Source organism: Monosiga brevicollis, genomic scaffold, assembly GCF_000002865.3.
Source record: "Monosiga brevicollis MX1 MONBRscaffold_5 genomic scaffold, whole genome shotgun sequence".
NCBI lineage: Eukaryota > Choanoflagellata > Craspedida > Salpingoecidae > Monosiga > Monosiga brevicollis.
In genome coordinates, this window is record NW_001865042.1 from 6,157 (window position 1) to 72,529 (window position 66,373).

A 66,373-nucleotide genomic window follows, 5' to 3' on the forward strand; every position below is an offset into this window, starting at 1 on the left:
CCCCCAAGGTCACTTGGCAATTGCTACTACCATGACCGCGGCAGTGGCATCGAAAACAGCGCCCTTTCATGGCCGGGCAGCTAGAAGGCTGGTGGTGAGCAACCAAGCGGTCTCTGCTGCAGCTGCAGGCCCAGCAGTAGGTGCTCATCCATAGCAGAGCCGTGTTAAAGTCGTCTGACTGAATGGGCGCCGATGGTACCATCAACTGCGCTCGCTTGGCCCGGGTCTGGCCCTCGTGTGATACTGGCGCCCCATGTGCTTCACGGCTTGGATGGCGCGCTGTGAAGGTCGGTTGCATCATGGAGCAGACGGTGCACGCCGGCGCTCCTGCGGCCGCACAAATGTGGCCCTTACCATCCAACAGCCAACCAAGCTCAAAGGTCAGGCAGCGCTTCATGCTTGCAAATGGCTGCAGGTCTTCCAAAACCGCTGTGCCTCGTGGAATCCATAGCGTGGCCTCGCCACCCCGTCGGTCGCGGCCAGCCCGGCCAAAGGCCTGCGACAAGGTATAGCCGTTGTAGCCGCTGCCAAACCAGATCACCTTCCGAACGTTGGGCATGTCCAAGCCCGCGCCCAAGCAGCTTGTGGCCACCAAGACCAGACTCTGCGTGCCGCTCCTCCACTGCTCAAGAGCCGCCCGTGTGTCTTCGGCTGACATGTCAGCATCCACGGCCAGCGACTGCTCGTGACCCAACGTGCGTGCCAACTGAGTCGACAATGCCTCAACCTGCTTCTTCGTGTCACAAAAAATCAGCATGCGATCCACGCGGCCCTCTTGCTCCAACAGGTCATAGTGGCGTTCCACAAACATCTCAAATGCCTTTGTTGTTCCTTGTTGCACCGCTAGCCGAAGATCGGTTCGCATGGTTGGCATACGAAAGGTCTGGTACGAAGCGTCCTCCGTGCAATCCAGCTGTTGGAGCAGAGCCCGCTCATCTTTGGGGCAAAGCGTGCCAGTGAGGCCCACACACTTGACAGATGGGTCTTGGCAAAGATGGTCCAGCCGGCCTGGGCAGCGAACAAGACTGTCTCGATAGCTGGTGTCCACGAGCATTGTGTGAACTTCGTCCATCACCAGCATGGCCAGACGCTTCTGCTGCACGAGTGTTTGCACCCACCTCATCCCATGGCCAACCAAAAAGTCAACCGTCATGACAATCACTTGAACGTTGACTTGCATGTCACGGCCATCATTCTTAGCCCACTGCGATACAATGTCAGCCTGCTCGAAGCGGCGGCACAAGTCTCTGGCAAGCTCACGAAGCGGGACTACCCACACCACGACCCTGCGTGGCTGGAGGTGAGCGAGTGTACACAGCGTCTTGCCCATGCCAGTCGGGGCCACGGCCAACAGCCAGCCGTCCTGTGCTTCGTGCCGAGTCACAGCCTGTGCCAATCGATACTGATCCCAGTCGCGAAATGTTGTCTTCCACGCTTGCCGCACACATTGAGCAAGCCAAAGCTGATCCTCATACTCTTGTTGCTGCGTTTGGTCATTGTGCTGGCTTGGCTCTTGCTGCAAGGCCGTCGACGCAGCCTCTTCCACGGCTCGCGGCACGGCAACTGGCATGGACGATCCGGCTGCCTCGGCTTCGTCTAGATCCAACCCGGCAGTGATATCGTCAATGTCGTCCTCAGCATCAAGGCAGGCTTCAACCTCGGGATCTGTTTGCGTGCCCACGGTCGCTTGCACCTGTGTGCTGGCGTTCCTGACTCGAGACGACTGGACAACCACCTGTTTATGAACCACTTGTTGCACGCAGGTCTGCCCATCCACGGCCTCGGCTTGGATCTGATCCTCTACGTCTACCAGCTTCATGAGCTTGTGCCATTCCTCAGACACAAACTGGTGGCCGTACTGTGCTTCACTGGACACAAACTTGTGATCGAGCTGCGTGCGGCCATAGACGTTGCGTGCCGTCCGACCTGCATGCTGGCTTTGAGAGTGTGCCACATTCAACGCCCCCAATGAAGGCTCGGGCGTATGATGCAACACCAGTGTACGCAGCCAAGCCACACTCATGTGCCGCCATGCGCTGACAGTGATGCTGGTTCCAAGAAACCGCTTGGTCACGGCCTGGATGGTTCGGTAGACTTGGCCTGGCCGAAGCTGTTTTTCGAGCTGCATTGGCGCAATGTTGAACAGCAGCTCATACGTCCCCTCCTGTGCGACACGCTTGGCCGCTCGTAGATCGTCGTGCTGGTCGTCAACAGAGCCAACAGTGTCTGGCTCGATTGAATCTTCGACCTCCATTGCGTCGGCCTCGAGCTCATCTTGCTCTTCTTCCGTCAGAGAATTGGGATCTATTGCCGAGGACGTGATCAATTCGTCTCGATCTTGCAAGTCATCAGCAAACAGCTCCTCCAGCGGCTTGCACAATAACAGGTACGCCATCATGACCGCACTGGCCCGCTTGTCCATGTAGTGTGCAGCATGCGACTCGCGGTTGCTGATCCATGTGGTTTTGCTTCGTCGCGCGACAAACGCCAAGCGGTCTCCGGAGAAGAAGACATTTCTGGGGCTGGCGGAGGAGTCGCGATAGAAAAGGCTCGTGTATACCATCGCACGCACGGGGAGACCTATGCACAGATGCATGGTGAAACTCTGCGTTGTGTACAGTAATATGTTCGTACGCCCAGACTACCAGACGTACCAGTTGAGAGGTGTGCATACGTCAATGCCAGGCGATTAAACTCTCGCAGGGAGCAGATCCAGCGCCACACTGGTTCTATGCTAAACTTGCCGGGTGCATCAGGCATGGAAAACTCCTCGACTAGCTCTGGAGTTTCCAAGATGTGCTCCAGCAGCATTGTATAAAAGTCATGACCGTCGATGTCCTTCAAATCCCGGCCGTCCCAGGACTGAGGGGGCCCGGGCTGATTCGAGTCCAGCAACAAGGGCAGGACAGCATAAACTCGCTTCTCGAGCCCCGAATTAAAGAGCAGCTCCTTGGTGAGAATTTCCGTCCATTCTGGCTCGCATGGCTCGCAGACCAGTCCCAAGGTCATCCACGTTGTTGGGGTGCAAGCATCGACGACCTGCCAGAACCCTCTGAAAGGATTGCATCAATGTACTCGACGATGTGCACCTGCTGCTGCCCGTCGAGGAACCCTCTCGTACACTCTGGGTGTGTTTAGCCACCGGATTATAAGTACGGTCCCGCTGACCGTGAGTGGCATTTTCTTTTGGATATTTCCCTTCCTGTTTTCTATCATTCTCTCCTGTGAGAGAAGTGCAATTGAACCGCTGAACTGTCTCAGCTCAAATCGTCTTTCAATACTGCACGCAGCAGCCAGCACGTCAAAAGCACGCCATGTCGTGCTGCCTCTGTTGAAGCCAAACAAAAAATATCAAAGCCAACCAAGTCACAACAACAGTCACTGAGCATCATGGCATGCAAGCACTACGGCACGCAATCATAGGAGCATATGAGCTGCCTGGTCGATGGTTGCAACGTTGCGCATCCTGTGCTGCCCTCTTTGCTGGCTGCCCACAGCCTCACCAAGCACCCGAGTCTGCAAAAAAACAAACATTCCTTGTAAAGGAGACCTGCCCCGACCATTCCACCGCCACAACACGCACGAATCGGCCTTGTTTTTGATGTTGCCGACAACCCCGCCTCTACCCGTGTCAAAGCTGAGCGCTTGACCTCTCAATAAATTTTGAATCACGAGATGCCTTTCAAAGACACACACACGAAAAAAAAATGTAGACAATCGTATTCCATTCCTGCTTGGGGCTGAGGTTGCTGTCGGAGGCGCCGGCTTGCTGAAGGCGAGCTACGAGTTTATTTAGCTGAGTGTAGATTGCGACTAGTGTGTCATTACCGAAGCAGCCCAGATCGTATGGCTCCAACAAACCAAATGGTGGCGAGGTCACTAGGGATGCGCTACCATCAGGTTGAGGGAGCCGGTGACTCGCCGTCGCTGTTTACAAACATGACTGTCGGGGCGCACCCCTTGCGCCAGTGGAGACCCAGCCTCTTATCAACCCATGCCGCTGTCCACGATGACGTGGGGGCTCATGGCGGAGTTCAGATCAAAACCTCTCGGGTCCTCGAGGCGGGGCCATCGTTGTGCAAGCCTTCATAATAGTTGGCTACTGTCAGGTCCGGGCGGAGGGACAAAGTTTGGCTGGAAGTCGCAGAATAAACGATATTTTTTTGATGGCGGTCCAACTTCTCTGGCCACACCATGGAGCGTCAAAATCTGGTACAATCTCGTGTTGCTGGCCGCATTGTCATAAGTGATATTCATCAACCACGCCTCGGTGAGGTCATCCAGCGCTGATGACTGTCAGCAATAGCTTCAGCAGCATGAAGCCCCTCAACGGACGCATTAGTAAGCTGATAGTGAATTGTCTTTTTCAAAAGGACCTGATTCTGGTCGAGCAGCGACAGGATCGTGCCATTGAAACATGATCATACTTGCAATTTCATTGTGCAGACAAAACAGGATGCGCAGCCGCGTGCTGCTGGGTCATTTCTCGCTATTTGACACACACGCCGTTTGGGGTTTTTCATGGGTCAAGCCCCAGAGGTCTTTGAGCTGGGAGCGATCGTCAAAGAGGCTGCCAAGTGCATAGTAAAGGCCCGTCATGTCGTTGCAGGAAGCATGGGTGAGGTGGAGGCGGCAAATGCTGATAGCAGGCGGAAGCGGGCTGGGCAGCGAGCTGGTCGAAGAAGCGTTGAAAATGGGGAGTTTGCCGTTGTGTTGAACCAGCTGTATCGGCGCGAGGGATGAGCAGCATCCACATTGACGTGAAAGGTGGAAAGCTTGAAGAGTTGAGGGCAGGTGGCATCTGGCATCTGCGTTCAAATTCGTATGCGCAAACTTCGCCTAGACGATCAAACACTTTCATCAGACCAAGCCGAATTCAGGGCGAGAATGAGTGAACGATCTTTTTGCTTTCGGGAGCAATGGCAGCTTGGTTGGCCTCACGATGATCGTTGATGAACATTGTACATACCTGTGTTCTACCCTCAGTCCTGTAATGCTTCTTGCCAAGTCCAGTTTCACACGCGGCCCATCTGTGCCACACAAACTCCATCATGAGCCGCCTACCTCCGTTCCGGCTTGAACCAATTTACACTTCACGGGCCACCTTGATAAACGGCAGCCCGGATTGACCCGTAGAGCTAGGCATGGCCCGACGGGCTTCCACGGCAGCGCCTACCTCCCAACGGCATCAACCTTCCATACACTCACGCACGAGGCACCGTGACGTGTTCCTTTGCAAAGCATGTGCGCCTGAATAGCCCGTGTTCATTCGCAGCCAAGCACATCAGTTGAGGACCCCCAAGGCCTCATCCAGGCTCGGCACGGCACGCGCACGCTCACAGGCTCACAGGGCAGCGCCTGGCTCGAAACGTCGTCTGATATCCATGATATCCCGTTGAAAGCAACATGACTGTGTTTTTAATCACATATGTGAGGCTGAGCAACCTATGATCCTTCGTACCCGAGTGTCCCATCAGAAAAGCACCTCAATGGCCTCACCCAGGACTGGCAGGGCCCACTTGCTCAAACGGCAGAGCCTACCTCAACAAGGTCACAGACACACTTCATACACCGTCACAAGCGGCGCAAATGCGCCCGCCATACCGCGCGAGCTTCTGAGTAGCTGCAGATTGACCATGCAAAAGTGCTGCCATGACCAAATCCCGCCATGAGAAAAAGCCCGTACAGCAAAGCCAAGCCCGGACCAGCGCTTGGAACGGCAGGTCGTACCTAAATACGGCAGCATCGCAGGCAAACATCTCGAGAAATTCATCGCGCATGTTTGCTTGACACTGTGCAGCATCCTCATGTTTTGTCGGTTGGTCCTTGACTGGCTGTCACGGAGGCGCGCGCGTGGTCAACATTTTAAAGCTCAACAAGTTTTAAAGGGCGCGCACGGTCGGCTCAAGCGGCAGCCAGAAGTTTCGAGCTGCCAGTGCTTGCCCAAAGTAGCACACATGCAAGTCATTGACAAGCACAAGCTATGACATTAGCCTGCCATCAGCCGATCCTATAACATGGCCTCGGGACCCCTGTCAACAAAATTAACCAAAGCGCTTCGGGACGGCGTTTGGTGATGGGCAATGTCCTCACGAGGCCTCACTCACCGTCAACCTGTCTTGCAATCAAGTCATACAGGCCCATACGCTTTCCATGACGTGCCAGAGGCCGTCCCGTCAGCTCTGAGCTCTTCAGAACTCAAGGTGCAGCTGTTTTGGCCGCGGCTGTCTCAAGCAAGGGACGCACGGCGCAAAGCAGCATTCGCCTGGGAGCATGGTAGACTCCATGCCACGTCTTGACATCAGAACGCACCCAACGTGATCAATGTTTCTCACAACACGCTTTGAACATGCGCTCAGCGCTTTGACAAGAGCCTCAGTGTGCATATCTCCTTGATCCTATCGTGCCGTGCCGCGCTGGGTGAGCAACTTGCCTCTCGCTGGAAAAGCACACAGACACTGATTCTTGGCAGTGCGAACCAGTTTATCATTTTGACGTCATTCTTCCGCCTCGCCAGCACATGAGTGCATGCAACCGGTGCATCACGTGGCCGAGCTGCTTCTTTGGGGCTGCATTTGCCTGCCTTCTGCGCCTCAGAGCCCCAGGCGCCGTTTTCAGGCGCGTAAAAAAAAAAAAAGAAGAGCCAGTGGAAAGATTAAATTTTGTTCACACCGCCATTAACATCCGTTTTAAAGTTTCAATTGTTGTCGCAAAAAAATCTTTTGTTCCTTTGATGTACATGTAAAGTTTTAAGTTTTTAAAGTTTTAAAGTTATGGTCAGCAGAACTTTGGATGCGGTCCATGCTCTCGATTGCCATCTTGTTCGGTCCGCAGGCAGGAAAGGGCAGCAACACAGGTGCTTGCAACACCACCACCATGGTTGTGCATGTGAGCCATCACCACCATCATGAGCAAAGCGCAGACAATGAAACCACCAGCTGATTGACAAGCACCGCCACCACCCCTGCCTGATAAAGCGTGCCCTCGAGGCGGTTGAGGCTGAATTATCACGCAGATGTCCTTGCAGGGCGCAAGTTTGAGCTGATTTGCAGCCCCGCACCGCAAAAGCCTGACGCTCATTTCCACCAGTGTGAACCGCGTTGACATGCAAGCCTCAGGCTCGGCTTGCTCGATTTTAGCCGTCCGAGCAAAAGTCACGGGTGATGGTCTCGAAAAGCGTTTTGCTAGTCGCTCGCTTGGGTTTTGGGTTTGTCACTTGCTGATAATAGACCGCAGATCGTTAAACGCACGCGCCTCAAACATCTCAAGTTGTGCGCGCCAGTCGACACTGAAAAGGACCGCAACCAAAGTGTCGCAGAGCCTCTTCTGCTCGGTGAATTCGAGCCACCCAAGTCTATTGTGAGAAACACAAGGACTCACGGCTAGACTTAACTACCTCAACTTCTGGTATCAAGCTTTGATATGATCTGGGCCGGTGGCTGGCACAAAGCATCTTCAAAACCAGCTCATTTCATCGAGGCAAGAAGCGTGAGAGTGTAAAGCGATCTCGAATGATCCGACGCCTGTTTAGAAGACAGCCAAGTGAACTCTCATCCTTCTACAGCGGCAGTAAACTCAGATGAAAGATAAACGGGAAAGGTACAAAGTAAAATGCCACTCGGGTCTACCAGACGGTACTTATATCTCGATGGCGGGAACAATCACGATGCTTTACATCTCTCCTTGACGAGCACTGTGAAGGATAATCAAACATCATCGCCAGGACTGGCATATTCCAGTACTCCAATAGCTTCTGGACAAACGTCTATGCTTGTAGTCCAATACATGATGATGGTGCTTCTAGTACTTCTTCTTGTCTTTTTTTTGGCTCGCGCTTGTTCCATTTCTCCTTCGGCGAGTCCCCCTCCTTACCAGCTCGTGCAGCGCCGCAGCCGCCACTACCGAGACACCATGGTCATCAGTCGATGTCATGGCGAATGAAGACAGGACTGTTTCTCGCGCTTTTTCGGTGGTTGTTGAACTGTTCTGCTTCAGACATCTGGCAAAGCCCGCCCTGCCCCATTGACTTCATTCTCTGTTGGCATAGCGATCGACAAGCCCACCGCAAGCTTCACATATTTCAATTCGTAGGTGTATTTTGAGCGGCGGACGTTAGAGCGGCCACGCAGTCACCAAGGGTTTGTAAATCTGGGACATTGAACAATTGAGGATCCACGCGCCAGCCGACACTACAGAGAACAGCAGCAGCGCACCGCCAGCGTTTGGCCTGCTCCGCATGAATCAAGCCTTGGACTGGCGCCACGTTGAAAACTCCAATGAGAACAAGACAATTTGTACAATGACATGTTAACCAGGTTCGCACCATCGGAATTTGAAGTTTGGTAGGAGCAAAGGGTTTGTGTTGCGCCCAGTAGCTCTGTGATGACCTATAAAGGGAAACAGCTTCATCGGTAAGCAAGCTTGCCTCTGGCAATTAGTATCACAAATAAAAAAAGGCCCACCTCCAGTTTGATGGGATCCCTGTCTAGAAGCAGATCCAAGAGTCGTGCACCAGTCTGCCACAGCAGGTCATCAGGTATCAATCGCAGGTGCAGCAGAACAGCGCAAAAGGTACGGCATTGTGCCAAAAGGCTTACAAGATCTCTCGCATCTGGGTCGGCACCGTGACGCAAGAGTTGCTGGACAACCTTTCGGCTGGCAGATGAGGCAGTGCAGGCTAGTTGCAGCGGCGTGGTGCCGCGCTATATACAATCAATATTCAGAAACATGAGACACGACTTTTTTTTTTTTTTTTTTTTTTTTTGTGTGAGGGGGTTGAGCGTCGAGTGTGCTGGGGTCAGACTGGAGAAACGGCCATTGAAAGCCACTTGAGTGTGCGAGAAAGGCAGAAGCGCGATGGCAAGGGATGGGGTAGCGTCCAGAATGAAGGCACGACGTCGGAAAAGGGAAGCAGGCTCAAGATACAACGGAACAGAGCGGGGTGCAGGGAGCACCGGCAAAACGCGGACGCAAAACGGGGAAGAAGAGGGATAGCGGGAAGGAAGAAAAGGAGCCAGGGGGGGAGAACGGAAGCGCACGGGTGGGCAGGGTGTAGAGGAGCGAGGGACGACGGGCAGCGGGAGCAGGAGCAGCAGCCAGAGGGGTAAAGGGAGAAGAGGGAGGGTTAGGAACTGTACTGACGTTGTTCTTGGCTTCAGTTTCAGCGCCGTGCTTCAACAGTATCTCCGCCACCTTGTTATGACCGTAAGCGCCGGCATAGTGCAGTGGTGTCCAGCCATCCTGTGGGATGATGCATCAGCATGACGTACAGGTACAGCATCAGCATCAGCATCAGCATCATGTGGTACAGGTGTAGCATCACAGGGGGGAAAGGGGAGAAGAGGGAGGTACTGTACTGACGTGGTTATTGGCTTCAGTATCAACATCGTGCTTTAACAGCATCTCCACCACCTTGACATGACCGTTTTTGCAGGCATAGTGCAGTGGTGTATCGCCATCCTGTGGGATGATGCATCAGCATGACGTACAGGTACAGCATGATCATCATCATCATCATATGATAGGTGCTGTACTGACGTTGTGCTTGGCTTTAGCATTAACACCGAGCTTCAACAGCATCTCCACCACCTTGACATGACCGCTACCGCAGGCATCGTGCAGTGGTGTATAGCCAAGCTGTGGGATGATGCATCAGCATGACGTACAGGTACAGCATCATCATCAGCATCATCATCAGCATCATCATGTGGTACAGGTGTAGCATCAAAGGGGGTAAAGGGGAGAAGAGGGAGGTACTGTACTGACGTTGGTCTTGGCTTTAGCATCAACACCGAGCTTCAACAGCATCTCCACCACCTTGACCTGACCGTTATAGCAGGCATTGTGCAGTGGTGTATAGCCAAGCTGTAGGATGATGCATCGGCATGACGTACAGGTACAGCATCATCATCATCATCATCATCATCATCATCATCACCATCATCATGGGGTACAGGTGCACCAACATAGGGGGGGTAAAGGGGAAGAGGGTTAGGTACTGCACTGACCTTGCTCTTGGCTTTAGCATCAGCACCGTGCTTCAACAGCATCTCCACCACCTTGACATGACCCTTAATGCAGGCATTGTGCAGTGGTGTCCAGTCACTCTGTGGGATGATGCAAACATGCAGTATATGTCCCATGTTATACCATAACGTCACCCATTCAGTGTTGCAGTCAAAGTGTCACCAACAGCATGCCAAACAGCATACATACCTCATCTTTGTATTGGGCAGCATCTCGTATACGTTGTTGGTCCCAACTGGTCACCAGCTGCAGCGCCTCTCGTGGATCCCATGAACGACAAGCACTGAACAGCTGCTTTCCATCATCACTCATGGTAACGGTCTCTCTCTCTCTTCACCATCCGCTTCAAACCGCTTTGCCTGCTTCTCTATCCAAAATCAATCTCATAAGCCCCCTCCAAATACAACTCGTTTGATTCGGGCTGCGCGCGCAGTTTCCAAAACGGCAGCCGGTCAGCAGGTCTGACTCTTCTCTGTCTGATGCAACAAACGCCTCAACTCTGGTCGATAGTTCTGGTCGACATTCACGAGCACAGGTGCACTTGCTTGCACAAGCGCACGCTGACGACTGTGAAGTGAGATCAGTGACCCCACAAAAAAAGAAAAGTGGCAGCGATGCTCTCCACAAAAAAAGGATCCAGCGTCACCACAAGTCCCGATCACGAGAGCCACGTAGCAAGCACAAGTGGTCAAGCGCCGCACACAAAGCAAGGCACGCCCAGCAGCCTGCCGAAGCCGATGCCGATGTCGATACCGATATCAAAGAGGAGGAAAAGAAGAAGAAGAGGGTCAAAACCTCAAGGTCAAAAGCAAAAGTGAAAGTGGGGAAGAAGCAAAAAACACACTCTGTCTCTGTCTCTGTCTCTCTTTCTTTTTCTCTCTTTCTCTGTCTCTCTCTCTCTCTGTCTCTCTCTCTGTGTCTCTCTCTCTGTCTCTCTCTCTGTCTCTCTGTCCCTCTGCCCCTCTGTCTCTCTGTCTCTCTGTCTCTCTCTCTGTCTCTCTCTCTGTCTCTCTGTCCCTCTGCCCCTCTGTCTCTCTGTCTCTCTGTCTCTCCCTCTGCCCCTCTGTCTCTCTGTCTCTCTGTCTCTCTCTCTGTCTCTCTGTCTCTCTGTCCCTCTGCCCCTCTGTCTCTCTGTCCCTCTGTCCCTCTGTCTCTCTGTCTCTCTGTCTCTCTGTCTCTCTGTCTCTCTGTCTCTCTGTCTCTCTCTGTCTCCAATCTCTCTTAAACTCTCTCTCACAAACTCTCTCTCATACATGTGCTCTCTCCCTCAAACTCTCTCAGAGATCTCTCTCTCAAATTCTCTCTCTCAAATTCTCTCTCTCAAAATCTCTCTCAAAATCTCTCTCAAAATCTCTCTCTCAAACTCTCTCAAATTCTCTCTCTCAAAATCTCTCTCTCAAAATCTCTCTCTCTCTCCTTTTCTTCTCTTTTTTTTTTCTGTCTGTCGTTCTGAAAAAGTCATGCAAGCAGCAAATTCCGAAAGCGCCATAAAGCTGGGGCTTGTGCGGACGTGTGCTGGCCCTTTGCCGGCCATGACAGCTGGAAAGAATTCCAAGACCGTTACGAGCAGGCTCCGAAGCACCGCAAAGCTGGGGCTTGTACGTACGACGTGTACTGTCCCTTTTCCACCTCCCTGCTCCCCGCAGCCAACCGGGCCCAAGCCACCCCGCTTCCGCCCAAGAGCCACGCCCAATTCTGTTCAGATTCTTTTTCATCATGATCAGTGGCAGCAGCACCATGGCCAGGGATGGCGTACATGAGCGGCTTGCGGTGGGACTTGGGGATTGAGAGGACATGGCCATGGATTGGGATGAGAAAATTCCAAAAAAAAAAAAACAGTCTGAGTGACAACTTGGTTTACATGTTCGAATCGTAGTTCCTGAGAGCAAGTGCAGAGCGCCACACCACACCAATGCCCAGATCTTAGAGATGGAGCGCTGGTGGAGCATCGCCGACGCCATGTGTTCGGGTCTGCGAGACCTGAGGCTAGAGCCAGAGGGATATGGGACTGGGAAAGGGCCTAGAGCTACAGCTCTTTCACATGGTTACAGCACGGGAAATTATCACAACAACTACAAAATAAAGTGACATCTGCACTCTGCGGCCGCCACTCTTGTCCAAGGTCAGCTTCGACGGGACTGTGCGAATGTGTCTAGTCGGTCCAATAGAGACGTCGAGGCGAAAGGGATTTCTTTGTTCAATGTAATTGAAGGTCGAGCGCAAGCACAAGTTATCGGGCTTCCTCTAACCGGCGAATAGCCGCTTGAACTTGGCGCGTGTGATGGTCCTCCTCGCCCAGCGTCGCCAATCGGATCGTCAGGGCCTTGTTGAAGTACTCGAGCGCTTGCTCGTGCTGGTTCTGGTTGTTATAGACAAGGGCCATGCTGTGGTAGGTGGTCGCCGTGGAGGGGTGCGCCTCACCCAGCGTCAACGATTGAATCGTCAGGGCCTTGTCGTAGTACTCGAGCGCCTTGTCGTCCTGGCGCTGCTCTTTGTAGAGGCCGGCCATGTTGTTGTAGGTGGCGGCCGTGTTCGGATGCTCCTCACCCAGCGTCGCCAACTTGATCGCCAGGGCCTTGCCGTGGCACTCGAGCGCCTTGTCGTTCTGACCCTGCTTCTTGTAGACACCGGCCATGCCAATGTAGGTGGTGGCCGTGTGGGGGTGCGCCTAGCCCAGCGTCGCCAAATATAGCGTCAGGGCCTTGCCGTAGTACTCGAGCGCCTTGTCGTACTGGCCCTGCTTGTTGTAGATAAGGGCCATGCCATTGTAGGTGCTGGATGCAACCGGGTGCTCCTCACCCAGCGTTGCAAATGTGATCTTCAAGTCTTTGCTGTAGTACTCGAGCGCCTTGTCGTACTGGCCCTGGTTGTCGTAGACACCGGCCATGTTGTTGTATGTGGTGGCTGTGTCTGGATTTGCCTCGCCCAGCGTCGCCAATCGAATCATGAAGTACTCGAGTGCCTGCTCGTACTGGCCCTGCTTGTTGTAGACACCGGCCATGCCATGGTAGGTGGTGGCCGTGTCCGGGTGCGCGTCGCTCAGCGTTGCCAATCGGATCTTCAACGCCTTGCCGTAGTACTTGAGCGCTTGCTCATACTCGCCAAAGTCCATAAAAAAAACTTGCAATCTGCATGCAAAAACTTGCAAATCCCACCCCTTCACCGTCCTCCACCTCTCGCGCTCTGGCCGCCACAAGCGCCTGCTCCAGGCACCACGCCCGCAGCTGCGCCTTGATTCGGGCGTTGAGTTCCGTAAAGCCCAACGTCGCCTCCACCGTCTTGAAGATCATGGCCCGGTCGCTGGCCTTGAACGCCTCGGTCTTTTACACCTGCACGCGCACAAGCATGTCCATCACTTCGTCACTGTCCTTTGCCAAAGCGTCCACAAACCCGTCGACCTCGGCCTTGGGCAGCCGAATGTCCAGCTGCACCTGCCCGTTCAAGGCGTTCATCATTTCAAACAGGCACCAGGCCCGCGTCATGGGCACGGGGTCGCGCCAGGGGCTCATCACCAGCAACACCCGCCCAATCACCTTGAAGTTCTCCTGAAACGTGTTGCACCACCTGCCACATCCAAGGCCGTCAGTGACACGGCCAGCCAGCAACCCGACAACACCACGAAACGCACCACTCGTAAGGGAAGTCGGCAGCAGCGTGCTGGTTGTCGGGGATGAGATTGAGCCAGTAGTAGGCGCCCGGCGCCTCCGTGCGCTTGTGGTACAGTACCGTGGCGAGGGTCGTGGCAAAGCTATACTTCCAGGCGTGTGAGACGAACACGGTGGCCAGCGCCAGGTGGGGCCGCTGTGCAGGGTCTTCGAGGAGCAGGTCGACCCAGACGCAGGCGCGGGTTAGGGCTAGGGTTAGGGTTAGAGTTCGCGGTGTTGGGAGCTGGATACTCAGAGCACAGGGAGCTTGCAAAACTCAGCTAGCGCTCGAAGTATTTCAACCCCATTTTTCAGCACTCGCGTGTCGCCGCCCGTCAACGTGATGTTGATAAATTGTCCTGATGCGTCCGTCTCAACGATGGTGTGGCCGGCCACAGCGGCGTCAACCGCCGTTGTACCTATCCCCACAAGCAGGCCGCAAACAATCCAACGCAGCATCACGACGGCGTTGTGCATCATCCGATCGATCCGATCGCGTCGCGTACGGAAAGTTCATCCGATCCACTGCTGCAAAGTAACGCAAGGCGTTGTGTAATCCAACAATTTGATACTAACCAAAAGAGGTTGTTCTGACATGCAAACACCCTAACTGACACTCTTTGTCTCGGTCTCTATCTCTATCTCTGTCTCTGGTCTCTCTATCTCAGTCTCCATCTCCATCTCTATCTCTGTCTCTGTCTCTGTTTCTGCCTCTGCCTCTGTCTCTATCACTCTCTCCATCTCTGTCTCTGTCTCTGTCTCTGTCTCTGTCTCTGTCTCTGTCTCTGTCTCTGTCTCTGTCTCTGTCTCTGTCTCTGTCTCTGTCTCTGTCTCTGTCTCTGTCTCTATCTCTGTCTCTATCTCTGTCTCTTTCCCTGTCTCTGTCTCTGTCTCTGTCTCTATCTCTGTCTCTTTCCCTGTCTCTGTCTCTGTCTCTATGTCTGTCTCTATGTCTGTCTCTGACACTACCTTTGTCTCGGGACTCTCTGGCTCTTTTGCCGGAGCCACCTCAAAAAAGGGCCAGCTGATCACCCATGCTAGTATCAGCATGCTTCAACCTGGCTGAATGATGACAGCCGGATCAGACACGGATACAACGAGTGAATTAACACTCCCATCAAAAGCGGTGGAGATAGCTGTAAAACCTCAGACAGCACCCTGTCGTCATCAATTACAATTGCCAGGGTCAGTCGTGACCAAACAGCACCAGACCTGCGCCAATGCTTATCCCGATACAACTCCTCAGAAGGGGTGTGCACCAGCCATGAGAGGCGTCTGGTGTTCTGCTTCTTGAATCTTGCGAAGAATATGCTTGATGTCATTGAACGCACGCATCTCAAAGGCGATTGGCTTCACGCGCCAGCCCACACCAAAAAGAACCGCAACCGAAGCATCGCAGAATCTTTTCTGCTCGGCCAGGATTACGGCTTGAACTACAGCCGTTCAAAACTATTATGAGCATTGCGAGACAGACGATTTGAAGATCGGCATCTCACCTCGCGGCCACGGGCTTGCTTGCAACCTGGGCCGACGGCTGACGCGAAGCATTTCGATAATCAACTGATGCCAGAGCGCATAGAGAATCAACGTTAAGTTACGAGAAGCCACAGTACAAGCTTGGGCAAACTTCCTACCTCCGCATCGATCCAGCGAATGCCGAAAAGGTAATCAAGAGGGCTTTGTTGATCCTACATTGCCAGTGTAAGTTTTGATCAGTTTGACCTTGACCCCAGGCATCGAAGATGAAACTCAAACATAATATCATTGGATAAACAGCCTCGGCAAAAGATCTGAGCCAATAAACAAGTTGCAAATTCAAAACGCATATTCCAAGCAGAGGGGAAACCCAAGCCAGTCTCTTGGAAAACTGACTGCATTCAACGCGTCAACATCTGCACCGCGCTTCAGAAGTATGGGCAGAATACTGGTAGAACCTCGACGGCAAGCCGCATGAAGAGGCGTCGAGTTGCTCTGTCGAACCAGCATGTAAGGCCAAATCAAGCAAGTCGTTCGAGCGCAGAAACAGCCAGGAAAATAAAGATCAAACATATCAGGCAACATTTTCATAGACAGAAAAAGGTAAAGGTACTGACGTTGTCCTTGCTTTTGATGTCAGCACCACGCTGGATCAGTATTTCCACCACGTCTGCACGATCGTGTTCGCACGCAAGATGGAGGGATGTTTTACCATCCTGTGGGATGATACCACCACCGCATCACACATGCAATGCAGCATCGTCATACATCGTACAGTAGCGGGATGAGCCATTTGTTCGCATGTCTGTTGGGTGTATTAGCAACCCAGCACCAAAAGAGAGAAAGAGCAACTGAAGACGAACAAAAGGACAAGGCTGAAGATACCAACGTTGGATTTGACTTCAAGATTCACGTTGCGCCTCAACAGAATCTCCACTACCTCGACATTACCGTTGCTGGATGCATGGTGCAGTGGTGTATCGCCATTCTGGCGGGGGCATGCCGTCCCATCACCACCATCGTGACCACACGTCCAGTCACAGCATGAACGTGTCCCACGGTGTCAAGACATTTTTGGTACCAGTGAGTTAATCAGCAGCATGCAAACCAACAAAGAGAAGTGAGAAGTGCGATCTGGCACCATAGAGCAGCTCTGACGTTATTCTTGGCTTCGGCGTCAACGCTGAATTCCAACAGCATCTTTGCCACGTCCGTGTGACCGTAAAGGCAGGCCATGTGTAGTGGAGTATCGCCATTCTGTGGGTTATCCCACCACCCAGGCGCAATATAACCAGGCAGCATCATAATGAGTCTTTGATATATTATTATCACCATATGTCGATGCAACGAAAGAGAGAGGAGGACAGTCAGAGAGTGAAGAAGAGAGTGATAGCCCACCGGCCAGCAAGCCAGCTCGACAAAGATCGGGATAGGGACAGAGACAGGAAAAAGAAAAACGAGATCAGCATAAGAGAGTAGCAGCTGCAAGGGGTGAAGGAAGGTACTGACATTGCCTTTGGCTTTGGCGTCAGCGCCGTGCCTTAACAGTCTCTCCACCACCTCGACAAAACCTCCTTCGCAGGCGGAATGCAGTGGGGAGCTGCCCTGTAGTTTGGTTGACAATTGCAGGTTCGGCATCATCATGAATCCCACAAGATGACAAGTTGGTCGTTGCACCAGCAGCTGATGCAGACCATCGGAGAGAAACAGAAAATGATTGACCATTCTTACGACTAGTGATTGAGCATTCACATCAACTTCATGCTCCAACAGGACATCGACGACCTTCACGCGACCACAACCGCAAGCAGCGTGCAGTGGTGTCCAGTGACCCTGTGAATTGGCCCACCGCAAACACGTCAGGGCGGGCATCACAAAGTCCAGCACTCTTCGCATGTTTCATCGTTGGCCAAGCAAGGTCCTCAGCAAGAAAGACAAATTGTGGTCAAACTCGAGTCGCGGATCATCTTCACAAGCGTGACAAACTTTGCTCAACGCTCGAGCATCGGCGCCGTGCTTCAACATGATTAACGCCACCTCGAAGAAACCTCGTCGGCAGGAAGAGAACAGTCGTGTACACCCGACCTGTGACCACACGCAGCAATGCAGCATCATCGGGCAAGCTCCAAAGTGTACCCCAGATCGCCACGTCACAAGATCCTTATCATCCAGAATTTGGTACAATCAATTGGCGTGCGTACCCCATTCCTTTCTTGGACAACGGATCGGATACGTTGAGGCTCCCAACTGGTCAGCAGCTCCAACATTCTTGAAAGGTCGCGTGAAATGCACGCAGCCCACAACTCCTCTGCGTCCGAGCTCAACTGACATTCTTCGTGCTCGATTCTGCGCCCTGCACATCACCTAGCCCTGTCCCGATCTGTCAAACACAGAATAATGATATTGTTATCATTATTATTAAATGTCGAAAGGACCCACGGCAAAAGGAACATGCGCCAAACGGCAGCCGATCAGCCAACCTTGTTCACCCTGCACAGGCCGATAAAACACAGTGGGCTTGTCACCGGCGATCCGTCGCAAAAGAGTTGTGTTGTTGTTAGCCCAGCGCACCACGCGGACTGCAATCGTTGACAGGATGAGTCGCAGTGACGACGCCCCTCACCCCCCCAAAAAACAAAAAAAAACGCAGCACGTCCAATCACCCTCAACCGGACGTCCCGGCGTTGCCACGGCATACTCACGAGACGCACACCAAGCAACCAGCGTCTTGCCAACGATTCATCAAAGCTAGACCACGCGATATCAAACTGCACGCAAGCAAAGTGCCCGAAACACCACCGATGAAAAATGCCAGTGAAGAAGAAACCGATTTACATGTACATCCGGATGTACAAGTACCAAACAACATTACATGAACGTGCCTTTTTAAAAAAAAACAAAAAAAGACACAAGCAAGCTTATGAGCAAACAAGCGTACAAGCACACAAGCTTACAAGCACACAAGCTTTCAAGTACCACAGCAGCTTCTCGAGCATTGCGAGGCGGTGCTGTCTTCTGGCTGCCTGCAACTTGGAATGCATTCTTCTCAGCGTTTTTTTCACATGTCACTGCCAAATCTCACCGCTTATCTTCTCCTGATGATGAACTTTGATTGCAAGCACGTAGCGTCCCTCGGTCGACCCGGCTCCTCCCAGCAAACAAGGGCTGCGTAGAGGACTGCTGATGTACACCAAGACTTGCCAGAGCCACTGTTGTTGAAGAAAAGCTGCATGTTTGATAAAGAGCGCGACCAGGGTGGTTGGCAAACCAGCGCTAGTTGTCTTGGCTTCACCAAACCAGTGGCAGGATCACTTGCGACGCGCTCCGAGCCTGGCAAAGAAGTCAGTGCGCACTTTTGACGCCGGCCCTGGTTTCCTTCTTGTGACAAAGTGAAGATCACCGAGGGTTTGAAGCCAAAAGGCCTTTTAACTTGTCGAAAAAGGGCCGTCTTAGGCCATGGCTTTATAATTGCCAATGCGAGTGGCCAAGGGCAGGCATGAGAGTTTCGTTAAATGAAAAGCTTAATTTGGAAAGTAGAGGTCCAAACCAAGCAGGTTGTTAACGTAATACCGGACGGCAATGCGCAGAGACTGACACGCAACACAAAAGTCCATTCACACGTACGCAGGCGGTTCAGTAGACGATCAACTCTGCATAGATCTGAGCGTTTCCAAAGATGACGATTTCACGCGAATCAACCAAGTCGTACCTGTGAAGAGATGGCAGACGCGGTGAGGTCGAGAAAACGGGTGTGTTGGGCTGACTGTTTTGCTCTCGAATTCTGAGCAGCTGCTGCCTTGACCAGCAATTGAGCCGCGTGATCGCTCGTCACGATTGCTGGCCAGCTGGGCATTCCAGAGCAGATGGCGGAGCGAACGCGTCTCGCGCTCACGATGTTGGTGCTTCTTGTGCTTCTTCTTGTTTATTTTATTTTATTTTTTTTTTTTTTTCAGTTTGCGCTTGCGCTGGTCACTCCACGGGCGAGCCGGAGCGAGTTTGATGCGGCTCAGCGTGCTCGTGATGGTGCTGACTGTTTGGCTGCCTTGTGGTGTCATTGATCACCGAGCCCCTTTGAATCACTTTCAACGAAGGGAATAAGGTAGTGTAGGAGCAAGCACCAGACATACATCTACTGCATTCAATTGCCACACTACCCCAGCGTTGCCGATATCGAACTCTTCTGCTTCAAACGGCTGGCAAATCCGGCCCTACCCGGTGACTTTATTGTCTATTTGCATAGTAATCGACAAGCGCACCACGAGCGTCACACCCTTCAACTTGCAAGTGCAGCGTAAGTGGCGGACGTTAGAGCGGCCACGCAGTCACACAGGGTTTGTAGGTCTTGGATATTGAACAATTGAGGGTCCACGCGCCAACCGACGTCACAGAGAACAGCAGCAGCGCACCGCCAGCGTCTGGTCTGCTCCGCATGAATCAAGCCTTGGACTGGCACCACGGTGAAAAATCCGATGAGAACAAGCCAATGCGAACAATGACATGGGAATCAGGTTCGCACCATCGGGATTGGAAGTTTGGTAGGAGCAAGGGGTACGCGTTGCGCACAATAGCTCTACAACCACCTATAAAGTGAAACAAATTCATCGGTAAGCAAGCTTGCCTCTGCAATCAGGACCGCAAATAAAAAAAAAAAGGACCCACCTCCAGCTCGATGTGAGCCCTGCAAAGGAGCAGATCCAAGGGCCGTGTACCGTTCTGCCAGCCATCAGGTATCAAGCGCCGGTGTAGCAGAGGAGCGGAGAAGCATGGCACCGTGGTGAAGAGCTTACAAGATCGCTAGCATCTGGGTCGACACCATGCCGCAAGAGTAGGTGGATACCCTCTCGGCTGGCAGAGACGCCGGTGCAGGCTGCGTGGAGAGGGGTTTGGCCGCCCTGTATGATAATCAATGTTCGGAAACATGAGGCACATTTTTTTTTCAAGTATGGCGGGATACAACTGAAGAAACGGCCACCAAAAGCCGCTTGCGCGTGCGAGAGAGGCAGAGGCGCGATGGCAAGGGATGGGATAGTGCTCGATGTGAAGTCACAACATCAGCGACAACGGGCGGACGGAACACGAGGGAAGGACAGGGGTAGGGGGGAAAGAAGACAAGGGGGGGGGGGGGGGAGAGGGGAGTACTGTACTGACGATGGTCTTGGCTTCAGCATCAGCACCGTGCTTCAACAGCATCTCCACCACCTCGACATGACCGTTGATGCAGGCCCGGGACAGTGGTGTATCGCCAACCTGTAGGAAGATGCATACGCATCATGTACATGTATGCACCATCATAGGGGGATAAAGGGAAGAAGAGGGGGGCACCGTACTGACGATGCTCTTGGCTTCAGCATCAACACCGTGCTTCAACAATGTCTCCACCACCTCAACTTGACCGTTAGAGCAGGCATGGAGCAGTGGTGTATCCCCACCCTGTGGGATGATGCAACAGCATGGCGTACAGGTTCATCATCATCACCATCATCGTGTGGTACGCTGCATCCTCACAGAGGGCAGTAAAGGGGGAAAGAGGGAGGTACTGTACTGACGTTGTCCTTCGTTTCAGCATCAACACCGTGCTTCAACAGCATCTCCACCACCTTGTCATGACCATTCATGCAGGCATGGTCCAGTGCTGTATAGCCCCACTGTGGAATGATGCAAACATGCCGTCCCGTGATATACCGTAACGTCACCACATCAGTGACACATTTTCAGACAGCATCATACCTAACAACATACCACGTACCTCATCTTTGTATTGGGCAGCATCTCGAATACGCTGTGGGTCCCAACTGGTCAACAGCTGCAGCGCCTCGTGTGGATCTGGTGAATCACACGCCCAGTACAGCTGCTCTCCATCATCACTCATGGTATCGGTATCATCCGCAACAATCACATGAGCCCCCTCCAAGAACAACTCGTCTGATAACCCAAAAATTCGGGTTGGGGTTTGACCTGTGTGCGAAGTTTCCAAAACGGCAGCCGGTCAGCGGGCTTTTGTTCTTCGCTGCCTGATGCAACAAACAACTCCCCTCTGCCCAAAAGGCCTTGGTCACGTTCGCGAGCACAGGAGTACTTGTTTGCCCAAGCGCACTGACGACTTTGAGGCGAGATCAGTGGAGTGGCCTCGTGAACATGTAAAAAAAAAAGGCAGATGCGCGCAGCCAGACGTTCTAGCGTCACCACAGTCCCGATCAGGAGAGCCCCGTACGAAGCCCAATCAGTCACCACACCCAAAGCAAGGCACGTCGAGCAGCCTCCCGATGCCTGATGCCAAGACCGATGCCAAATAGGGGAACAAGAACAAGAAGGGTAAAAGCCACAAACAGCCAAATGCCAAAAAAAGATGAAGAAGGAAAATGCAAAAAAAACACACGTTTACACCACCTTTCTATTCTTGTTTTTGCGTGTTTTTGCTTGTGTTGGAGAATAGTCATACGAGCAGATTCTGAAGCACCGCAAAACTGGGGCTTGTACCGTCCAAGCGTGCTGCCGCTTTGCCAGGCATGGCAGCTGGAAAGCAATCCAAGCCTTTTCCGAGCAGGGTCTGAAGCACCGCAAAACTGGGGCTCGTACCGTCCAAGCGTGCTGCCGCTTTGCCAGGCATGGCAGCTGGAAAGCAATCCAAGCCTTTTCCGAGCAGGGTCTGAAGCACCGCAAAACTGGGGCTCGTACCGTCCATGCGTACTGCCGCTTTGCCAGTCATGGCAGCTGGAAAGCAAGCCAAGCCTTTTCCGAGCAGGGTCTGAAGCACCGCAAAACTGGGGCTTGTACCGTCCACGGGTGCTGGCCCTTTGCTAGAAGCCCGTTCGCTGCCGATGCAGCCCCTCCAGTCATATGAATCTTTTTCCCATCGTACGAATGCGAGCGAGCTTTGAGATCATGGCGACTCGCCTCCAAAAAAAAAAGTAGCGAGCAGCATCATTTGCCCTTTTTGTCGCTCCAACTGACCACCACGGCTAGAAGCTTATGACCTCCACTGTATTCCGAAAGCCCGACTGGGGAGGCCCAGATCTTCGCACAGCAGCAGCCCATATCCTGGCAGAGCGCCCATATCGATCAATACCTCTTCAAGAAGCAAACAAGAAAGGAGATTGGATCTGAATTTAATGCTGAGATGAGCCACATTTTGCAAGCCACTGGCGATGTTGTATTGCCGATTGTCCAGGTTGCCCTTGTGGTGGTGTCGATGATCGAGTCTAGAGGACTTTTCCTTCAAAGTTCACCCTGAAAAGTTGTCAACCGGGCCAAATCGCGCTGATTGACCTTGAAAAACATAGCATGCCCTGAAAGCTCGTCAGTGGCTCGACCCTGACCTTGCTCTTGACAAGGTCCGGGAGCAGGTAACCTGTTGCAATGCCCTTATATGCAAAACAAATAGATGGTGTATTTGTCGCCACGCAGCGAGGGGGCTAATCATCTTTGAGCTTCGAGGACTCGTGCCTTCAATTTTTTTTGTAGCGACGGCACAGAGAAACGGGTGCGAGCTTCCGGGCATGGCCATGGCGTTCCATAATAGAACAACAACGACAGCGAGAAGCAAGATTCAAGCCAAAGGTATGGGACACCGGCTGACTTTGGCGCTCATCTACGTGTTTCCGGTGAGAGTCCCATCTAGGTTGAGAAGGCGTTCACGGGCGTCGCAGGTGGCGGACTATTTGGAGAGTGCTACCTCGTCAAACACGTCTGCCATCAGCAAGAAGATGTCAACGCGGGACCGTAGCTGACTGGCGTCGTATTGGAGAACCCGTCTCGTGACCTTATACACCAGCTCACCCACATCCGCTTTGACATCGTGCCAGAGAGCGTTGATCACAGCCGCACGTGCTTGAACGTCAAGCTCTTCCACGTCACAAAGCGGCTCATAAAGCATTGTGCCGGCCTGCCGCGTCGGCAAGCCGTCCGGGGTGCAAGCAAAGGCAGAAGAAGGGCTATCTGCGGCCGCAGCCACGTCGTGAGTCGTGGTATCCGATGGCTGTTCGAAGAAGACATCGACAAAGTCACTCGCTTCATCGTCATCAACCTCTGTGTCGGATTCTCCATCCAGCTTCATCTGGCGAGTGTGAATGCGTTTGGCGAAGTAGAGATCTCTTTCGTAGAAAGGCAGCATGTGCTCTCTATGCTCTCTGGTCGCAGCTAGGGACGTCACGGCGTCGTTGGAGCGAGACTTTCGAGCTTTTGCAGCAAAGTAGTTGCTTAGCCTGGCGTACCAAGCTGCGGGGCCACACCCACTGGCCGTGGCAGCAGATCGGTAGGTGTTCGCAAGAAGATGCAGCATCTGAGGGCCATATGGGGTCTGCACCATATGTTTCGCATCGGCTAGCACTGCCTCGCGCAGCGCACAAGTGTTGGTGTTTTTTGGGTCCTCCGAGTCTTCTAGACTCTGCAACACTTCAAGCATCGCGAGTTGCTTCATCGAGCTAGCAATGACGGCTTGATAGCGAGACCTCAAAGCTATCAAGATACCTTGTCGGTCGTTGCGATGCTTCTCCACAATGACAAAGAGGGGCGTGCCACAATGCTTCTCAAACCGGTCTAGCCCAAAGACCTCTACGGCTACGAGGTCGACATCGATGGCTCCCTTTTGAACTACCTGCTTGAGTGTTGTCTCGGCCATGTCGTAGGCCTGTCGCAGCTCGGGGTGGGAGAGGACGTGATGTGCCAGCTCCAACTCCGGCAACTCTCCATTACCTGAGTCGGCGGTCTCAAGTTCCTGACGGCACTGAACATAGGCAAGCTCAATGTCCGTTGCGCTTGCATTTGTTGGCACTCCCAAGTGCCGATAGAAACCGCATAGATCCTCGGATGGCCCGTGGCGTCCATCCGTGAACTCGGCAAGATTTTTGAGAGCCTCGCAGGTGCTGTGGTTCTCGCAGGTGCTTTGGTTTCGAATCACACGAGATCTTGTCTTATCATCTTGTATGCGCTTGTTGCGCTGCTTCTGCATCTGGACCATGATCATGATCGCTATCGTGCTTACCGGGCAACCGACGACAGAGCCGGCGATAAAAAAGCCGACCGGGACGATGCCCCCCCCCACAAATAGTATCATGACCACTTGCTCCCATACTGGCATGGGCGCAGGGTCCGCCATTCTTGTTGGTGATAGCACCAGTGCTGCCGCGAGCAAGACTGAAGAGGCCCGGCACCTTGACACACCAAGCAACACGGTGCCTTTGCAGGACGATGAAGCAGCAAAATGAAAATAAAATGCAAGTGGATGAGATGCGCCCTTGGCCAAAAAAACGCTACCCGTGCTTGCATGGAGCGAGCTGCTTGCAAGACTGGCCGCGCAAGCAAAGCCAGCACTAGGAATAAGGCTTTGCTGACGGATCTGGAGCAGAATATCGGTGCTTTATTCAAACACAACTCACAGCTACTTGAATTTTCGTCATCAATAATAATCGTAAGCGTCTGACAAGCAAGACAAAAAAAACGAAAGTTACAAGCAGAAGCAAGTGACCGGTCACTCGGGGTAGCTCTGGGTAAACGGCCTGGCGACCAGTCTTGTGGGATAAATTGCGCCTGCAAGAGCGGGATCTGGCTTGACCCAAGCAATGTCTTGGATGACGGGAACCTTCCTGCACTCAAGCAAGTGAGACTGTATGCTGGTCGTTACCATCGTGGGCTGGTGCAATGAAATTGAGAGTTGCTTGTATGACTTGCTTGCTTACTTCGCAATCCTGGTATAGATCGTCAAGCTAACCCAGTAGTAGGACCACAAGATGCATCATCTACCCGAGGATTTTGCCTTGGCCAAACAACAAGAGCGTACTTGTACTCTTAAAGTCTGGGACAGGGATGTGTGTGTATTCCATATTAAACAGCTTGAGCTCACACAAGAACACACACACACACACACATCCGGATACACACATCCGGATACACACACACACACATGCCTAGCGGCAGACTTTTTCAAGAGGCAAATGAGCTTCCAGCACTTTGTTTCAGCATATTTTGCAGGCACCTTTGGTAGACATCGATAAAGATCACGCTGAAACTCGAGAACCAGAATGAATCTATCTACATCCGGATGTACATGTAATGTCAGACTTTTATGGCACTCGTGGCTGTAGCGTCGTGGCGCGTCACAGGAGTAAACTCCCCTCACCATCGGTCATGGTCTTCATTTGTCAGAAATTCAAGTTATAGGACTCTTGACTGCATCGGATGTACCCTATTACATGCCTTGTGTCATTCGGACTGGCGGATTGTGCTTTCCACATGACGCTCGCTTACATGTCAGGTCTTGGCCGTGTTTTCCGCCGCGGGACACGCCCACTTTGCGTTTTCTTCCATCATGGGCTGCTGCCAGAGCCGGAAAAGAGGTGATCCGCCCAAAGCCCTTCGAGGGCGAAGGCCGACCTTTCGGCAGGTCAATCACCCCGTCTCTGTCTTTCTCTCTCTCCACCCCCCCCCCCCCCCCCCCCCCTTCACTCCCATCCCAGGCTCGGAGCGCGCCCTGCTTGGGGTGAGCGCCGCCTTTCTCCGCGGACTCGAGACCCAACTCCGCCAGCAGTTTGGTGACGAGTTTGACAAGCTGACCACCTCGGACATTTGCACCCTCTACGTCATGCCGCTCACCAAGGCCCGCAGCTGCGCCTGGGTCGATCTGCTCCTGGAGGATCCCGCACAACGGCCCCACCTGGCACCGGCCACCGTGTTTGTCTCCCACGCCTGGAAGTACAGCTTTGCCACGACCCTGGCCACGGTGCTGTACCATGAGCGCACGGAGGCACCGGGCGCCTACTACTGGCTCGACCTCGTGCCAAACAACCAACACGTTGCTGCCGACCTCCCCTACGAGTGGTACGTCTCTCGGTGCTTGCCAGGTTGCAGGCTGGCCGTGGTACTGACGGCCTTTGGTTTGGCAGGTGGTGCAACACGTTTCAGGAGAACATCAAGGAGATCGGGCGGGTTTTGCTGGTCATGAGCCCCTGGCGAGACCCCGTGCCCATGACCCGGGCCTGGTGCCTCTTTGAAATGATGCACGCCTTGAATGGGCAGGTGCAGCTGGACATCCGGCTGCCCGAGGCCGAAGTCGACGGGTTTGTGGACGCTTTGGCACAGGACGGCGGCGAGGTGATGGCCATGCTCGTGCGGGTGCAGGCGCACAAGGCCGAGGCGTTCAAGGCTAGCGACCGGGCCATAATATTCCAGACGGTAGAGGCAACGTTGGGCCTGGCGGAGCTAAATGCCCGAATCAAGGCACAGCTGCGGGCGTGGTGCCTGGAGCAGGCGCTTGTGGCGGCCAGAGCTCGAGAGGTGGAGGACGGCGAGGGGGTGAGGTTTGCAGACTTTTGCATGCAGATTGGAAGGGTTTTGCTGCAGTTTGGCGAGTACGAGCAAGCGCTCGAGTACTACGACAAGGCGTTGAAGATCCGATTGGCGACGCTGGGCGAGGTGCATCTGGATACGGCCAGTACCTACCATAACATGGCCAGTGTCTACGACAACCAGGGCCAGTACGAGCAGGCGCTGGAGTATTACGGCAAGGCTTTAAAGCTCCGATTGGCGACGGTGGGTGAGGTGCACCCAGACACAGCCAGCACCTATAACGACATGGCCCTTGTCTACGCCGAGCAGGGCCAGTACGACAAAGCACTCGACTACTACGGCAAGGCGTTGAAGATCCGATTGGCGACGGTGGGCGAGGCGCACCCTGACACGGCCACCACCTTGTCTATAGGAACCAGGGCCAGTATGCGCAGGCGCTCAAGAATTACAGCAAGGCATTGAAGATCCAATTGGCGACGGTGGGTGAGGCGCACCCGGACACGGCCACCACCTATAGCAACATAGCCTACGTCTACTCCAAGCAGGCCCAGTACGAGCAGGCGCTCGAGTACAACGGCAAGGCGCTGAACATCCGATTGGCGACGGTGGGCGAGGCGCACCCTGACACGGCCACCACCTATAGCAACATGGCCTACGTCTACTCCAACAGGGCCAGTACGAGCAGGCGCTTGAGTACCACGACAAGGCGCTGAACATCCGATTGGCGACGCTGGGTGAGGTGCACCCGGACACGGCCACCACCTACAACAACATGGCCCTTGTATACGACTACCAAGGCCAGTACGAGCAGGCGCTCGAGTGCCACAGCAAGGCATTGCGGATCGTATTTGCGACGGTGGGCAAGGCGCACCCCGCCACGGCGAGCATCTACAACAACATGGCCAATGTCTACGCCAAGCAGGGCCAGTACATGCAGACGCTCGAGTATCACGACAAGGCGTTGAAGATCCGATTGGTAACGGTGGGTGAGGCACACCCGCACGCGGCCACCACCTACAACAACATAGCCGTTATCTACGACATCCAGGGCCAGTACGAGCAAGCGCTCGAGTACTACGGCAAGGCGTTGACGATCCGATCGGTAAAGGTAGGTGAGGCGCACCCGGACACGGCCAGCACCTACAACAACATGGCCGTCACCTACAAAAACCAGGGCCAGTACGAGCAAGCGCTCGAGTACTACGGCAAGGCGTTGACGATCTTCTTAGCGACGCTGGGCGAGGCGCACTCGGACACGGCCACCACCTACGCTGGCATGGCCAGTGTCTACAAAAGCCAGGGCGAGTATAAACAGGCACACGAGTACAACGGCAAGGCGTTGAAGATCGTATTGGCGACGCTAGGCGAGGCGCATCCGCACACGGCCAGCATCTACAACAACATGGCCAACATCTACGCCGAGCAGGACCAGTACGATCAGGCGCTCGAGTACCACAGCAAGGCGTTGAAGATCCGATTGACGACGCTGGGGGAGGCGCACCCGGACACTCGCCATGTTCAAGCGGCTGTTCGGCGGTTAAAGGCAGCCCGATAATTTGTGCTTGCGCTCGATCTTTAATTACATTGAACAAAGAAAAATCGTTTGCTTCCCTTTTCACGTCTCAATCGAACCGACTAGACACGTTCATTGAGTCCCGTCAAGGCTGTCCTTGGCAGAGCGTGGCTGCCGCAGAGTGCAGGTGACACCCTATTTTGTAGTTGTTGTGTGTTGTGATGATTTCCCTTTACTCGCGTGAATCCAAACTCCAGCCCTAGCCCTATCCGATAGTCCTAACCCTATCCCTCTGGCTCTAGCTCTGGGTCTTGCTGACCCAAGCCCATGACGGCAGCGATGCTGCGCCGGCGCGGCATCTCTAAGATCTGAGCGTTGGGTTGGTGCGGCGCTTTGTTTGCTTTCAAGAATCAAGAATCAAACATGTCAACTAAGTCGTCGCTCAGACTGGTCTTTTTGGAATTTTCTTATCTCAATCCATGGCCATGTCCTCTCGATCCCTGCGTCCACCGCAAGCCGCTCATGCACGTCATCCCTGGCCATGGTGCTGCTGCTGCCACTGATCATAATGATGAAGAATCTGAATAACGTGGCTCTTTGGGATCGGCGACGGCACCAGATAGCAGCGCCTGACACCGACGATCAATATGGCAAAAGAAGTGAACGCGTCGAGAGGCACCTTGGGTGTTTAAACTCTGATCCACCCTTTGTTTTATATGTGAGCAAGGCCTACCCCTCTGGCTCTACACAAACACACACACACACACACACACACACACACACACACACACACACACACACACACACATACACACAAATACACACACATACACACACACACACACACACACACACACACACACACACACACACACACACACACACACACACACACACACACACACACACACACACACACACACACACTTCCGAAAGCGCCACAAAAGCAGCTGGAAAGCATTCCAACACCGTTACGAGCAGATGCCAAAGCATTGCAAAACTGGGGCTTGAAATACAACGTGAACTGCATTGGTTTTTTGTTGTTCTTTTGGGCCAGTCATGGCCTTCCAGGCCTTGTGGCGTCGGGTGCAATGCCCACGTTGCGGCCTTCTCAGCGGCGCTCTTGAGCCTGGGCTCGCGCCTTTCCCGCAGCAGGTGACGCAGCAGAGTAGTAGACGATGAGCTCTGGATATGTTTGGGCATTATCAAAAATGACCACCTCAGAAGCTTCTCCTGGCGGCGTAACAATGACGGAATCATATCTACAGATTCGAGAAGAGCACGGATGAGTGGCGTGCACCAGTTGTACAAAATTGAGCTTACGCACCTCTCATTGTTGGGTGCGTCGGGCAGCAGCGGAGGGGCTAGCGCTTCTTTAAGAGGCGAGGCATGAACGTGCGCCTCTTTAAGAGGCGAGGCATGAACGTAAGCATGGCCGAGCAGGGCTCGCGCGATGATGAGCACGCGCTCGCCATTTTGTCTAGGCTCGGTGTATTGATGACTCTATATTCATGTTGACACATCACGTAAGCCGAGGTTTGCGAGCGTCAGCATGTACACGCCTTTGCAAGCCAACGCCACCTACCTTGACTGGGTCGTCGGTCAAATAGATACCAAGCCCAAAGCGGCGACCAGCGTGGCTGCCAGCAAAGCGATTGTCAAAGCCTAGGCGAATGATTTTGTCGCTGAGCAAAGGATCGTTCGGCATGCCGTGGAGCAACATTCGCTCCTGACAAGGCTTTTGTCGGAATAAGGCAGGAAACCCTGGAAGAGCATCCAATGTGTCTGTTTTGAGACAAGGAAAATGCTTTCGAGTCGCGTCGGACTTGAGCATCTCTTGTCGCTTGGTGCTGTAACGTTCCCACAGCACAGGATTGTGCACAGCTTGAACCCATCGTACCCTGATCTCTGGACAACCTTGCTCATCAGTACACAACTGCTTTAAGAAGTTGGCCACCTAGCCACACATCAAGCACACATCAGTTTGCAAGTGAAGAGAACCAAAGCGTGGCGCCGATCTCAAGCAACAAACCTCGGGAATGAGCTCACTGGGCGCCTCACGTAAGACGTCAATAGCCGACCCAATCTGGGCCGTGGCAGAAGGCTGGCGTGGTACCAGGGCGGTCTCCAAGATGCTGGGACGCTTGCTCGAATCCGGTGAAAGCAGCGCCCGCATTTCCGTGTGTACTTCACTCTTTGGATTGCGCATCTTCAAAGGTAAAAGAGCAGAACACAGCAGGGCCAGGGGTGATGAACGAGTTTAAACTGTGAGCTGGAAGAGGCAATGCGCGCATGGAGTGCAACACCGACCTCCGCAGCTAGGTGCGCAAATTTGAATGAAGCAGCGTCTGCTTGCAAATCCCATTGGCATCGATCCACAACTTCATCGCTTAGGGACTTTGCAGGAGGGACGGTCTGTGGAAACATGTAGGTGTTGTAGAGAACGCAGCCAAAGGAAAAGGCATCCTGTGATGGTCGTGCGCCCACCGAACTTACGGCAAACAGTACCTCGGGCGCTACATAGCCTTTTGTGCCCATCGATGCTGTGGTCGTCCCCGACAGCAGTGTAGATTTGGCCGCAGCCTTTGAAATGTCAAAGTCTCCAAGGCACACTTTAGGACATGCTTCCTCGCCGTCCAACATGACATTGCTGAGCTTGACATCTCGGTGCACCAGACCTTTGCTGTGCATAAAGCCCAAGGCTGAACGCAACTCGTTCATGAGCCTCTCAATGACGTTCAAAGTAGCCTGTTGGCGTACCTTGTGGAGCCACTGCTGCAGATCCCCCTGCGTACACCACGGTTGCACCAAGAAGGCACCTGGCTGGCCATTGTGTTCATCCACAAACGCCCCAAAAACTTTAATGATGTGTGGATGCTCTAGTTTGCGCATGACATAGAGTTCATGCAGAAACGTGCGGCACAGGGCCTCTTTCTGTTGTCGAGCCAAGGCGTACTTCTTGACGGCCAAGTGTTTCTGATCAGAGTTTGGCAGAGCTGCTTTGGCTTGGTAGACCTCATGATTGTCCTTGTATTCAAGGGCAAGAGGGCCTAGGCTAGACAGTGTCAGCGTCTGATCAATCTCAGCCCAAAGCTCAAACGCGAGACTTTTTGGAAGGCCGTTCACCAGGCTGGGATGCATCTGTTTCTCACAGAGACTTTGAAAAGGCTGGAGGAGTATCAGCAAAGGCGGAAAATGCTGATTCAGTCGTCTTCCCAGTTTTGTAACGTGCTCGACGGAGAAATTGGCATCCACTTCAGGGCAAAGTTCTATACAATCGTCCAACGCGCTGCATGTATCTGCTTGCCAGCAAAGAAGGTCCTCAAATTGTTGCTTGAATTGCAGACCAGCCCTGCGGCTTTGCCACAGATCTGCGTACATCTTGCGTTTCGAATCGCTTTCTTTTTGGCAAAAGCTCTCGAGAGACGATGTCGCAGAATCGGTTGCAGAGCACGGATGTGAATGTTGAGCACGGGCGGTGTCGTCCAAGTCCTCAATAATGAACAATATCATGCTGCCAAAGAGCAAAACATCGTCTGGAGCGCTGGGCATGGCGGTGGACAGTTCATTTCGCAGTGTTTTGAGGTTGGTTTCGGTTGTGAGCGTCTTGTATTCCGTCAGAACATCATGCAACGTCCGACTCTGATCAGCGCTGGCCTTCTTCATCTTGTCATGCAGGATACGAGCGTTGCCGGCAATCTGATTTACGGCTGTTTTCATGTCCTGGATCACTGGCAGTCCGATACTCCAATCCTTCCATTTGGAAATATTCTGAATTTCTTCTTTCACGTCCTCATTGTCGCAAGCTTTGGAAACGATATCAAAAAGCCTCTCCCACTCGTGGGTTGAAGCCTTTGCATCAGGCGATGCCTCGGTGTCTGGCGATGCCTCGGTGTCTGGCGATGCCTCGGTTTCTGGCGAGGCCTCGGTGTCTGGCAATGCCTCGGTATCTGTCGATGCCTCGGTGTCTGGCGATGCCTCGGTGTCAGGCAATGCCTCGATGTCTGGCGATGACTCGGTGTCTGGCGTGCCCAACGTCAAGGGTGTGATTTTTTCAGAAAGAGGCGCCACAGGTGTTGCGGAATCAGACTCAGAAATGTCTTTCTCCATCTGTTTCATTTTGGCGTAGTGACCTCGTTGCTTTGCGAGGTCAAGCGGCGTCCGTTTACCCTACGGATCCAAATGACCGAGGCACAGCGGCCCGCGCTTATAAGCCTTGGTGCGGGCCGAAAAACAGGGGTCGTGCAAACCGGTATCGGAAGCTGGTTGGCAAGCACACCTTCGTCTTGACGTTACGGGGTACGCCACATTTGATAAGTATCCTTGCAACATCTGTGCGCCCGTTGCTGTAAGCCTTGTGCAGCGGTCTCCAGTCGTTCTATGCAGGGATGTTGTACATGAGAGAGTTGGGACGAGCAACAACAAGGTTCCGGCAAATTGAATAAATAAACGCTCACAGAGTTTTTAAATCGTGCTGCTTTGCGGATGCGCTCCGCTGACCACTGCTGCCACTCTTCCATCGGATCCAGTTCCCAGAGCGTTTTTTGATCCGCGTTTTTAAACGAGTAGGACGACATGGCTGTGTTTCCAACTTTGGCGATCTTTCTAAAAAACACGACGCAACATCCCAGCGTGAGCTACACCACCGCTAGGCTTGACATACACATTCATACTAGCACCCTTCCATCTGCATGCGTCTGCGCGGTCATGTGTTCAACAAGACCAGCCAAGGCGCACAGGGATCCGATGCACGAACATATGGAGCACGGCACGGGGGAGGCGGGCCCTCAAGAGTTGTCAGACAAAACGTACGATGCAGATGTCAGACAAACGTCTTTGTCAGACCAACGTGGTGTCGGACTCGGCGTGCGATTTCGGACTCGATGGGCGGCGCAGAGGGCCAAGACACAGGGCGGCAGTGGGCCAAGGGCAAGATCGGGTACCAGAGCGCCAGGGAGGGGGCTCGATCGCGTGTAGCCGATGGCAAGAGACAAGAGACAGGTCAGTGGCGACAGTTGCTGTAAGGGAAGAACGGTGAGCAGATGATGAGCAACTCGGTATCGATTGCACCTGGCACCGTGCGCAAACGCAGGCCCCGCAAGCGTGGCGCACGCGGGCCTCATGTATGGCGTCAGCAGGCCATACCACCAGCCAATCTCTCGAAGAATCAATTTGAGCATCGACCTCGTGCGCGTTTGGGGTCCAAGGCCCAAAGACCGCCAGCTTGATTTCTTGATGAGGCAAACGGAAAAAGAAACTGGCCGAAATAAGGCAAACGAAAAACAGAGAGAGAGAGAGAGAGAGAGAGACAGACAGACAGACAGAGACAGAGAGAGAGAGAGACAGAGAGAGAGAGAGACAGAGAGAGAGAGAGAGAGAGAGAGAGAGAGAGAGAGAGAGAGAGACAGAGAGAGACAGAGAGAGAGACAGAGAGACAGAGAGACAGAGAGACAGAGAGAGAGACAGAGAGACAGAGAGACAGAGAGCGAGAGAGCGAGAGACAGACAGAGAGAGAGACAGAGAGACAGAAAAATAAGAGAGACAGAGAGATAGGGAGGGAGAGAGACAGAGAGACAGAGAGAGAGAGAGAGAGAGAGAGAAGAGAGAGATAGGGAGGGAGAGAGAGAGACAGCGAGACAAAGAGACAGAGAGTTAGAGAGAGACAGAGCGAGAGAGAGAGACAGAGCGAGAGAGAGAGACAGAGAGAGAGCAAAGAGAGAGCAAAGAGAGAGACGGAGAGCGACAGACAGAGAGAGAGACACACACACACAGTCAGAAGGGACTGTGTACTCTATGTGACAACATGTGAGAGCGCTGTGCCCAAGTTTGACGAGGTCGTGCCTGCACTGAAATCGCACCAACTGACTTGCAACCGCACCAAGTGCCATGGCAAACCGTACACAAGACACACATCCCACACATCCAACACATCCAACGCATCCAACACATCCAACGCATCCAACAATCGCCATAAACCACAATGACCAGACTCCACCCGACACCGACACCGGCCCCACACCACCGACGACCCACACCGCCAGCGCATCATTGTCATCATTTATTGTCACCATTTATTGTCAGCTATTAATGTCAGCGGTTAATGTCAGCAATTGTGTGCAGCTCTTGTGGAGGCCTCGTCGGTGATGGAGACGGCAAGAGAAAGGGGCGCCGGCGTTGGGGGCGCGGTGAGCGAGGTGGGAAGTCCGGCACGGTTTGAGGGTGAGGGTGGGGCTGTGGTCAAGGCGCAACGGGCAGAACCAAGTGGCGAGGCAGTGGCTGATGACGATGAGGATCAGTGTGCGATTTGTCTCTCTGCGGTGCCGGCCGTCGGGGCACACGTGGAGGCGAGGGAGCTGCGTGCCGTCCTGCAGCCATGCGGGCACGCATATCACTCTGGCTGCATCAATGGTACGAAGCTCGTTGCCCTTTTTCGTTCCAATGCGTCACGTCATGAGCCCGCTTTCATGCCTTGCGCTGCCATCCCGAATGGCTGTCTTCGTGGTCTGGTGCAGAATGGTTTTCGGCGAGCGCCAGTTGCTGTCCCCTCGACCGCTGCTTTCCAACCGCCGTCGTCGTCGATGGATCGGTACGCATGAACAACTCCCCTTGGTTGCACACGCGTGTTGATAATTCTTTTTTTTTTCCGGTCTGCCTCTGCTTTTTGCTCTCCGTGTGTGTTCCCAACTCGCGTCTCGGACAGCGTCGCGAGCTAGACTACGATAGCTTGTGCCATCACTGTCACCGCACCGAACTGGCCCCTCACCTACCATATCACAATATACTGATTGAATGCGATGCTTGCGAGCGATCCTACCATCCCCACTGCGTCGGCTTGACCACGCTACCAGCGGATGACGAGGTTTGGGTTTGCACTGCTTGCCTTGACGCCGCCCAAACCAGAGCAGCCGCCGCAACAGCGGCATCGCCCGCGGCCTCCCGTGCCGCACAAGGTTGGTCATGCTGCTTTGTCAGCTCTCTGACTCGAACCGTATTGCTCTCCCTGCACAATGTTTTTGTCCTCTTTCCCAACGGGACGCATGCCCCTTCCTCGTTATGCTATCGAACCCTTTTGATAGGCGAAAGTGCGGCAGAGGGTGCGGCTTCAGTCGAAAAGCCCATGCGAGAGCAGGCCGCCTCGTCCCCCCGTCGGCGCAAGCGTAATGCTCAAGCACGTTCGGCTCAGGCTGAGCCAGCCCGTGTGCGATCATGGTCAAGCCTCCGCACTCAGCGCGCCGGCCCGGCTACCGCCTATGCAACCCGACGTGCCACTGTGCGCACACCGCGTCGCAAGCGTGCCAAAACCACAGCCAGCGAATCCCTGGATGATCGCCGTCAACGGCTGCAACGCGAACGAGAAAGCTACCATTGCCGGTCGTGTCAGACCGTGCTCGACCACGTTCACCCCGAGCACCTTTGCGATGCCTGTCTCGCCAATGTCGTCCGACAGCGGCTTGCAGCTGCTCAGGCAAAGGCTCAGCATCGCACTGCAGCCGTGGCTGATGCAGGCCGACGCTTGAGCGCTGTGCGTGCTGCACCTCCCCCGCCCCCGGTGCGAACTTTGGTCCCACCACCACCACCGTCGTATCCACCACCCTATTCGTCAGCGTCGCGCACGTCACGACCAGCTGACCCCTCCCACCACACCCACAAGCAAGCGCTGTCGACCAACGTTGCCACGGCTTCGCAAAACGTGGCTTCGCTTCTCAATTCCCTGACTGCGCCCGCCCCTACGCGCTCCTTGGCTCAGTCCACACCGCCCAACTACGCGCCGTCCAGGCCCACCCCACGCCCCAGCCCTGATTCAAAGGCGGCGACCAGCACCACAACCCAAGACGCCTTCCCCAACAAGGTTTGTCATACAGTGGTTTCTGTCACGGTCCTTCTTGCGCTTGCCCTCATGCTATTCCCGTTTGCGCACAATTGGGCGCAGCTGCGTCAGATGGTGCACACGGTGTTGGCCAAGAACGGTCAGGTGCGTGAAAGTCTTTCACTACTTTTCGCGAAAATTCGAACGCAACTTTCTCTCATCTTAACACAAACTTTTTGTTGTGTCAGATCGACCCGGGGCAAGAGCAACGAGTATACCGCTCGGCCTACCGGCTTGGTCGGCAACGCTTTCCGTCCAGTCGAGAGCTCGCCATGCTGGGCGAAGACGATTATCTGCACCTGGTGCGGCAAGCCATGGAAGAGCGACCACAGCGACCTGGACTGCTGAGCAGTGTCCTGCGGCGCTAGAGCACAATAGACGGCTTCTGCATAATCGAATGGGATACATGTAATTAAAAACCTGATTGTGTTTTTACTTTGAGCATGCTCAAAGATCATCATATCCTTGGCCTTGCCAAGGCTGCCAGCTTCGTGCCCGGCTCTTGAAGCACGTCTTGACGTCAAGCACGTGAAGAATATTCAATTGGACGGCAATTCCACGAGTGGCTTCAGATTGACACAAGAGACGATCATAATAATAAAAAGACTCGAGCAGTTCTCCTTCGAGAAACAAGCGGTTCTCCTTCGACTGTTGAAGGTGGTGCAAGCGTCCTTAGCCACAATCCCACCAAAAGGCAGCCCGAGCAAAGTCCCGGTTGAGAAGGTTTTGCTCGGGAATCAAAACAGTGGCGCACCCACAGTCACCCCAGCAGAAACCCTCGGCGCTGTCGATCGTCAACAGCGTCAGGGCCTCGCCGAGGCCATGCTCGGGCCTCGGGTCCCACTGGACAAACGTAGAATACCCTCCCAGTCGAATGCGCGGGGCGTCGTATTCTTCGCGATAATGGTCGGCAAGGTCGTCGTCGTTCTTGAGTGGACCCAGCAGGCGCTCGAACCGATAATCGGACCAGTCTGGAGCCATTTGTTGCAAGGAGAGGCGCAGAAACTTGGGTACACGGGCATCCTCCTCATAGTTTATGCTATCGGCATTGGTAATGGCATTGTCCAGAAAGCCCCACTCGGTGACAGGTGCGGCGTTGAAGGACTCGTGATAAATGACTCGAAAGTTGGTTTGATCAAACGGGTCGTCCATGTTCATGCCTCCAAGGTCGTCGTACATTGTGGCAAAGAGCTGCAATACTCCCGTCTCGGGAAACTGTGCCAGCGGCGGCGAGACGGACAGATTGACCTGCATCAGTAGCATCATGGGCTGATTAGACTCATCCCGCGGGTACTCGTTGATCCGATCCTGAGGCCAGTATGGGTGGCCCACGAGCTGGCTGGGGCAGGTGGGATGATCACGCTCATCCTCTTCCACCACCGTGGCTGCCAGGATGTCCAGCTTGCTGGCGTCAATCTGCGCTTGGTACGGGGAGAGGTCGGGACCTCCTTGGTCGGGATCATCATTGCCACCAGCATCCTCCCGATCCGCATCATCTTCGTCATCGTCATCATCACTTTCGTCGCCATTGTTGAGGCGCATGGCCCATTGGGGCTCGCTCAGCACCTTGACACCTGAGGTCCGACCCGCACCAAATTCGTATGAGAGGGAGTGGGCAGAGGGCTGCACACACGAAAAAGGGAGCGGCCTTGGCGCCCCGGATGACAGTCAAGCGCACCTACCTTTGGCTTGGGCATCGTCCACTTTTGCCCCTTGCGGGTTCTTGGCACCACCGACGACCAGGACGTCGGTGTTGCCCGAGACCTTGCCGACGACATGATGGCCAGCAGCCACGGCTTGAGCCTCAATCTCCTTGCGAGTGCCACCGGTAAATGTGCCAGTGAACACGACGGTCAGAGACTTGGTCGAGGTGGCCTTTTTTTGACCGGGCTGGACCTTGGCCGATTTGGGCTTGGGCGCGGCCTCCTCGGTGTCCTTGGCAGGCTTGGCGGGATCATTGGCCTTGTTCCGAACCATTTCCTCCCACTGAGGCTCGGTCACCACGAGCGCGCCTGAGCAGTGGCAGAAGCATGAAAAAGGATGATGAGCCAAACAAAAGGGACACGGCAGCCACCGCACATGTCGTAAACGGAACACAGGGCGGGAGCGATGTGGCGTACCATGACGGTGTGCATCATCGACCTTGGCACCTTGAGGGTCCTTGACGCCACCGACCACGAGAACGTGGGTGTTGCCAGACACTTTGCTCGCGACTTGATAGCCGGCTTCACGGGCCTGATTTTCAATGACCTGCCTCTTGCCACCGGCAAAAGTGCCTGTGAACACGACGTTGGTCACTCGATAGGAGGGCACTGGGGTGCCTGTGCCCTTTGTGCGGGCCACTCCAGGCTCTGCGGCGGCCGAGGCCCGTTTGGCCGCGCTAGACGCCGAGCTCTTTTTGGATGCTGCCGGTGCACGTTCCTTTTTGGGAGCGGCGCTGCTTTTCTTGACCGGGGCACGCTTCTTTGCGGTCTGAGGCTGACTGCGCGCGCGCCAAGCATCTTCGCTCAAAATAGTAATTCCTGTGTTGTTGTCATGTTGTTTTGATGCAGAGGTCAGTCATCCAACAAAAAAAAAAAAGAGTCACAGTCATAGCGACGCGATGAAGGTTTGCAAGCAGGTACACACCACGGGAGCTGGCATCGGCCCATTTGGCGCCGTGCGGGTCCTGAACACCGCCAACGACGAGCAGATCCACCTTGTCGGAGATCTTGCCAACGACACGAAAGCCATTGGCTCGGGCCGCCTCCTCCACCTCCTTGCGATTCCCGCCCTCAAAGGTGCCAGTAAAGACCACCGTCTGCACTGGCAGCGTCGCCCCCGCCCCCTTGACCATGATAGCGATCCTTGAACTCGGCTGACAGCCAGTGAACTGCTGCGATCGTAAAATAAAAATGCCACAACACTGTCGGCGCCAGCGCCAGATTGGCTGAAAGAACGCCGAAGCACATCTCTGCTATTACCTTTGTTCTCACGTTACACCAAACCCGCTTGAGCTCCGCCCCTCTGCGTGCCTAAATTGGCATTGAATCATGTTGCGACAGGAATCAAGATGGGATCCTTGCCAAATTTCTAATCCTCCAAACATGAAAATATTAGCTAAACTCATTCAAAGAACGCCAAAACAACATCAACAACTGACTTTTGTTTTATCAGCATCGATGACATTTTGATGCACAGAACACACACACACAAACACACACACACACATATTATGAAAACGCGCGCGCACACACACATATGGAAACGCACACACACACACTCGAATTGCACACACGCAGACGTGCGCGCACGTTTTTTCGGACGCACGCTCTTTGACACAGGCTCTCAGGCACACGGCACAGATTCATGCAAACGCCTTGAACGCGTAAAGCAGACTGATGGTGGCCAGCGCGCGCGTTCAGGTTACCAAAACTATCCATGGCGCGCCTATGACCAGGTAGCCTCGGCACGCATGTACAATGGAGAAAACCGCTGCCGCCTTGCACAAATCAAGCGCCAACGCGACGCCCAGAACATCTTTGACGATGGCGTCGCCACCTTGCCTTCAAGTCTCCCCGACTGCCCCGCTGTATAAGCCAGGGTTCAAGTACCCGCCATTTGACACGCCCCCGCGTCTGCGTGTCTGCGTGTTTGTTGCCTGCGGACCAACATGTCGATCCGTTTCGTGTCGTGGGCCGACGTAGCCAATTGCACATTGTCCTGTCATCCAAGTGCCCAAAACACCATGCAAGTCCAACGCTCTGCGCTCACGCCTAACTTTTGCCGGCTTGATCGCTTCTTGACCGTTGGCCCTTCTGCCTGCCCTTCTGCTCTGCCTGCCTTTCTGCTCTGCCTGCCCTTCTGCCTCCTGGCCATAGCTTGATTTACTTGTGGTACTTTTACAGCTGTCGCAATAGAGCCTTTCTCTTGTTTTCTTTTCATGTTGTTGATTTGAAACGCAGTGCACACGTAAGACTGGGACCAAACTTACGCCATATAACGCCAAGCAGCAAACTTGTTAAGCCAAGTCACGCTGAATCATTTTTAGTTTACGCCAGATTAGCGATTGGCGCTGGCGGGAGTGTACAACGACTCCCATCTCATCTCTCTTATGCCTTGTAATTAAGCTTGGCACAAAACCTGCGACGGTACACAGCTCTGACCACTCAGCATCCTCTGATGTTGCTATCTCTTGTTTGCCTTTTGTTCCTCTATCTTTGTCTAAAAGCCCCTCACCATGCGTCACATTCTCTGATTTACCCACAAAACCACTGCAGTTTATTTCTACGCTGCCACATCTTCTCTGAATCTGTCTCTCACACACACAGCATCTCTGCATTTGCCGCTGTGCCACACACACTCTCTCTATCTCTCTCCATCGCCGCCGCGCGCTTGTCGCGTCGCCGATCCGGGCCCAAACGTTGCCAGGAACAAGCATCTATTGCCGCTAGGAGCAGCCGCTAGGACGTTGTCTTGCCTGGTCTGGTCTGGTCTGGCCGTGGTGGAAGCTGTGGTTTGATTGACACGCTCCGCGCCTGGGCTCTGTGCTGGCGCCGCGTCATTCTCCCCAGCTCAGCGTCGCTGCCGTCTTGAGCACGTCTGCCAGGCAACGTTAAGATGGGCCGCTTGTTCAAAGAATATCTGAGTGACCCTCGCGTCTACATCTGTGCCAACTGCCATACGCATCTCGCAGCGCACGACTCGCTAGTTTCCAAGGTATCGCCGACGCCTCAGGCCTTCCGCTCGCACCCCGCCCGCGGACGCGCACTTTGAGCTCATTCACCCGCCCTCAACATCTGCCTTGAGTGCGTTTGCAGAGCTTTCAAGGGCGCCTCGGCCGAGCTTATCTCTTCAACGATGTCTGTTCTGCCCGCATCGGTGACATCATTGTTCAAGATGTCGTTTCGCTGCCCTCGTCTGCTTGCGCATCAAGCCCGCGCGTCGTACAGCTCACTGCCAGTTCGCGTGCTAGCAGGTGGTCAACATTGATGTGGGCCCTGCACAGGAAAAGATGCTCATCACAGGCCTTCACTCCATTTGCGATGTCCACTGCAACATATGCCGCTCCTACCTCGGCTGGAAATACGTACGTGCTCGTGAGCCTCGCTTTCCTCGCCAGCCTTTGCTCAGCAGCACGCTTGAGCTTGTCCAAAAATACTTCATGACAGGGCATCAATGCGCCGCTCACGGGGTATCGCTACCTTTTTCTCCTCTAGGAAATGGCTTATGAGCAAGAGCAGCGCTACAAAATCGGCAAAGTCATTCTAGAAAAGGCACACATTGAACGCGAAAGCGGCTGGCACTGACACTGACACTGAGCAAGCACCGCTCTCTGCCCGCGTATACCCTCGCTGCCTCTCTCTCCCGCCAGGTTCTCGCCTTGTTGTGTTCCTTTTATTTGACAAGTCTTCCGTTCTTCGTTCCCGCCCATGGATGTGCGCTTTGATGTCTAACTCTGCTCCGCCAGCCTGTTTCTGAGTGTTTGTTTTGATGGCGTTGAGCTTCGCTGTTTGTTGTTCATGTGCCCCAGATCTTCTGCTGTCGGGAGGCTGGGCTGCGACATTTTTTTTTCCAAAGCTGTCTCATGTGATCGAGCTCGCCTTGTAAAATAGAGTCTTCCTTCTTGCCTGTCAAAGAGCCTGTGAATATCGATTAATTTTTCAGAGAGCACTAGACGCGACAGGGTTGCCCAGATGCCAGGCACTACTCCATGGCAGCAACGTCGACGATGGTCTCCGTGGTCAACGTCTTGTGAACGGGGCAAAAGTTGGCAATTTGCATCAACTTGTTGCGCTGATCTGCCGTCAAGTCGCCCTCGAGCTGGACCTTGACAAAAATTTTGTCGACCTTGCCTGCCAAAGCCAGACCAGTGAACACAAAGAGGGCAGCAGAAGCATCAAAAGCGGTACAGTGCCATGAGCCCGCGTCTTGATCAAGTCCACATAGCAAGGCAGAGGAGAACAGGCGAGCAATGGCGTACCGGTCTTGGTGGTGCAGGTCTCGCAGTCCTTGGCATAAATACGGTCGTGCTTTGTGAAGACGCGAATGCGCTCCAGAGGAATGTTGTTTCGGTTGGCGTAGAGACGGACGGTGACCGAGGTGCAAGCACCGAGGCTGGCAACAAGAAACTGATAGGGGTTCATGCCGGTGTCCTGGCCATCAGGAAAGGTCATGGGCTCGTCCACCAAGGTTTCGTGACGGCCATCCAGCACAACGTTCTATTAGCGATGCAATGTGTTATGATGGCGTGAATGTCAGTGTCAAATAAAGGTCGACGTGGGCACACAAGCCAGCGGCGACCCGCTCTTGGCAATCAGATGTGACGACACTCGGACCTGATAGGGAGGGCCGGCAAGGGTCTCCTCCACCTGGACCCAGCCGTCCTCGCCCACGAACGAGGGCTTGAAGCGGCGGGCAGCCAGCTGCACTGCGGGGCTCATCACAACCGAGCTAGGCCGAGCTGCCAACATGGACAGCTGCCGACCACCAGCCAGGGCTTGACGCAGAAAGGCGGCCATGACTAGATTTCTGCGGCACATTCCATCATGAAAAAAAGAAAATTAGAAAGAGGCAGAGATGCGATCAAGGGCAGCGATAGGTAGCTTCAAGCAGACCAAAAGCTGCAGGCACGGGAGCCAAAACCAGTTGGGCGGCGCGCCAGCATCGGGGACCAACGCACCAGAGGAGTTGTCAAGAAGCTGAAGATGCACGACGACGAGCAAAAAACCAAAAGGCGATGATGGCTCTCAATGACGCAGTGGAAAAATGCCCCAACGGACCACATGCCCCTCCCATCACTCATCACTGATCACTGCTCGGAAATGGTCATACGGATTGGGCTTCACACCCTGTCTGTTTAAAGGGCTTGATCAGCAGGATGATTGCGATGGGCAGCACTCCCAGACTCAGTCCTAGCCCTGCTGCCAAAGGCGTTGACTTTGCTTTCCTGTCTGCCGTTTGACTGCCGCGACCCCGACCACGAACTTGACCGTTGTCACGTCGGGGCTCTCTGCTGGGCCATAATGGGACAAGACCCTTCCTTTGGTGCAAAAGGCGCCATCCCCCGCCATGGCCGGCCGAATGTTAATCAACCAGCCTACAACAGGCCGATGCCATTCTACCCTTGACAACGACCCACAAGGGGATCGCGCGCCAGTGAGGGAGGCGCGGACGGGCGCGGTGTAAGAAGCAGCGAACGGCGCCGAACGCCCATCGATGCTTGCATCATGACAACACCAACAACAACAACTGTTTATTTATTTCCCAGGGAATCGTATTAATTTCCCAGGGAATGTTTATTTCCCAGAGCAAAAGTATACTCTGATCCCCTTAACTTCAACTTCAAACTTCCCTCTTCAATTTTAAAAAAGTCGTTGTGGTGAACTCGCACACGACAACAGCATCGACGACCTGCGCACGCACACACACACACACACACACACACACACACACACACACACACACAGGGGTCTGGACCCTGGAGCTCGCGCGCGACAGTGGTGCGCTCGCTGTTGGCCGACTGGAACGGGAGGCGCGTTGTTGACTGTGAGGAGAGGACGGCTGCAACGGGTTTGAGTGGCTTGAGGCTTTCTTGCCGTCGGTTGCGGGCCACTGAGCTTGGCTAGCTCGGCCGGCAGCACCGACTCAGCATGGCCGCGCCGAACGAGGGGCCACCCGAGCTGGCCAACGACACCGAGTCTGCGCTCCAGTCGGATCACGACCAGACACCAAGCGCCTCGCCTCCAGTGGACCACCCGTTGTCACGCCCGGAAACCCTCTCCGACGCTGCACCGCTCTCATCCCACCAGCTTGAGTCGGTCTTTCCTGCATCGCTCCCCACCGAGCAGGCGGCCACAACGCTACAGCCCTCGGCCGAGACACCCACCCCGCCTAACATCGAACCAGTGCCCGAGCTCCCCACAGACGTCCAGGAAGAGATCGAGGATGACCTTGTACAAAGACTGCGAGCCAACACGTGCGTCAGCTCTCGTTCTCACGACTTACTCCCACACAACCCGTCGAGCCCCAGTGTTGTTGTTGTTGTTGTTTGTTTGTTTTTTTCTTTTTTTTTTCTCACCCAGCTAACCCATCAACTGTCTTCGCAGCATCTCGGCACAGTTGGCAACTGGAATTGACTCGGAACTCAATGCTGCGATCCAGTCGACTCAACAGTATGTTTGTGCCCATCTCCACTTTGCGAGCAGGCCAAACTCACTCACTCGACCTTCGTGTTGCTGTCACACTTCCTGCTCAGCTTGTCGTATGTCAAGGAACTTGAAGCCAAATATGCCGCCAACCAAGAAGCGCTGCGCTCCTTGCTCTCCAGTACGTGACTGGTTTGCCTTTTCCCTGCACTATTGGCGCCGCACGGCCAATTCTCATGACACACCTCTGCATATAGCCATCACGCGCGAGAAGGAGAACTTGGCTGTTGAAGTTCGCAACCTGCAGCGGCAACTTCAGCTTGCTAGTGATGATGCGGCGCGCATCCACGAAGCCCAGTAAGTGAGAAGCAACCATGACCATGACCCCGTCTTTGAGCACCAAGCGCTCTGCCCCATCCCCCACGACTCACTTATCCTGTCACTCCCGGGGGAACGCTTAGCTTTGAGCAGACGCGACGCCTTCGTGAGCAGGTTGATCTCTTGCAGAGACAAAACGCAAGCCAGAAGCGAGCTGGGTTTCGACTGCGCAGAGTAAGATCGAACCGTCCATATCAGCGAGGCAACAAGACCTTCACACGGCCTGCTCATCTCCGGCCCTGTGCCTGCATGCATAGCGGTGGACCAATCAGAGCGCCGACGCCTCCCCTACCGACTCGCCGACTCAGCTGGACAATGCTCAAGAATCCGCACGCCAAGAGTCTGACCTGATTCGAGCTCTCATCGAGCCACTCGAGCACGAAGTGGAGTTTCTGCGGAATCGCCTCTCCGCCACCGTACGCGTCCACAGATCCGCGGTTGCCCCTTTCCACGTATGCCAAACCGATTTCAAGTCGCCGGCTGGCTTTCTTACCGCCATGTTTTCTGCTCTTGATCTTGGCGTAGGCCCTGGCCTCTAGCCAAGAGGGTGCTGCTCAGTCGTCCGGGGCGTTGGAATCTCGGCTGGAAACAGAAAAGGTGAAGCACTTGAAACTTGGCTGAAACTTGCATGTCAGCCACCCCAACGCAGGCGCTTTGATGTTCACGCGGGATGCTCTTCGCCATGCCCTCAGATTCGCTGCTCCGACCTGGAGACAGAGCTGGATGTGCTCAAGACACAGCGGCAAGTGCTGCGTCGGGAACTGGACATGGCGCAGCTCGAGTTTAAGAATTTAGAGACGGAGCATGCCGAACTCAAGACGACGTGGCACGAGGCCAACGAGAGCTTTCTGCATATCCAGCGTACTCTTGAAGAAGAAAATGACCGCTTGCGCATTCGAGCTGGTGAGACGAATCGCACGGTTGATGAAGAGGTGGCTCTTCTCGAGGCCAAATTGGAGGAGGAACGGCAGACGCATGTTCACATTACCGACCGCCTCAAGCGTCAACTCGCCGATATGAAGGAACAGTATGAGGCAAGCACGGCTGCTGCTCGAAGCCAATGGCAGCAGCAGGAGGCTGAGCTTCGCGCCGAGCTGAGCCGCCAGCAGATGGAGCTCAAAACCTTTGAGGAGCAGGTGCACACGTTGCGCGCCAACAGCGGAGCCGCAGATCCCAACACCTCCATCCGCTCCGATGCCAGCTTTCGTGCGTCACAGGAAATGAACAACGAGTACGAATCGCGCCTCGTGCTCATGCAGGAGCGCCTGCAAGCTGCCCAGGCCAAGGAAGCAGAACTTCACCTTGAGTTTGACCGTGAACGCAAGGTACCGCTTTTTGCTACTGCGCCCTGACCCGCCCATCGCGCTGCCCCATGCCTGACAAAAGCCTCTGGGCGGCTCACACGCCGATATCTGCCCATTGCAACCTAGACCATGGCCAAGGAAGCCGCAGTGCAAGCACAGCGCCACCAGGCCAACCTCACCCGCTGTCTCCAAGCGCAAGTGAGTATGCTAGTGTTCTGAGCCCCTCGTGCCGCCCTCTCCGCGACAAAGGCTCCCCGCTACTAAGGCTCCCCGCGCACAAGTTAATCTGGTCCTTGGATGTTCGACGTGCCAGGAAACCATGTTGTTGCAGTCGTTTCGAACCACAATTCGGGAACAGGTGGCTTTTGCCGAGGAGAGCGTCGTATCGTTGCCAGCGCGACTGGATGCGGCTTCTGACACGGCGCAGCAGTTGGAAGCCATGCTTCACGAGTACAAGGATGAGGTAGCACCCTTTCAAGCACGCGATTGACGCGGTTTCTTTGATCGTGCCACGTCTCTCACGGTTTCCTTGATCGTGCCACGTCTCTCATTTCACATCAACCCGCTCTGCGTCTAGTTTGACCGCACAGATCGGGCCAAGTTTTCAGAAACCAAACGCCTTCGCAAGGCACTGACAGGCTTCGAACAGGTTTGCACGCAAGTCGAGAGGTCTTGCTCTAGGTCTTGCCCCACCGGTGTCAGTCTCACAATGTGACGCACCTTTTGGACCCTGTTTTGTGCTAGTTCTTTGCCAAACTCAATTCGGCTGGCCAGCTTGACCAACCAGTAAGCAAAACGAGCGGATGTTGCCAAATCACCCTCGGTTACCGGCTCACCTTTTTCATGTCTGGCATCTATTTAGATCACCAAACAAGATTTGCTTGATACGTTGCGTGAAGGTGTGTCATGATGTTTCTGGATCCTTTATCCCTCCCCTTGTTTAGTATTTTGATGCCATGCTTGCGCTCCCGCTCATTTTACCAACGGAGCAGAGGATGAGAAAACAATGGCACTCAAGGAGCAGGTTGCAAAGTTGACGCAAGAGCTCGAGTCGCGCGATGCCCTGCAGGGCCGCTGCGATAAGCTAGAAAAGGATCTTGAACTCTCGCATGAGGTGACCGTGGAACTCACGACCAAGCTGCAAGTCCTCGAGGTGAGTCTGTGCAATTCAGACCGCGCGTCGGCATGCCACCAGCAAGCAGCCTGTTCCCCCGCCTCAGTTGACGGTCTTTGTTGCGCCAGCAATCTACGGCTGATCTTCGACAGCAGCTGCAAGCTCAAGAAGTGGAGCTGCAAGCCCAGCGGAGTCGGAGCAACACCAAGTAGAAAACACATCTCGGCCACCTCGGATGTAATCTTATATCGCACCGTATTCACAGATTCCAAATCCCTCATCCCCACCCCCCCAAACATGGAAGTACTGCCAAGCTTCTGGCAAGCACCCACACCCCGCTCACTTGTCAACTCACTCCCTAAGAAGGACCAATCCACCACACACACACACACACACACTTTTTTTTTTTTTTTTCTCTCAAATTTCATTTTTTTTTTTTTTTTTTTTTTTTTGTTCAACAAAATTCAAATTTTTTTTTTCCAGCACACACACGTCTCGCATCGTGCTCGTCTTCTCCGGCCGAGGGAATGGCATTGCCGCCTGCCGTGCTCAAGGTTGCCCAAAACGCCCATGCTGCTCACTCTAGCGCCGACAACATGAGCGCACGTACGTGCTTTTTGCCTCGGTCGCGTCGTCGCCAAGCGGTGATTGTTGGCTCTGTGTGTGTGTGTGTGTGTGTGTGTGTGTGTGTGTGTGTGTGTGTGTGTGTGTGTGTGTTCTGCTTCCACCACTACCGTCCATTCGAAACCCCTGACCCCGGGCCGGCTTTGCTCAACCCCCCATCGTGCATTCTATTCCTGTAGAGCAAACCGCTGCTTGTCTCGAAGCCGTAAGCTTTGCGCCTGTTTTAAGTCCCTTCTAGCACTTGTGTCACATTTGGAAGGCCTTGTCCCCGTGCTTGGGCTCATCTCGACTTGATGGCTCGCGCAGGTGGAGACCAACCATGCCGCCATCTTTCATATCCTGTCTGGACGGACCGTCAACATCAAAGCCAGTAAGTGACCTTTTGTCGCCGCTCGACAAACTAGGATGGCGCCATTGCCGTCTTCTCAAGCACTGCACTCACCTGGTCTTGAATCATGATCTCGAAGCCTCCACGCTGGCCCTCCAACACATTGACCTTGCCATTAGCCATGTAGTTGAGTACGTGACACGGGCTACCTCTCACTTTTTGAAGCCACGTCACGGCTTTCCACACCACCCGGCCACTGACCATTTTTCACCTTGCTATGATCTGCTCCTTCTGCTCCTTCCCGACTGTTTAGACTCAATGACCAAGCTTTGCTTGTGGACTTGCTCCCCACCATCTGCCAGTGGTACGTTGACCCTTGCAGGGGCGCGCTGGTTGGCTTTTGGCGTTGGACGTTGCCTCAAGTTGTTAATGCTTGACTTTGTTTAGCATGCGGTCACCGGAACGCCCGGAGCTGGCACCCTCGATGGGTGCCGTGTCCGAGCTCCTGCCAGCTTTGCAGGCGCTGCTCGAAAGCAAATATTCTCACTACATCTCAGCCTCACTCGACGCCATTGAGGCCATGATGGACTCGCATAAGACCGTGCTCGCCGAGGCTGCCCTGCACGCTAGCATGAAGCCCGAGAACCTGGAATCGGTTTCTCTCAGCCCCATGCTTGCCCACCTTGCTCTGATCCAACAGCGTGTTGGCAAGTTGGCCAAGCGCAGCGACGATATTGCTGAACCCAGCCAACGGGTATACCGGCGCATTTGCAAGGTTATCGGTGACGAATAACTCGTGTCTGTTCTCGTATCGTGTGCACATTGCCTTTTTTTTTTTTTTTGCCCGCGGCTTGTCTAGTTCTACCAAGCGTGACTCTGTCATAACCGACTTGTGCCCCCTTTCTTCCTGTGCCTACCACCCGCACCCTGCCCCTCCTCTTGCCTGCACGTCACATGTCTCTTTATCGGCAAACCCGCCCTCCACTTTGTTTTCTTTTCGTGTTTTTTCGCCTTTGCAATTGTTTTCCGGCCGTTGTGCCCCTGTCGATGAAGCGCCAGCAGAGTAATTGCTCAATTTCAAAACCAAAACTGTGCTTATTTGACAAACGCATGCGCCTCACGCCGCGTCTCAGTCGGTCAACTCGCTTAGCGAGCCATGGATGCCTTTGAGAAAGTACACGCTGAGATGAACCGATCTATTCAAGTTCATCGGCGTCCTCCTCGCTGTAAAACTGCTCAAAAACATATTGTAGCACATCAAGATAAGGGGCCAGCCCTTCGACGGCTCGAAGTGGAATGGACATTAAATCAAAGGCCACAGCCGTTGGCATGTTTGGCTTGGCACTCTCGGGCTTGGGGATGCGTGGATAACGCTGCGAAAAATGCGTCAGCAGCAAAGCACGAGCCCGCGTATCGTTGGCGATTGTGATGGCCTCCTCGGTGGTGCTATGACGCTTGCCGACGGCATCTGCCTGCAACTCAGCCTCAAAGGTGGCTTCGTGGATCATCAGGTCCACGTCAGGGCAGAAACGGGCAAAAACGTCACAGGGCCGGGTATCACCCGACCAGGTCAGCGACCAGCCGCGAGTGGAGCGCAGGCTCAGACCAGTGGCATGCCGGCAATGATTCACGGGCAGCGTCTGGAGCGACAGTTGCATCTTTGCCAAGGTGGAGGCCAGGGCGTCGCGCGTGGCCTTGACCAGACCTGAATCTTCCACTTCCGAGCTCTCGTCCTGTTGCAGCTCAGCTGGAAAGCAAAAGTCGTTCCGCAGAAAGTAAAAGTCACGTTTGGGCACAAACCCGACCGTGCGCAAGACCTTCATGATGGCCATGGGACCAACAATGCACAGGGGTGAGTTGGGCTCGCCCCGCGCCGCTCTGGCGCGCTTGCGAGCCCGCATCAAGCCAGGCATCCCCAGCAAGTGGTCAGCGTGCACGTGTGAAATGTGCACAACTGCCAACTTGGCCAAGTGCTCTGCTTGCGCTGTGGGGCCCAGCAGACGAAGGAGCTGTGCCGTTGAGCCTTCTCCGGCGTCCATGAGCAAGGTCCACTGCAGGGCTGCCTCGTCGTCGTGTTGGGCCACGAGCATGGAGGTGACATTACGATACTTGCTTGGCACAGCCGAACCAGTTCCTAGAAAGTGGACCACCGGATTGTTCCAGCTGGGTGTGGCGCTCGCCGAGTCTTCAAACTTGGTGGTGGGGAGGCGTTTTTGATACTCGGGCAGGGCGCGCACCAGGGCAGCGGCCTCGGCCGCCTTGACGGGCATCCAGGAACCGCGCAGGATGGCTTCACGATTCATCAACTGGCGGGCCTGCTCGGAATACCTGACGTCAGCACCATCGTTGTCCGCAAGATCTGTGGCAGTGCTAACTTCCGAGTTGGCCTCGGTGGCCTCGGTCTTGGCGCGCTTCGACTCGCGGCCCCGGTCTTGACGCGTGCGGCGCTTGTCTGAGAGCAGCCGCCGCGTATCAGAGACGTCAGCGCGAAGATAGGTGATTCGAAGGGGGTCGGAGGCCACGAGGCGGCCTTCCTGCTGCATTTGTTGCGTGCTGGCGGGGCTGAACTCTGTTGGAAGAGTGGGTACATCAAGCTGCTCGACGCCGTAGGGACGCGGAAAGACGGGTGGGAGGATGGTGTTGAGAATGCATTGGTTGGTGGCGTTGGCTAGATGGGTGATGCGTCGATCCTGCTCGGGATCCATGACAACGTGGCGCGCGCGAGGACCAAAAGCGTTCAAAAGGTCGGCATACTCGGGCGTGTGTACGGTGGCCCAGGCAGCCATGTGGTAGACTGTGCCATCGCGGTCCAGGCTGGCAAAATGCTCAGCCACGGGACGAAGACTATCGAGCGTCTCTGCGGGGCTGACGTCGAGGATGGCAAAGGCGGGTGGGCAGAGGGGAGGCGAGAGAACCTCGTCTGGCTGCACAATACGGCCATCTGGAACTTGCACGGCCTCGCCGCGTTTGAGTTGGCCGAACAAACGACCTGGGGGCACGCCCAAGGCCTTGGCCTTTTCAACGTCGAGGGTACCTGGCTTGTCACAAAAATGACCAACAAAGGACAAAACACGGTCGGCGCTGCCCTCGAACGAAGGGTCAGCGCTGCGCGGTGAGGGACGAGCAAAGATGCGCATCTGCAGCTCGTCGTCGGCAAAGGTCTCGACCGTGGAAACGTCCTTGTGTCGCATGTAGTTGACGCCACAAAAGGCCTTGCCGCTTTCAAGGTATGGTCCGAGGTCCCCGGGCGTGTAAAAGTTGAGGGGCTTGGCAGGAGGACCTGCCAGGCCATAGGTCAGAGCAAACCCAAAGGCACCTCCAAGCGAGTCCCAGGCCATGCGCGTTGCCCAGACATGCGAGCATTTCAGTGGTTTGAGCCTGGCGCACAAGCAATCCAAGAAAAAAAAAAAAAAAAAAAGGTGTTGAGGTAAGGTAAGAGCCACGCAGAACATGGTGTGGGTGCAAGGTGCGAGCAGGAGGCGGGATGGTGGGAAGGCGAGGGACTGGGCGATGTTGACTGACTTGTACTCTAGGCAGTAGCGTTGAATGCCTTCGGGGCAGTTGAAGAGGTATCGGTTGCGATGACCCACGACGAGCACGGCGGGGGCCAGATCGACACGACAGCCGAGCTCTTGGGCAAAGTTGGACATGTCAGCGTTGAGGACGCGCGTGACCTCGAGTTTGTCAATCAGCGTCCCTCCGGCCATTCGATATGCTCGCCTCTGCACGGCCGCATCCATCAGCCCGCACGAGTGCCAGACCAGCCGCCGCCCCCACATGCCCGATCCAAGCGGCAATGTGCTGGGCCGTAGCCGGGTCAGGCCTTGGCGTGGTGAGACTCTTGCCCCTAAAGCAGCAGTCAAAATGCGCAATCTCGCGGCCAACAGAGCACGCGCGACGGCTTGCCCCGATGTAAACGAGAGCCCCGCCAAAATCAGCCAGCTCGTCGCTCACACACACACACACACACACACACACACACACACACGTGGTCCTCGCTCGCCTGCAACAAAAATTACCACCAAGTATTTGCCATGAGTTCCCGGCTGAGAGCAGGTCCTCAGTCAACCACTGACCCTGCTCCTCCACAGCATCTCACAACGTCCGCCCTGCCATCCCGCACGGCACCGCACGGCACCGGAACATCCTCAACGCGCTGCCATTTCTTACCGTTGCAAACACGAGAGAGAAAGAGAGAGTGTGTGTGTTTGAGTGAGAGAGTGAGAGTCACAGGGAGAGAGAATGAGAGATGTAGAGAAAGTCAGAGGCAGAGGCAGAGGCAAAGAGAGACATATCCGCACAGCCAGAGAAACAGTAGATGCCACAACGCATACAAAGGAAAACAGATAGCAGACAGAGAGAAAGGGACCGATACAGACTGAGAGGCAGAGATAGACAGCAAACAAACAGAGAGAGAGAGACAGAGACAAACCACTGAAATTTCTGAGAGAAGAGAGAAGTGCCGTGTGTGATATGTTTTCAAAATCCCAAGTGTGTTCTTAAAAAAGAAGGATGAAATCATCTATTTTTAGCATCAGATTCATGTCAGTGATTTTTTTTATTTTTTTTTTGATTTTTTTTTTGCGCGCGCGATCAGAGAGAGCCAGAGGCAGAGACAGAGACAGAGCCAGAGCCAGAGCCAGACGGACAGCCAGAGCCAGAGACAGACGGAGTGGGGGAGGAGCTCAATCTTTTTGGCTTCAGGGTGTGGGCGTGAAGATGGTGGTGGTACCTTGTGTGGTGCGACAGGCGGCTCGTGTGGGAGTTCGACCGGGGCGGCGGGCCTTGGCTGCCGTGGCCGTACCACCCTGGCCGCAGCGTTATCAGAGGCAAGAAGATCTGCCGTTGGCTGCTCGTCTCACGAGGGCCCGGGCTGATCCGGATGGCCACGTTCATGTGGGGTGGGCTGATGGCACTGAACACAAGCTACACCGCAAGTGGCTACGTGATGTTGACCCCGCCCTCACCAATCCCACCTCCCTGCAGCGTGAAGCTACACCAGAGCAGCTCGCGGCGGCTCATGTCGCCGACGCCTGGGTGGATGACCAAGGTGCACTCCATGTAACCTTTCAGGAGTCGGATGGCCCATCTCGGGTTGTTCTGGACCAAGCCTGGCTCGCCTTGCATACCCGCGGGCAGCGCGCCACGGCCACAAACCCCGCTCCTGCCTGGCGTCCCACTCCGGCTCCGCTTTCTCTGGCTGAGATTGAAACCCTCCTGCCCACACATCTCCCAAGCCCCGGCGACTTTGCGCCGCGCCGCATCCCGCGGTCGCAGTTGCTCGAGGACCCGCTGCCTGCTTTGACTGCAGTCCAAGAAGACGGCATGGTCATCATTACCGACATGCCCACCTGTGATCTGCGGGACCCAGACACGTCCACGCAGCAGCCTCTCATCGAGGCCACAGCTTTGGCCATGCGCCAATTTGGACAGCTCCAGCGCACCTTCTATTCAGATGGCCTCTGGGACACGGCACCCAAGGACGCCGCTGACGTCAACGACACTGCTTACACCAACCTGGGGCTGCCCCTCCACACCGATGCCACCTACATGCGCGAGCCCCCGGGACTGCAGCTGTTTTGCTGCACCGCCCAAAGCTCCGATGGGGGCGCTTCACTCTTTGGCCACGTGAATCTGGTTCGCGCCCAATCTCGAATCTCGTCCCTTTCCCGACGCTGATTCTCATTCACCTGTGTACACCGCCGCTTGTCTCTCATGGCTCATAACCTCGACCAATGTGGCAGGTACTCAAGGCCTTGTACGAGCAAGAACCGGATCTCTTGACGTATTGTTTCAACACACCCTGGGCTTTCCAGGCGCTTGAAACAAACGTCCATTATCATGCCATGGGCCCAAGTATGCCAGCTGCGCGCCCCCTTTGCGACCTCATATCGCTGGATCTTTTGGGGCCTCTTCACCAACTCATCCTGCGCGTCGGTGCCCAGTCTTCGGAGCAGAAGCGCCGCAGGATGTGGTGATGCGCTTCAATCCCACGGACCGGGCAGCCATGCCACAACTCACCTTTGATGAGCTCGAGGCCTACTATCACTGCCTCGAACGGCTCACGGCCCTCTTGGCGAGTCCCAAGTTGGTCAACCGCACGCACGGCTGCCCGTGCCGCCCCGCGCACGCAACGAACCTCACAATTCTCGATATCCACCCCTTGACTCCCAGGTGTTTGTATCACAGCGAGCGCTTGGCCGTGGGCGAAATGGCCGTGATCAACAATCACAAGGTTCTCCACGGGCGCGAAGCCTTTGTGGGCCATCGAAACCTGGTTTGTGGGAGGTTCCCCAGCTTGGTTCTCTTTTACCTTCTTTCTTCATCTTTTTTTTTTTTTGAACAGTGGGGGGGTGCAAGGCCCTTTCCAGAGCTCACAGGCTTCGGCCATGGCATTAGGTGGGCTGCTACGTCACCATGGATGAATTTCAGTCGCGGTTGCGCCTGGCCGGCCCCGATCAGCACGACCCACGCCGACACGCTTGAGCACATCAATCAAGCTGGTCGCGGGCCACCCTTGTCGTATCACGGCACCTCGAATGAACCAAGACTGCTGTGTTTCCCCCGCCCTAGGAGCCACCTCTGTAGCTCTTCATCCGTTACCATGAAGATTTACATTAATAAATTCAGAGAGAGACGAAAAAGCAGTGCAAAGTGTATGTGAGACATGTTAACGCTTTTCGCTTTTTCTTTTGGCTCTCACGGTCCTTCAGCAGCAGCACATTTCCTGTCTTGAACAACCTTCATCAATACATCGGTCTTGGGGACCCCATGGACAGACCTTCTCAATCCTCAACTTAACCCAACCTCATGTCGCGTCAGGCACTTCCTGCCAAAGGTCTACGCGCCTGTTTTCAAGCTGTGTCTCTGTCAACCTCAGGCGCCAGAAAAAAAATAAAAGGTCAAAAAATGCGAGAAAATCTGAAAAAATCAACACCAACAATTCACCCATACCTCTGCTATCACCTTGACTTTACTTGACCCTCTGGTCAACGATCCAGCCTCATCTCTGCTCGAAGAGGCCAAACCGTCTGACATCAAAACCCTTAAAAAGTTTAAATTCATTCTTTTAAAGTTTTATTCATTTTTTAAATTTTTTTTGGTTGACGCGGTGGTGACGCTGTCGAGTCCTCGAGCATTTCAAAGGGCAGCGGCCGACAGCGACGGCGACGGCGACGGCGATACAGCGACAGCGACAGCGACGGCCTTTTGAGCGCATCGCGCGTCTTTATTGTGTACATTACAAGGGGAGCTTGGGTAGGCAGTGGTCAACGTGCTCATCACTGCATCTCAACGTCATGTTCGCATCGCTCAAGTCCCTCTTGGGAGGTGGCGGCGATCCCAACTTTCCATTCGAGGTTCGAGCGTGCGAGGTAGCAGACCCGGATCGAGGCCGGTGCGCGCCGAGTCGTGGCACGTCGCGCTTAACTTATGCTTCTTGTGACCTCAGATCAAGGATGCACATCAAGTTCAACCACCGCGATGTGTGTGGCGCCTGCATCATGGCAAGCAACGCGTAAGGCCTCTCCCTCTCTCTCCCTCTGAAGCTCTCGGCGGTTCCAAGTCAGCTCGCACCTCCACCGTCATCCCACCGGCATTTTAACGCGCTTCTTGATCCATGCAGAGTGATGGCTCGCCTGTCACCATCTTTTGTCTTGATAAGAAAGAGGCCAGCGAGGAAGAGGTTGGTGTACAAATGCCTCATGCTTTTGCCCGAGTCGTAATGTTGGCGCTGTGAGCCAACCCCTTCCTCTGTGCCGGGCTGGCATGCTCATAGCTCAAAGCCGGCTTGAACGCCGTCAAGCGCTCGCGTACGCTGCGCCACCCCAACGTTCTCAAGTTCTTGGGCAGTACCGACTCTGAAACCATGCTTGCCATGGCCACCGAGGAAGTCATGCCTTTGCAGCAGCTACTGGATGACGCTGGCGCTATCAATGATCTTGGCATCGCCTGGGGCATCCTTCAAGTCACCGTGCGTTGCCCCCATGGTCCCTTAGCCTCACTTGTGGCTTTGGCCAGTCTCGCCCTTGCCGCCAACCCTCCGCGCCCCACCCTTATTTTAACAACTCCTTTTTTGCTCGACAGAAAGCCCTCGAGTTTTTGGCCGGTGCCGGTTTTATCCATCGCAATGTGGGCATGGGTGCCATCTTCGTCACGAGTCAGGGTGATTGGAAGCTGGTGCGTGCCCTGCTCTCCAATACCGACCTGACTTATTCCTTCTCGCCGCTCGCTGGCTTTCTATGACGTACTGGCCTTGAATGGGCGTTTCATCCAATCTCCGCACCCCTTAGGGAGGCATGGAGCTCCTCTGCACCAAGGAAACCCCGTATGAGGAGCTGGTGTGTTTGGCTCGCTCCCTTGCATGCGCACAGTCTGCTTTCAGGTTTCTTATCCAAACTCACTCCCGGAAATGATCTTGTGTTCAATAGCCCATGCCCCCCTGTCGTGTTTATGAGCCTCCTGAGGTCATCAAGGGCCAGCACGGCCGCGGTCACGTGTGGTCTGTCGACATGTGGGGCCTGGGATGTCTCATCCACGAAGCCCATCATGGCCTCTTGGAAAATCCCGAAGAACTCAAGACCATGAGCAAAATGCCCAAAAGTATTATCCCGCACTACGCTGTCCTGATTTCCACCAACCCCAAAACTCGGCCCTCGCCTCGCGAGTTCCTCGACCAAGGTCGCGCTCCGGGCAAGTACTTTAAAAACGAGTTTATTGACGCTGTCCTCTTTCTCGAGGAACTTGCCGTCAAGGAAAAGGAGGACGTGTCCGCATTCTACGGTCAACTGCCCAAAGTTTGTTGTAGCTGCATGCTGTTTCATCGTTCTGCTTGAGGGCACGGTCATATTCAACTGGGTTCTTCTCGCCATGTAGCTGATTGATGAGTTTCCACGCGACCTGTGCATCAAGAAGATTCTCCCTCAGCTTCTTCAAGCGTTTCAGTTTGGTGGAGCTGGCTACCAGGTGCTGGCACCCATGCTCAAAATTGGCAAGCTTCTGCAGGACGATGAATACACGGTCAGTGTAGCTTGTTCTTTTTACGCTTATCTCTCTTAGCCGATGCCTCGCATGTGCTGACTGCCCAGTCTTTTGCTTTTCTTCGTTCGTGCTTTTCCTCTAGCGCTTGATTGTACCCAATCTGGTTCAGCTCTTTGCCTCCCCCGATCGCGCCACACGCATTTCTCTCTTGAAGAAGCTGGGTGACTTTATCGGCTTTCTTAGCTCCGAAGTCATTTCAAATGACATTTTCCCCCATGTGGCGCAAGGCTTTGGGGACACAGTGCCAGCTATGCGTGAGGAAACCGTCAAGGCAATGTTGCACTTTGCTCCAAAGCTCAAGGCTGGCATTCTTGACCAGACCGTTACTAAATCCTTTCCCAAGCTTCAGGTCTGTGTCTTTGCTCCCCATGGCATGCACTGGAGGTCGCAGAGCATGTCCAGCCCGCCATGCTTTTTTTTTGTTTGAACTGCATTTCTTATTCTTATTCTTATTTTTGCAGGCGGACGAGAAGCCTGGCATTCGAACAAACACTACCGTATGTCTGGCCAAGATTGCGCCTCATCTCAGTACCAAGACGCGCAGTGCCGTTTTGGCCTCGGCATTTCTCAAAGTATGTTTGGTCAGCTCAGACATGGGCAAGCTCCGGTCTGCACAGTATGGTTCATCTCACCTAACGGTATTTCTGCTGCGCATCATTCCTTGATCCAAAGGCGACCAAAGACCCTTTCTTGCATGCGCGAGTTGCCGGACTCTCAGGCTTGTCCGTGTGCATCGAGTATTTTACTGCCACCGAGCTAGCCAAGCGCGTCTTGCCAATCGCTGCCCCCGCTGCTGTGGATCCAGAGGAGAGCGTTCGCATCGCCGGTATGGATGCTTTTTTTCGTCACGTTAGCACTGCACTTGCATCCCGGACGTTCCAGCGCGATGCAGACCTTACGTTTTCATCTGGATTTGTCATGGATCAGCACTCAAGCTGCTGCGCAGCGCTCAAGACGTCCTGCAAACGAATTCGGACAGCTTGGCTGAGGTACGTAGGTGGCGGTGGTTGGCGAATCTCCAGCGTGGGCGTTGCCCAATGCTGTCTGAATGTTGGCGGATGTTTTTTCCCACTCATTCTAACGTGCGATTACTCTTTTTTTTTTTGGTTGGTTCAAAGGCGGCCAAGGTAGCCAGCGAACAGCGGGCAGCAGCTGGGGAAGCCGATGGTTTGACTGCACCTGTGGCAGGGGCGAGTGGTACAGGCGCGCAGCTCCTCTCATGGGCCAATGCCGCTGTGGGTCAAATATCCAAGGGCGCCGGTGCCGGCAGCGCGCCAGGCGCAAAATCTGATCAGCTTGCGTCTACGACCAGCACTCCAGCGGTAGTTAAGCCAGTCTCAGGCCGTGGCATGTCGTTGAAGGCGAACCGCTCACCGCCACAGCGTGGTGCACTGGTCGACGAAGAGGACGACGATGAGTTTCATGATGCGTTGGGCGACGCTGAGAACGAAGACGCGGACGGATGGGAGGATGAGAAATGGGAAGATATGGAAGCTACGCCTGATGATGAAGTCGATCAAACTCAGCTGGCACGAACATCAGCTCCGGTTCCCGCCGATCGGTGGACAGCCTCGGCCGCCATCAGCACACCAGAAGCGGATGCAGATGGCTGGGGTACGGGTGATGGCTGGGATGAGGACGTGGACGTGGACGGCTGGGGTGATAGTGCTACCTCGAATGTCAAGCCCGAATCAAAGCCGGCCAAGGCGAGTGACTGGGGCAGTGACGACTGGGGGAGCGAAGCAGGCACTGCCAAGTCAATCTCTAGCGTCTCGAGCTCGGTCGATGGTGACGCAGCAGCTGAGGAGCGGCGCAAAGCACGCGAAGCACGCAAGGCTGAACGTGAGCTCCGGCGGCAGCAACAGCAAGCTGGATCGATAGCACGGAAAACGGGAGGACTGGGCGCAAAGCGCAAAGGACTGGGTGCTGTAAAGAAAGCCGATTAGGTTGACGTGACGAGATGGCATTTTGTCTGTCTTGTTTGGTTTCGTTTTTTTCTTTTCTTGTTTTCTGACGCTGGTTGCGCGAGCAGTTGTGGCGCGAAAGGTGAATTTCATAGAGAGAGATAAGAATAATAAAAAAAAAAAAAAAAAAAAAGAAAGGAACATCACTGCGCGGCTGCGGTGGTGGCAACGCAATTCAAGGAGGGACTAAGGTGTCAATTAAAAGTTATCATGCGATTCAGCAATGGTCTTGGACCACTCAAAATATAATGGAAGGAAAATTGTGGTATGCATGTTAAATCGGGGTCGGGAGGAGATGGGGTGTCTGGCGGACCAAGGCGTTTAGAAAGCGCCTGGATGTTGGTCACAGGTGACCACATGGCAAGCAGCGGGTGAGTTGAGCGAATGTCAAGGCTTACATTACAGTGTGAGTTACAGGGGGTAGATGGGGCAAGAGAACTGACTTGCGCTGCATAAAGACAAGACCTCCCAAGATGGCGGCGCAAATCAGCAGGATGGTCCAGGGAGCTTGGTAGGCGCTGGCTTCGATTTGGTTGTCAAGCGGTAGTGAGCGCTGCCGCTCGTGCCAGGTGTTGAGAGTGCTTGTCCAATGCATTTGAACAGCCTTGAGCAATGCGACCTGAATCAGAGGAAGAACGGGCGAGGTGGTGTCAATGAGCGACCAGAGGCACCCAGGAGAGGCTCGGGTTGGCGGGCGTGAGAAGCAGACCATGAATGTGTCGGCAACGGCCAATGCAGCGGGCAATTCGGTGGCCACTGGGTTGAAGATGTCAAAGCAACCGTCAGATTTGTGGCTGAGGTTTCCATATACTTCAACGGCAAAACCAAGGGGCGCCAGCTCACGGCCGACGACGTAATCAAAGGAGGTACCGGAGGCTGGATAGTCGAGGAGCTGATGAGCGGCTCCGCCCTGGAAGGAACGGTCAGGAATTTGGGACGAGTGAAGACGCAGGGCGGTGCGGAGGATGGAAATCATGTCGGTGTGAAAGCGAGGTTGGCGACCCGAGGACCAGGAGATGCCGTCGCTGTAGGGCAAGTAGATTTGGCGGGTGCCGCTGTGAAGGCTGATAAAAACATCAAAAGACTCGCGGGTGAGGTGGTCGCGGAGGGCTCGGGCCTCCACTTCACTGAGGGCATGTGTGCCACAGTATTCTTCATCGAGCGGGTTGAGGCTGGCGCCCTTGCCGCCAAAGTCCCAGTCAAAGTTGCGGTTGAGGTCAACGCCCCGGGCATTGCCACGCCAGCAGTAGTTGAGGGAGCTTTCAAGGTGTGCTCGGCCATCTGGGTTGAGCAGGGGAATCACTGTGAGGTCAAAATTGGAGAGGAGCCAGCGCATCAGTTTTCCCCGGGCGGAGTCCTGCGGGGCGTGTTCGGCTACGAGGGCCGTGCTCAGCAACGTGAGAACCCTAGCAGTGGCACGTCGAAGGTGAGGGAAAGCAAACTGGGTATTTGCGTGGCAACATCATTGGGAAAAAGAAGCGGGGGGTGGGGGAAGGGTGTACCATTCGACGGGTACCAGCTCCCGAGCGTGCTCGCCCGCTACAATTAAGACTTGGATTCGACGGCCATGGGGTCCAGCACTGATGCCACTGGCATTGCGAATCTTGACGGAAGGTATGAGCCGACCTGTGGAGGTAGAAGCATCAAAGTGAAACGGGACGGCACAGTTCTCAAGCGGTTTAAACGAGTTCGCTTTCGATGCAGCTCGGCGCTGGCCAGGAGGCCAGGTCGCGGACCTTGGGTCGATTCATACAGTTTGCCATAGTGCAGCAGCGACTCGGAACGGCTGACGAGCGCATCAATCTATCAAGATGCGTCGAAATAGCCAAGCGTTAGGGGGTAGAGCAAGGCGGAGAACAGGCAGGAACGGCGGCGGGACCGAGTGCGAGCCAAAGGCACCAACCTCGTGCAACACGCTGGAGACGTTGTGGTAAATCGCGTAGTCGGGCGTCACCGTCTCGCGCTGGCGCTGGACATCACGGCTCTCCCCACAAACCCATTGACCCAAAAACAGGCACAGCACCAGCAACGGCCCCCTCATACCCACGATCCTCTCTCGTTCTCCCCTCACTACCGCCCGCTGCCGCCGCCGCCACTGAGATATATGCGTGTGTTTGTGTGTGTGTGTGTGTTAGAGAGAAAAAAAAAACGAAAATTTCAAGTTTGTGTGAGAGAGAGAGAGATTTAGAGAGATTTAGAGAGATTTAGAGAGATTTAGAGAGATTTAGAGAGAGATTTAGAGAGAGAGAGAGAGAGAGAGAGAGAGAGAGAGAGAGAGAGAGAGAGAGAGAGAGAGAGAGATGAGATATGAATCAATTTACTAGACAAGTGCAGTTCAGAGTAAAGCACCATGGGCAGTTTAGAGTGAAGCACTATGGGCTTGACGGTGGTTGACGGGTGCTCGGGGTTGACGGGTGTTCGCTTTACGGGTGCTGGGTTGGGGTTTGGTTGAAATACTGCCAGGGTCCGGCAAAACCTTGATACTCCTGGGAGGCAGCACTGCAGAGGGAGGGATATCGACTCACCACGGTCTTGGGGAGGGGCGGGAATTCAATCGACGCCGTCTCATTCTCAAACTGGTCGAGTAGGGTCGCGAGAGCCTTGTACACCTCGTCGTGGGATGTGCGAAGATTGACATGCTCCCCTGGATCGTCGTAAATGTTGAAGAGACAGTCGTCCTCACAATTAAAGTCGTGCACCCCCGTTCCATTGGTGCAGTTGGGGGATTGTGGACCATACCACCAGTCCGGCTGCTGCTGCCCGCGTACCAACTTAAAGCCGTCCGCTTGTAAGACAGCCCCTCCTTGATAGGTGCCGAGCGGAAGGATGGTGCGAGGCGAAGTCGAGTTGACGCCCGTCAAGTAGCCCCACATGTTCAGTGAATCCGAAGCAAAGGGCTCCACGGCATCTGTACAGTTGTCCACGCCCGCCAAATGACAAAACGTCGCATACCAATCGCTAATGTGGATCAAGCCGCGCAGCTCACTCCCTACGCCGCTCGCATAGAGAGAGGATCAGCGGCTTGTGAGGTAAACAGACCTGTTGGTGCTGCTCCAGCAGTGTGGACACGTACCTCTGATGCTCTTTGGCAGCAAGGGCGATGCCACAAAGGCCGCCGTGCGCACCCCACCCTCAAAGTAAGCACTCTTGATCATAGGAAAAAAAAAAGATGCCCGATGAGGCGACCACACAATGACCAACGAGAACAGGCACACGGGTACGATATGACGTGCAAACAAGGCCACACCTTGCCACCGCGAAGGGGATGGTTATTCATCGAGCCATGTTGTGGAGCCCCCGGAACCGCCCCACCGTTGTCAGAGCTGTACCCAAGAGGCAGAGTTGCGACCATGAGGCCATGTCCCGCCCGTCAAATCCTGCGTGCAAACCAACCTGAAGACGAGAACCGTGTTGTTCCACATGCCGTTGGCCTTGAGGGCGCGTGTGATGTTGCCCACAATGTCGTCCAGGACATTAACCATGGCAAGCATAAAATCACGCGTGCACTGGGCTCCAATTGGACAGCGAAGGCCGGCTTGGTGGTCGTTCCCATCGCAGCGAGTCCCCTCGGGGCCCGCCAAGGTGCAACAGGTGGGGTTGTCGCCCGTCTCTGTGCAGTTTTTGTCAGCTGGAAACTTGGCTCGGTAGCGCTCTGGCACCTCGTAGGGACCGTGCACATTTTGCAGGGCAGCATAAAGCATCAAGGGCTGCTCGGGCGCATGCTGTTGGATGATGTCGACAATGGCATCGTTGTATTGAAAGGAGCTGTAGGTGCCGTTGCGTCGGATGGCTGGTCCACTATCCAACCAAAAGTCGGTGACATTGCACTGGCCGCCTGGGAAACACCAGGCAAGCAACAATGAGAAGTGGCGTGCAATGACAAGACCCCGGGAGGAATGGATTTGAACCGACCATTGGTGGTCTGGTCCATGTGATCCTCTTCGCCAGAGAGATAGCCAAAGCTGGTATCAAAGCCGCGATTGACGGGAAGGCATTCGGGCAGGCTGGCCCCTTGATGCCATTTACCCACCATGGCCGTACGGTAGCCGGCTCGGCGCAACTGGGCAGGGATCATGGTGTAGTTGAGGTTCGTACATCCAGCTGCGGCCAGACCGGGGTTGCCCTGATGCACATGGATGGGGACGCGGCCTAGATGCCCAAAAAAGGATCGCGGCATGGGGCGTCCAGGATTCATGCGTGAGCTTGTCAGAAGGCCGAGCGAAAGAGTTGGCTCGGCAAGCCGGAAGAGCACCAGTGAGACACAAGTTGGAGAAGCCGAGGCGTGTGCTTGCGCCAACGAACCGGTCAGGAAGCTAGCCCGAGAGGGACTGCAGTAGCGGTATCCATAGGCGTTATCGAGGATGACTCCCTCTTGAGTGGCCAACTGATCAATGTTCGGCGTGATGGAATCTGGGTTGCGATAGCCAAGGTCATAGTAGCCCAGATCATCGGCCATGATCTGAAGGTGATGCGCACGGCAGATGATGAGGCCGAGCGAGCAACATCTTTGCTGTCAGAGGCATCCAGATCTTTGCTGGCTTGCAGAATCCACAGAGTGTTTGCTTACAAAGATGATGTGTGGGCGCAGCGCCGGTTCTTTCCTAGACTATCGGGCCGAAGCAGACAGAGCAAGCAATCACCCGTTGAGCCACTGTGGCCTCCATCATCCTCTGCCCAGAGAAAACCCAAGCAAACCATCAAAACACGCACTGGTACGCTCGCCACGCCGACAACGCCCACAGCCAAAGCCACCAACAGCAGCGCCGGCATCTTGCCCATCGTGCGAAGTCTCAGATCTCTCTCTCTCCATCAGCCCCCGGGTTGCCGTTGCCGTTGCCACTGACGCTGTCGCTGTCGTCGATCGCTCTCTCTCTCTCTCTCTCTCTCTCTCTCTCTCTCTCTCTCTCTCTCTCTCTCTCTCTCTCTCTCTCTCTCTTCAAACTGTCACGCAAAGTTGAAATTAGGCAATCAAATCGATTTCTTCCTTTCACACATCTCTGAAAAGAGTCAGTAATTTGTCCGTGTCTCTGAATCTCTTTGTAAAATAACGGCTAACCTGTTGAATTTATCTTTGACTTTAGTGATATCTCTGCTCGGGTGGATCGGTGGAGTGCTATTCTGTGCTGCATTCATGCAAATGCGCTCGTTCTTCGTCCTGGAGCCGTTGGCAGAGCTTGGCTCTGGGCATTTCAGCGCAGAGTCGCTCCAAAAACGAGGGTCGGGCAGGGTTCAAGTGCTGGTTTGCCAGATGTCACACACGATTTCACAGACACACACATACACACACAGACACACAGAGACAGACACCCAGAGACAATGCGTGCGTGACTCTTCGTCTACTCAAGGGGTGAAGCCAACCGTTTGTTGAGGTCTGACAGGACTGCGCTGTCGAAATATCTTGGCCAGTGTCGCCAGCCTGCCCCGACCAAGACGGCGATCCGGCGACGCTGCACATCCCCGCATGCACACCGAAACAGATCCGATTTCCCAAGAGCGCTGCACATGTAAAAGTGGAGTTGACGGCTGGCTTGCAGCATGGGCATCAGAACCTGCTTGGCAACGCAAGATGAGCAACCCAGGCCAAATCACGTCTGATTTAAACCCAACAGCCGCCAAATAATAATATCGTGTCAAAGGCCTGCGTGACTTACCATGGCGAGGAAATCGCCGGCCGAGAACCATCTCTGCCTTGACATCATACGATACCAACATCTTTGAATCGGAGCTTGGCCAGTCTGGTTGCGGCTCTGTGAGCTTTTGACGCCAGATTGACGAGAGGGTTGATGAGAAGCTCAGCATTGCACGTACCGTGTATGCAAGGTCCACGTCGGCTCCCTGGTCAAGCAGAAGCGTGATGACGGCTGACAACTCGTGCACACTCGAATTTACAGCGTTCTGAATTACAATGCCGAGCGGCGTCATGCCGTTCTGAACAGCGGCGTATCAGTTCACAGCAACGCCAGATCAACAAAATGAGAAAACAGATGCAGCAGGTGCAGCACGGACGACGCTCAACAGCCTGCACGCAGGAGAATCTTTACCGCACCTCCGTTGCCAGGTTGGGATCGACGGGTTCTGGTGCCCGCCGGAATAAGAGGTCCAGAGTTTCAAAGCAGACATGTTGCGCACAAAAATAGGCAGCCGTGCGGCCGTCCTGCCACGCCATAAATGAACAAACAAAAATTCAAGAGCCGTTGCGTCAAGAGGGCCCGCGGCACAAAATCAGCACAACTTGTGCTTGGCGACCAGGCGGCAACGTTTCAGAACGACAATCACGGTGCTTGGACGCACGTTTGTTTGCGCATTGCAATCGGCGCCATGCGCTAGCAGCAAGCCCAAGATGTCGGCCTGTCCATGGTCAGCAGCCTCATGCAAGGGAGTGTAGCCATACTACGCAGCCACGCCCACGCCAAGCACAATGAGTCAGATTCAAAAGCACTTTGATGCAAGCCCCGAGCCTTACTGGAATGTTGGCCACGTTGACTGGTGCGTGTTGATCCAGCATTTCCTGAACCAAAGCCGTGTTGCCTCGAATGCACGCTTGGTGCAATGCTGTGTAGCCCCACTAGGCAGACCCCATTAGCATCAAAGGTCAGATTTGACACATAAAATCATCGAAGACGCTGCAGCGCTTACCTCATCCTGGACGTCGAGCGCTGGGCGTTGTGCCAGGAGCAGACGGGCTCCCTCCAGGTTGGAATGGCTCAAAGCTATCATAAGGGCTGTCTCTCCGTGCTGCCATGCAAAAAATCTGTCAGCTTTGTAGGATGCAAAAAGCACGCGCCGACGGCTTGGAAGAAGTGAAATGGCATTGCGTCGCGAGTACTTTACCTCTGTCGTTGCATTGATGGCCGATGGATTGTGCTGCAGTAGCACACGCAAGACCTCTTGCTGGTGATACTGAGCAGCCTTGTGCAGGGCACTGCTGCCACGCTAGAAAAACAGCAAGATCAAGACGATTCCTGTTGATCAGTTTGAGGCCAGTTAGCTCGCAGACATCGATTCATGCAACAGTACACACCGAGTTGCGAGCGGTCATATCAGCACCCTGGGCCAGCAAGATTCGAACGATCTCCACATGCCCTTCTTTCGTGGCGTGATGCAGAGGAAGATCGCCTTCCTGCGGAATCGGCACGTACGAGAAATCAGAGGCGCGCAACGGGCTCCAGTCATGTCCGAACACGGCGAAAGCGAGAGAGAGGATCAGAACAAAACAACATTGAACAGGCTGCACCTCGTCCTGATGATTGATAGAGAAGCCATGCGTCAGAAGCATGCGGACCAAGTTGTGATGGCCACACTTGCTCGCTGCGTTCACGGGATGCGGACCGCCCTGCGCGCAACAACAATAACAGAATGTGGCGTCATGTGGCGTCAGAAGGTGGACAAGAGCAAGGTGTTTGCAAAACCTGCATCGCAAGCACGTACAGATGGAAAGGCATCACAAAGTCTGGTCCACGTCGCCTCAGGCCACGCCTCTACTTGCTCCAACTCCTCCCGCTCACCCCTACAAAGCTCCAGCAGTCGTGCCGGACTCACATCCTCCGCTGCCATCGCGCATCAACTCTCTCTCTCTCTCTCTCTCTCTCTCTCTCTCTCTCTCTCTCTCTCTCTCTCTCTCTCTCTCTCTCTCTCTCTCTCTCTCTCTCTCTCTCTCTCTCTCTCTCTCTCTTACAAGAGTCTTGTTCAA

General features: G+C 54.5%; 17 protein-coding genes across 17 annotated transcripts in view; 7 read left to right on the forward strand and 10 right to left on the reverse strand.

Annotated features, from left to right (window-relative positions):
• The window catches only part of MONBRDRAFT_23738 (RecQ helicase family member), a gene marked incomplete at both ends in the record, with an annotated part of 3,332 nt that extends 323 nt beyond the window's left edge, over positions 1 to 3,009 (reverse strand). Inside the window, 2 exons of the mRNA XM_001744183.1 lie at positions 1 to 2,580; positions 2,655 to 3,009. The exon at positions 1 to 2,580 is cut by the window's left edge and continues 323 nt beyond it. Coding sequence (XP_001744235.1) covers positions 1 to 2,580; positions 2,655 to 3,009 — 2,935 coding nt within the window. The remainder of the gene's footprint in view (positions 2,581 to 2,654) is intronic.
• Positions 3,010 to 8,080: 5,071 nt separating this feature from the next.
• On the reverse strand, positions 8,081 to 10,142 carry MONBRDRAFT_44157 (uncharacterized protein; the record flags this gene model as incomplete). The annotated part of the gene is made up of 9 exons (XM_001744184.1): positions 8,081 to 8,148; positions 8,324 to 8,387; positions 8,463 to 8,516; positions 8,598 to 8,702; positions 9,142 to 9,240; positions 9,361 to 9,459; positions 9,538 to 9,636; positions 9,766 to 9,864; positions 9,894 to 10,142. The coding sequence occupies 9 exons, from the start codon at positions 10,140 to 10,142 to the stop codon at positions 8,081 to 8,083; spliced, it is 936 nt and encodes a 311-aa protein (XP_001744236.1).
• A 363-nt stretch (positions 10,143 to 10,505) lies between these two features.
• On the forward strand, positions 10,506 to 11,517 carry MONBRDRAFT_23740 (uncharacterized protein; the record flags this gene model as incomplete). Its single annotated transcript, XM_001744004.1, has 2 exons — positions 10,506 to 10,600; positions 10,791 to 11,517. The coding sequence occupies 2 exons, from the start codon at positions 10,506 to 10,508 to the stop codon at positions 11,515 to 11,517; spliced, it is 822 nt and encodes a 273-aa protein (XP_001744056.1).
• A 739-nt stretch (positions 11,518 to 12,256) lies between these two features.
• MONBRDRAFT_15472 (mbre TPR repeat protein) lies at positions 12,257 to 12,973 on the reverse strand (the record flags this gene model as incomplete). The annotated part of the gene is made up of 2 exons (XM_001744185.1): positions 12,257 to 12,694; positions 12,812 to 12,973. The coding sequence occupies 2 exons, from the start codon at positions 12,971 to 12,973 to the stop codon at positions 12,257 to 12,259; spliced, it is 600 nt and encodes a 199-aa protein (XP_001744237.1).
• A 9,827-nt stretch (positions 12,974 to 22,800) lies between these two features.
• Positions 22,801 to 24,240, reverse strand: MONBRDRAFT_6583 (uncharacterized protein; the record flags this gene model as incomplete). Its single annotated transcript, XM_001744186.1, has 1 exon — positions 22,801 to 24,240. One exon carries the CDS (start codon positions 24,238 to 24,240, stop codon positions 22,801 to 22,803), a length of 1,440 nt encoding a protein of 479 aa, XP_001744238.1.
• A 2,892-nt stretch (positions 24,241 to 27,132) lies between these two features.
• MONBRDRAFT_15561 (uncharacterized protein) lies at positions 27,133 to 27,981 on the forward strand (the record flags this gene model as incomplete). The annotated part of the gene is made up of 1 exon (XM_001744005.1): positions 27,133 to 27,981. A coding segment is annotated over one exon (849 nt), but the record flags the coding sequence as incomplete, so codon positions are not given.
• A 701-nt stretch (positions 27,982 to 28,682) lies between these two features.
• Positions 28,683 to 33,888, reverse strand: MONBRDRAFT_23745 (uncharacterized protein; the record flags this gene model as incomplete). Its single annotated transcript, XM_001744187.1, has 11 exons — positions 28,683 to 28,889; positions 29,117 to 29,201; positions 29,267 to 29,442; positions 29,525 to 29,624; positions 29,766 to 29,896; positions 29,972 to 30,148; positions 30,250 to 32,109; positions 32,219 to 32,317; positions 32,883 to 33,009; positions 33,198 to 33,730; positions 33,835 to 33,888. The coding sequence occupies 11 exons, from the start codon at positions 33,886 to 33,888 to the stop codon at positions 28,683 to 28,685; spliced, it is 3,549 nt and encodes a 1,182-aa protein (XP_001744239.1).
• Positions 33,889 to 34,082: 194 nt separating this feature from the next.
• On the forward strand, positions 34,083 to 36,174 carry MONBRDRAFT_6586 (uncharacterized protein; the record flags this gene model as incomplete). The annotated part of the gene is made up of 3 exons (XM_001744006.1): positions 34,083 to 34,525; positions 34,912 to 35,911; positions 35,995 to 36,174. 3 exons carry the CDS (start codon positions 34,083 to 34,085, stop codon positions 36,172 to 36,174), a joined length of 1,623 nt encoding a protein of 540 aa, XP_001744058.1.
• A 304-nt stretch (positions 36,175 to 36,478) lies between these two features.
• MONBRDRAFT_31612 (uncharacterized protein) lies at positions 36,479 to 38,652 on the reverse strand (the record flags this gene model as incomplete). The annotated part of the gene is made up of 4 exons (XM_001744188.1): positions 38,435 to 38,652; positions 37,927 to 38,328; positions 37,489 to 37,818; positions 36,479 to 37,380 (listed from the first exon to the last, which is right to left on the reverse strand). The coding sequence occupies exons 1-4, from the start codon at positions 38,640 to 38,642 to the stop codon at positions 36,479 to 36,481; spliced, it is 1,842 nt and encodes a 613-aa protein (XP_001744240.1). The 5' UTR covers positions 38,643 to 38,652.
• Positions 38,653 to 40,405: 1,753 nt separating this feature from the next.
• Positions 40,406 to 41,094, forward strand: MONBRDRAFT_15658 (uncharacterized protein; the record flags this gene model as incomplete). Its single annotated transcript, XM_001744007.1, has 4 exons — positions 40,406 to 40,504; positions 40,606 to 40,647; positions 40,764 to 40,874; positions 41,005 to 41,094. The coding sequence occupies 4 exons, from the start codon at positions 40,406 to 40,408 to the stop codon at positions 41,092 to 41,094; spliced, it is 342 nt and encodes a 113-aa protein (XP_001744059.1).
• Positions 41,095 to 41,423: 329 nt separating this feature from the next.
• MONBRDRAFT_36290 (uncharacterized protein) lies at positions 41,424 to 42,534 on the reverse strand. The gene is made up of 4 exons (XM_001744189.1): positions 42,468 to 42,534; positions 42,124 to 42,316; positions 41,769 to 42,006; positions 41,424 to 41,640 (listed from the first exon to the last, which is right to left on the reverse strand). The coding sequence occupies exons 2-4, from the start codon at positions 42,304 to 42,306 to the stop codon at positions 41,492 to 41,494; spliced, it is 570 nt and encodes a 189-aa protein (XP_001744241.1). The 5' UTR covers positions 42,307 to 42,316; positions 42,468 to 42,534; the 3' UTR covers positions 41,424 to 41,491.
• A 903-nt stretch (positions 42,535 to 43,437) lies between these two features.
• MONBRDRAFT_23749 (uncharacterized protein) lies at positions 43,438 to 47,531 on the forward strand (the record flags this gene model as incomplete). Its single annotated transcript, XM_001744008.1, has 16 exons — positions 43,438 to 43,763; positions 43,894 to 43,959; positions 44,043 to 44,113; positions 44,190 to 44,289; positions 44,394 to 44,484; positions 44,568 to 44,726; positions 44,836 to 44,907; positions 45,003 to 45,635; positions 45,741 to 45,812; positions 45,973 to 46,077; positions 46,192 to 46,263; positions 46,359 to 46,400; positions 46,477 to 46,513; positions 46,607 to 46,936; positions 47,212 to 47,334; positions 47,371 to 47,531. 16 exons carry the CDS (start codon positions 43,438 to 43,440, stop codon positions 47,529 to 47,531), a joined length of 2,460 nt encoding a protein of 819 aa, XP_001744060.1.
• Positions 47,532 to 48,876: 1,345 nt separating this feature from the next.
• On the reverse strand, positions 48,877 to 51,330 carry MONBRDRAFT_23750 (uncharacterized protein; the record flags this gene model as incomplete). The annotated part of the gene is made up of 2 exons (XM_001744190.1): positions 48,877 to 51,058; positions 51,203 to 51,330. The coding sequence occupies 2 exons, from the start codon at positions 51,328 to 51,330 to the stop codon at positions 48,877 to 48,879; spliced, it is 2,310 nt and encodes a 769-aa protein (XP_001744242.1).
• Positions 51,331 to 52,399: 1,069 nt separating this feature from the next.
• On the forward strand, positions 52,400 to 54,166 carry MONBRDRAFT_23751 (uncharacterized protein; the record flags this gene model as incomplete). The annotated part of the gene is made up of 5 exons (XM_001744009.1): positions 52,400 to 53,317; positions 53,425 to 53,536; positions 53,626 to 53,767; positions 53,855 to 53,957; positions 54,080 to 54,166. 5 exons carry the CDS (start codon positions 52,400 to 52,402, stop codon positions 54,164 to 54,166), a joined length of 1,362 nt encoding a protein of 453 aa, XP_001744061.1.
• Positions 54,167 to 55,169: 1,003 nt separating this feature from the next.
• On the forward strand, positions 55,170 to 57,850 carry MONBRDRAFT_15474 (uncharacterized protein; the record flags this gene model as incomplete). The annotated part of the gene is made up of 10 exons (XM_001744010.1): positions 55,170 to 55,196; positions 55,305 to 55,364; positions 55,458 to 55,652; positions 55,766 to 55,858; positions 55,972 to 56,019; positions 56,110 to 56,475; positions 56,555 to 56,698; positions 56,802 to 57,068; positions 57,181 to 57,291; positions 57,392 to 57,850. Coding segments are annotated over 10 exons (1,770 nt in total), but the record flags the coding sequence as incomplete, so codon positions are not given.
• A 1,227-nt stretch (positions 57,851 to 59,077) lies between these two features.
• MONBRDRAFT_23753 (uncharacterized protein) lies at positions 59,078 to 60,724 on the reverse strand (the record flags this gene model as incomplete). The annotated part of the gene is made up of 5 exons (XM_001744191.1): positions 59,078 to 59,302; positions 59,393 to 60,089; positions 60,186 to 60,309; positions 60,420 to 60,486; positions 60,587 to 60,724. The coding sequence occupies 5 exons, from the start codon at positions 60,722 to 60,724 to the stop codon at positions 59,078 to 59,080; spliced, it is 1,251 nt and encodes a 416-aa protein (XP_001744243.1).
• Positions 60,725 to 61,607: 883 nt separating this feature from the next.
• Positions 61,608 to 63,154, reverse strand: MONBRDRAFT_891 (uncharacterized protein; the record flags this gene model as incomplete). Its single annotated transcript, XM_001744192.1, has 7 exons — positions 61,608 to 61,668; positions 61,753 to 61,827; positions 61,929 to 62,006; positions 62,077 to 62,194; positions 62,273 to 62,518; positions 62,596 to 62,832; positions 62,986 to 63,154. Coding segments are annotated over 7 exons (984 nt in total), but the record flags the coding sequence as incomplete, so codon positions are not given.
• Between the last annotated feature and the right edge of the window lie 3,219 nt (positions 63,155 to 66,373).

What these genes read in the sequence shown, in the direction of transcription:
- MONBRDRAFT_36290 (XM_001744189.1), bottom strand. Translation starts at nt 42,306, where the DNA reads ATGGCCGCCTTTCTGCGTCAAGCCCTGGCTGGTGGTCGGCAGCTGTCC. An exon ending in TTGCCGGCCCTCCCTATCAG is followed by an intron (nt 42,007 to 42,123) that starts GTCCGAGTGTCG and finishes CATCGCTAATAG; the next exon opens with AACGTTGTGCTGGATGGCCG. An exon ending in GACCTGCACCACCAAGACCG is followed by an intron (nt 41,641 to 41,768) that starts GTACGCCATTGC and finishes TGGCTTTGGCAG; the next exon opens with GCAAGGTCGACAAAATTTTT.